Here is a 72089-nt window from a genome sequence, read left to right as displayed (position 1 = left end):
CAGAGGAGTTTTCGGTGGATGATGTGGGAAAAACATAGAAACCACGAAACAAAAAAAGAATCAACGAAGATTGAAATGGAAACGCCGCCAGAGTAAATCCCCAGTTGCCAGAGCCAACCTCTCCAATATCATCATCAGCGACTCCAAGATGAGAAGGGAATATTACACCCCCAGACTATGGGTTTGTTAAAGTAGCTTGACCTACATATCTCTTGTTATATGATTGTGTTAGATCGATGTGAGCCGCCCAACATGATCATGGACATATTTATGTAATTTCTACGTAGTGGATCTTGATCTTATGAGATGATACGTGAGATTGCATTCATTATTATGAGTTTGATGTATGAATTTATGCATATTACTAGCCCGTTCTTAATTACTTGTATTGATCAAACTTGTATGCAAGGACATGTGTGGGAGAACGTGAGGATTAGATGGAGTAACATGGTGGTGGTTATTGAAAGTGACAGAAATCTCAAATGCGCTATGGTTTTATCTTTCCTTTTGTATCTCACTAGGGAGAAAGTAGATGCATGTGCCACAACCATCTAGTGACAATCACAGATGATTCCCGTTTGTTCATGGTAGCATATTTGATATCTAAATATCATGTCAAAATTCTTAAAGCTATATTATTGTTTGCATTAAATCTGGATAGCTTGGAGTTTTCCCCTTTTTAGAGGAGTATAAGTAATATGTGTTGAATCATCTTAATAATAGGACACGATGCCCATATTTATGCTACTCGAACTCTATATAAATATTCAATCACATATATGTTATTATGTATATTATTCTATGTCCACCATAATTTATGAGAGAGCATTAAAGTGATACTATGAACCCCGGTCCGTTTTTGATCATAAGAAAATCTTTTTACTTGATTTTACAAAAAAACCATAATTAAATAGAAAATAAAAAACATTTGTTACTTGAAAATCATACCAAAAACCTCAAAACAACTTCCATGTGATTGTTTTTTTACTTTCCTAGTTTGCATTTACTTTCCTAGTTTATTTATTTATACTCCCTCCGTCACAAAAAAAAAGCTGCTCAACTTTTTTCTGGATATGGATGTGTCTACAACTAAAACATGTCTATATATACATCTGTATCTATACGAAGTTCATCAGCTCTAAGGAACGGAGGGAGTATTTTTAATTATTAATTTTATTTCACCTACAAGAAGCCTTGTGCTTGACAACCACACGGTGGATCTCGGGACACAAGGTATTTTATTTTGTTTTTCAGATTACTTGAAGAGGACAAAAAGAAGAACTATGAGTGGTTCCCCGAGAGTTCGATATAAACCATGAGTCACCCTTGTGAGGAAAAAATGATTGCTACATCACACTGCACTTGGAGTCCCAATGAGTTGCACACGCGTAGTTTGGTGTCATCACAAACCCAATGAGGAGCCAGAAGGTAAGTATTATTGTTGGCTTTTCTAGCACACCCAAGCTTTCACCGTGTGTTGAGTGAATTGACTACAAGTGTTAACGTGGAGGTGGTGACTAGATAGTAAGTGTTGGACAATTATTGAGCGTATGGATAAGTAAATAATAACAAAAACAAGGCAAACGATTGTGTTTGGATTTTCCAGCATATGAGAGGTTAGGCATCGAGTGGTTCGGTTCATGGTAATAGTGAGTGTGACAAATGGATGAATATATGAATAAAGTTGGGATGCGAAAGTGATTCTGCATATTAGGATACAAGTAGGGGAACAACCCTTGAGTCATCTATCTCATCCATGCCGAGTCCAATAAACACTATTATCCAATCACATGTTGCAATCAACAATAGCCATTGTAATTATGAAGGTCGTAGGACCGGACCAACACATTAAGCTTACTGGTTCCTCATTCTCCTCGAGTTGTTTTCACTTCTCGTTGATATCTCAACTGTCATTAGGAATTCATGGTGTTGCTAGACAGCAAGTATTCATCGATGTAGATCTTTGGATCATGTTGTTCGTACCCTTAATTAGACAACACGCATTGCACAAACCATAGATGATCAATCTCATAAATAATAATAACAGTAGATTTCACACATGAATGATCATAATAATAATAATAATATTAATAGGCATATCACATGCCACCAATCCCCTATATCTCTCACGCCAAAGGGGATTTACTCGCACATAAGAGGATAATTTCACAAAGAAATAATGATTATGTAAATGGAGTTTATCTTGATATTAATATAGCAAGGCATGGAGAAAAACAATAGAGTTTACAACCCTAATTCTTACAAAGATGAATCTTCCTCTCCCCCCTCTTTATGTGGTGATGATTATGGTGGAGTGGAGTGTCTTGAGGAGGAGGATGGTGATACGTCGCAAACGTATCTATAATTTTTGATGCTCCATGCTTGTTTTACACCAACTCATATATGTTTTGCTTACACTTCATTGCACTTTTACATGATTTCCGGCACTAACCTATTAACAAGATGCCACAGTGTCAGTTCCCTGTTTTCCGCTGTTTTTGTATTTCAAAAATGTTGTACAGGAAATATTCTCGGAATTGGAAGAAACAAAAGCCAAAGTCAATATTTTACTGAAACGAAGACAGAGTCCGGAGGTGGAACGAAGTGGCGCCACATGGCGGACAGACCACCCCATGGCGCGGCCTGGGTGTGGCCCACACATAGGGGTAGTGAGGCCCCCCAGATACTCCACCGACCTAAATCCTCTGCCAATTTATTCACGATACCCGAGCCTCCATCCATGAAAAGTTCCATCGCGGCCGCCATCGCAGAACCCATCTCGGGGGTTCTAAAGATCTTCCCAACACCCTGCCGGAGGGGGAAATCATCACCGGAGGCATCTACATCGCCATGCCCGCCTCCGAAGTGATGCGTGAGTAGTTCATCTCTGGACTATGGGTCCATAGCATTAGCTAGATGGTTGTCTTCTCCAATGTGTGCTTCATGTATAAATCTTGTGTTCTGCCATACATGATCAAGATCATCCTTATGTAATCCTACATGTTGTGTTTGCTGGGATCCGGTGAATATTGTATACTATGTTGAGGTCGATTATATATATATTAATGTCATATGTTATTTGTGATCTTGCATGCTCTTCGTTGCTAGTAGATACTCTGGCCAAGTATATGCTTGTGACTCCAAGCTGGGGTATTTATGCTCGATAGTTGGTTCATGCCTCTAGTAATCTGGGAGAGTGACAGTAACTTCTAAGATTGTAGATGTGCTATTGCTACTAGGGAGAAAACAACAATGTTTTATCCAAGGGTAATTCTATTGTTTACTTTACACACATTGCTTAATGCGATAATCTGTTGCTTGCAACTTAATACTGAAAGGGGTTCGAACGATAACCGAAAGGTGGATTATTAGTCATAGACGCGGTTGGATTACGGTCTATATATTATGTTGTAATGCCCAATCAAATCTCATAGTAATCATCTTGTCATGTATGATCGATATTCTGTCAATTGCCCAGCTGTAATTTGTTCACCCAACATGCTATTTATCTTTATGGAGAGACACCTCTAGTGAACTGTGGACCCTGGTCCTTTCTTTTACACTGATACAACAATCCTGTTTTGTTTACTTAGTGCAATTCATGTTCTCTTTAATTACTGCAAACATCTCTTTCCACTCGATACGACTAATCCTTTGTGTTCAACAAATCGGTGAGATTGACAACCTCACTGCAAGTTGGGGCAAAGTACTTTGGTTTAGTCAGCTAGCAACACCTTCAGAAGTCACGCCTTTCTCTTACTGGTCGATTAAACCTTGGTTTCGTACTGAGGGAAAACTTTTTGTTGTGCCTATCACACCTTCCTCTTGGGATTTTCCAACCGCTTCCACAACAACGCTCAGCAAGATTGTCTGGCGCCATCACCGGAGCAGCATCAAGATTTTCTGGTGCCATTGCCGGGGAGAAAGAGGATTTCTACAAGGGGAGTCTCTCATCTCCAATCTCTTTACTTTGTTATAGTTTTCTTAGTTTACTTTATTTTGTCTTGTTTGCTTTATTATATCAAAAACACACAAAAATGGTTTCTTTTATAGTCGTCTTTATATCAAAACACAAAAAATTTAGTTTCTATTATAGTTGTTATTTCTGTTACTTAGTTTTAATTTTCCTAAAATGGGTTCCACTGAAAATGGTAAGTTGTGTGACTTTACTAGCACCAACAACAATGATTTTATTTCTAGATGTATTGCTCCAGCTGCTCCCGAAGCAGGCTTCTATGAAATTAAACCCGCTTTATTAAATCTTGTTATGAAAGAACAATTTTCTGGTGTTAGTACTGAAGATGCCGCTTCTCACCTTAATAATTTTCTTGAACTTTGTGAGATGCAAAAATATAAGGATATATATGGTGACATTATTAAACTGAAATTTTTTCCTTTCTCTTTGAGAGGTTGAGCTAAAGATTGGTTGCGATCTTTGCCTAGAAATGGTATTAATTCTTGGGTTAAATGCAAAGATGCTTTTATTGGAAAATATTATCCTCCTGCTAAGATTATATCTTTGAGAAGCGACATAATGAAATTTAGACAATTTGATAATGAACATCTTGCTCAAGCTTGGGAAAGAATGAAATCTTTGGTAAAGAATTGTCCCACTCATGGACTGATACTTGGATGATCATCCAAACTTTTTATGCATGACTAATTTTTTCTTCAATAAATCTCCTGGATTGAGCTGCTAGAGGTACCTTTATGTCCATTATTTTGGGGGCTTCAACTAAATTACTTGATGATATGATGATTAATTATTCTAAATGGCACACCGAGAGAGCTCCACAAGGTAAGACGGTAAATTATGTTGATGAAACCTCCTCCTTGAGTGATAAAATTGATATTATTATGTCTTTGCTTGTTAATGGTAAAGCTCATGTTGATCTAAATAATATTTCGTTAGCTTCTTTGTTTGCTCAAGAAGAGCATGTTGATGTGAATTTCATTAAAAACAATAATTTCAACAACAATGCGTATAGGAATAATTTTGTTAGCAACAATTATAGGCCATATCCTTCTAATAGTGGTAATGCTTATGGCAACTCTTATGGTAATTCCTAAAGCAACAATAAAAGTGCACCCTCTGATCTTGAAGTCATGCTTAAGGATTTTATTAGTAAACAAACTGCTTTCAATAAAACTGTTGAGGAAAAGCTTGGAAAAATTGATACTCGTGCTTCTAAAGTTGATATCCTTGCTCATGATGTTGAACTTATTAAATTAAAAGTGTTGCCTCATGATGTTAAAGAAACTAAAACTTTGAATTACATTCAAGTTTGAATTGATGAAAATGTTAGGATGTTGGTGGAATTGCATGCTAGGTGGAAAAGAGAAGATGAAATTGCTAGAAACAATAATTTGACTAAAATTTGTACCATCACCACCACCAGTTTCAAATGCTATCCACTCTCCTACTATTAATGGTAAAATAAATGGTGTAGGAAAAGTCTCAGCTCCTTCTACAAAATTGCCTAGAACTACTGAAATTGTTCATGATACGTGTGCTGAAATTTTTCGGAGTATGGGAGACAAAATCCCTTTCACCTTTCATAAAAAAGAATTTGATTTTGATGATTGCAATATCTCTGAAGTAATTAAGTTCTGACAAAAGCTTGCTAGAAGTCCTAATGCTAGTGTTATAAATATGGCTTTTACAAAGCACATTACAAATGCTCTTATGCAAATTAAAGAGGAGAAATTAAAACGTGAAGCCTATATTCCTAAAAAGTTAGAAGATGGCTGGGAGCCCATCATTAAGATGAAAATAGATGGCTTTGATTGCAATGCTGTTATGCCTAGAAAAATCAATGATATGCTTGATTTGCCACCATTGGAACAATGTTATTTGGATGTTCATCTTGTTGATATTGCTGCAAAGAAACCTTTGGGTATAGTTGATAATGTTCTTATTATGGTTAACAATAACCTTGTCCCCATTGATTTTGTTGTCTTGGATATTGAATGCAATGCTTCTTGTCCAATTATTTTGGGAAGACCGTTTCTTAGAACAGTTGGTGCTGCTATTGATATGAGAGATGAGATTATTAAATACCAATTCCCACTCAAGAAATGTATGGAACACTTCCCTCGAAAAATAAATAAGTCACATTATGACTCTATTAATAGAAAAATTATGATGTTGATGCTTCTTCACTTGGTAATACTTGATGCTTGCTCTTTTTCTGCGCCTAGCCGAAAGGCGTTAAAGAAAAACACTCTTGGGAGATAACCCATGTTCTATTTTCTGTAATTTTTATTTTCGTTGAGTCTTGAAAGTTATTACCTCTGTAATAACCTCTCCTTATCATTTATATTTCGTTTTTGTGCCAAGAATAGCCTCTAATAGGAAGAAAGTAAGATTTGGGGAAGTTGTTGTCCTGAAAACAAATTCTGTGATGTTACCATAAAAATTCATAAAATAGCCAGAGTGAAATTTTGAGCTGCCATTTTTTATGCATATGACCCAGGTTATTATCTAATTTTTGTTAGTTGACCACTTTTCGAGATGAGAAACACAGGATTTTCAAAAAAATCGATCTTTATCTGATGTTCTGTTTTGACAGATTTTTGCACTATTTGCATTTGCCCCTTAAATCTCTTTTTTTTAGTTCTTTTGATCAAAGAGCTTTTCGAAGAGTTGCTACAGTAGCTAATGCTTTATAGATGTTAGATATATGTTAGTACTGAACCCAAGTGGATTTATTTATTTGATTGTACTAATGCTGCTAATAGAGAATTGTGCGAAGTTTTGTATAAAAGAATTTTTCAAGTGTAGGGAGAGAACAATGATGTGATGAGATGAAGACTGGACAAAAGCTCAATCTTGGGACGTCCCTGTACCACAATAAATATTGGGCATCCCCTCTTCATCAACAAAGCAACATGTCATCTCTCTACCCTATATTTTTATTGCTTCATACGCTATGTGTTGTTCTTGGAGCATCTTCATTTCTGTTTTTGTTTTATTTTGTTTTGTTTGTTGTATCATATGGTTGGATACTAGCATTCTTGTCTAGGAGAGAGACATGCTTCGCTTTCATTCCATAGAACGGTCTAGTTTTCACTGTTATTGTTATGTGAGTGTTCTTCTTTTCTAGTACTGCGTTTAGATCTTTTTTTTACTTAAATTTTGTTCAGAGCTTGTTAGTATTCTTTACTTGTGTATGACTATCTCTCTCGTCCATATTGTATTTCATCTATTAGAGCTATTTTAAATAAGTTGATTGGTGTTGGATACGAGTAAAATATTTCATGACTATAGTGATGCAAAAGGAAGCTTGTCTAGACTGTGACATAGACTTTGGCATGTCATGTTGGATGTTATTCTTGTCATATGCTTAGTATATATTGTTGTAGTATGACTTGTCTCAAATAGCTGAGAGTGCATAATGTGTCATTGAAAGAATCATGTGTTGTTTCCATCATAAAATCATAATATTGTGGTATTCTCCTTTGATGCTTTATTGGGTTGACTTGGCGCATGCTTATATCATGCTCTAAATATAACCAGTCAACTAAAGCCTCTATGATTATTTGGTCTTTGAATTGTAATATCAATTTATGCTTTGATTGATAATGTTTTATCGCTATGCATGATTATGGCCATTATTGCTCTCTTAGTTGGTCGCTCCCAGTCTTTTGCTAGCTTTCGCCTGTACTGAGTATGAACTCTACTTGTGCATCCAACCACCATTAAACTAAAGTTTGTCAATTGTGTCCACCATATCTACCTAATAGCATTATTGCTACTCAAAGTATGTTCATCATGTTTTTATTTATCTTCCAAATTAAATTTTGGCATGAGAAAATTAGTTAGTAAAGCTCTCACGAACTTGATGACACATTTACTTTCTTGCACTTAATAAATTTGATCATTATGCCTATCTTATGATGTTTATATATTTCTAAATTGCAAGTTGGGAGTTAGTATAACCATGCTTTCATGGGTAACACTTTCGACATTGCACCTATATTTAGTTGATGTCATGTTCTTTTGTTTATGGATGCCAAGCGAGCGAAATAAAATGGAAAATTTTAAGTCCATGGAGTTTGTATATGAGTTAGAGAAACGCCTCGGCCGCTAATCTAAGCCATGCATCATTCATGGTGAGAATTTACACCTAAACCATAGTGAGCATTCTATGAAGCTTTTTAATAAAAAGCTATACCCATAGTAAATAAAAAATTGTTGAGATGCTCATTGTCTGTTTGTCTTGTCATTTTGGCATGGGATTGCTCCTACAAGAGTACCTCCATATCATTGGGCAAGAGGTACCCCGTTGTCGCTTCTCAATGATACATGTATACTTACCATGACAAGAACTTATTTGGGACCTAAGTTGAGTAGCATGAGATTTAGGTACTCGCATTCAAGGGGCATGAGATTTTCACCTTGTGATTTGCAAGCATATAGCTCATTTTTAACTCACATTAACTTTAACCATTCAAGATTCTTATGATAGGGGTAGTGAGAGCTCAAATCTAATGGGTACCATACTTTTGGAAGGTTTATAAAACTTGTTAATCTTGCTTCCTTCTACGAAGGACCTTTCTTTTACTTTTATGTTGAGTCTTCATCTTTTTCTTTATGCACCAATTAAGAGAGCATACTCATAGTTGTCATTTTGAGTATAATGTGCATATTCCCAAAATTTATTATTGATTGATCCACGATTATGTTATTGCTTGTTCTTAAATTACTTGTATCTAGTCACCCTTTGAACTTTAAAGGTGTCCTAGCATTTATGTTTTGCTACTCCATAAAGTACATGTTGAGTACCACTTTACTATGTTTTATCTATGCTCATAAACAAACAGTTGCTTTCAATGCACAATTATTCATGATCCTTTGTTTGAGTTACTTCTCATGTTATAACATAGTTGCTGAATTCTATTGAATTATGTCTATCATGCCCATGTTCAGAGTACTTTGATCCCAGCTTACAATGCTTTTACAATGCTTGATCAAGATTGTGTTGGCTTCATGTTATCTCAAAAATTATTTTGTTATCACTTGCCTTCTCGAGGACGGGCATGAGTTAAGCATGGGGATGCTTGATACGTCGCAAATGTATCTATAATTTTTGATGCTCCATATTTGTTTTATACCAATTCATATATGTTTTGCTTACTTTTGTTGCACTTTTACATGATTTCTGGCACTAACCTACTAACAAGATGCCACAGTGTCAGTTCCATGTTTTCTGCTATTTTTTTATTTTAGAAAAGTTGTACAGGAAATATTCTTGGAATTGTACGAAACAAAAGCCGAAGTCAATATTTTACCGAAACGAAGACAAAGTCCGGAGGGGGAACGAAGTGGTGCCACAGGGCACCAGACCATCCCATGGCGTGGCCTGGGTGTGGCCCGCGCCTAGGGGTGGTGTAGGCCCCCCAGGCACCCCATCGACCTAAATCCTCCGTCTATTTATTCACGATCCCGGGAAAACCCTGTATACCCGAGCCTACATCCACGAAAAGTTCCATCGCGGCCGCCATTGCATAACCCATCTCGGGGGTTCTGAAGCTCTTCTCGGTACCCTGCCGGAGGGGGAAATCATCGCCGGAGGCATCTACATCGCCATGCCCGCCTCCGAAGTGATGTGTGAGTAGTTCATCCCTGGACTATGGGTCCATAGCATTAGCTAGATGGTTGTCTTCTCCAATTTATGCTTCATGTATAGATCGTGTGAGCTGCCATATATGATCAAGATCATCCTTATGTGATCATTCATGTTGTGTTTGCTGGGATCCGATGAATATTGTATACTATGTTGAGGTCGATTATATATTCATGTCATATTGTTGACGCGTAAAGCACACGCCCGTTGGGAACCCCAAGTGGAAGGTGTGATGCGTACAGCAGCAAGTTTCCCTCAGTAAGAAACCAAGGTTTATCGAACCAGTAGGAGTCAAGAAGCACGTTGAAGGTTGTTGGTGGCGGAGTGTAGTGCGGCGCAACACCAGGGATTCCGGCGCCAACGTGGAACCTGCACAACACAACCAAGATACTTTGCCCCAACTTAACAGTGAGGTTGTCAATCTCACCGGCTTGGTGTAACAAAGGATTAGATGTATAGTGTGGATGATGATATTTGCAGAAGATAGTAGAACGAGTATTGCAGTAGATTGTATTCGATGTAAAAGAATGGACCGGGGTCCATAGTTCACTAGTGGTGTCTCTCCCATAAGATAAATAGCATGTTGGGTGAACAAATTACAGTTGGGCAATTGACAAATAAAGATAGCATGACAATGCACATACATGTTATGATGAGTAGTGTGAAATTCAATTGGGCATTACGACAAAGTAGATAGACCGCTATCCAGCATGCATCTATGCCTAAAAAGTCCACCTTCAGGTTATCATCCGAACCCCCTCCAGTATTAAGTTGCAAACAACAGACAATTGCATTAAGTATGGTGCGTAATGTAATCAACAGATACATCCTTAGACATAGCATTGATGTTTTATCCCTAGTGGCAACAGCACATCCACAACCTTAGAACTTTCTCACATCGTCCTGCATTTAATGGAGGCATGAACCCACTATCGAGCATAAATACTCCCTCTTGGAGTTACAAGTAACGACTTGGCCAGAGCCTCTACTAGCAACGGAGAGCATGCAAGATCTTAAACAACACATATATGATAGATTGATAATTAACATAACATAGCATTCAATATTCATCGGATCCCAACAAACGCAACATGTAGCATTACAAATAGATGATCTTGATCATGTTAGACAGCTCACAAGATCCAACAATGATAGCACAATTAGGAGAAGACGACCATCTAGCTACTGCTATGGACCCATAGTCCAGGGGTGAACCACTCACACATCACTCCGGAGGCGACCATGGCGGTGAAGAGCCCTCCGGGAGATGATTCCCCTCTCCGGCAGGGTGCCGGTGGCGATCTCCTGAATCCCCCGAGATGGGATTGGCGGCGGTGTCTCTGGAAGGTTTTCCGTATCGTGGCTCTCGGTACTGGAACTATTATCGACGAAGGCTTAAGTAGGCGGAAGGGTAGGTCAGGGGGCGCCACGAGGGCCCCACACGCCAGGGCCGCGCGGCCAGCACCTGGGCCACGCCGCCCTGTTGTGTGGGCGCCTCGTTGCCCCACTTCGTATCTCCTCCGGACTAGCTTCTGGAAGCTTCGTGGAAAAATAAGATCCTGGGCGTTGATTTCGTCCAATTCCGAGAATATTTCCTTACTAGGATTTCTGAAACCAAAAACAGCAGAAAACAGCAACTGGCTCTTCGGCATCTCATTAATAGGTTAGTGCCGGAAAATTCATAAATATGACATAAAGTGTATATAAAACATGTAGGTATTGTCATAAAACAAGCATGGAACATAAGAAATTATCGATACGTTGGAGACGTATCAGCATCCCCAAGCTTAGTTCCTACTCGTCCTGAGTAGGTAAACGATAACAAAGATAATTTCTGAAGTGACATGCTATCATAATCTTGATCAATACTATTGTAAGCACATGTAATGAATGCAGCGATCCAAAGCAATGGTAAAGACAATGAGTAAACAACTGAATCATATAGAAAAGACTTTTCATGAATAGTACTTTCAAGACAAGCATCAATAAGTCTTGCATAAGAGTTAACTCATAAAGCAATAAATTCATAGTAAAGGCATTGAAGCAACACAAAGGAAGGTAAGTTTCAGCGGTTGCTTTCAACTTGTAACATGTATATCTCATGGATATTTTCAACATAAAGTAATATGATGAATGCAAATATGCAAGTATGTAAGAATCAATGCACAGTTAACACAAGTGTTTGCTTCTAAGATAGAAAGATGTAGGTAAACTGACTCAACATAAAAGTAGAAGAATGACCCTTCGAAGAGGGAAGCATGGATTGCTATATTTGTGCTAGAGCTTTTATTTTGAAAACAAGAAACAATTTTGTCAACGGTAGTAATAAAGCATATGCATTATGTAGATTATATCCTACAAGTTGCAAGCCTCATGCATAGTATACCAATAGTGCCCGCACCTTGTCCTAATTAGCTTGGATTTACATGGATTATCATCGCAATACATATGTTTTAACCAAGTATCACAAAGGGGTACCTCTATGCCGCCTGTACAAAGGTCTAAGGAGAAAGCTCGCATTGGATTTCTCGCTTTTGATTATTCTCAACTTAGACATCCATACCGGGACAACATAGACAACAGATAATGGACTCCTCTTTAATGCATAAGCATTCAACAACAAATAATATTCTCATAAGAGATTGAGGATTGTTGTCCAAAACTGAAACTTCCACCATGGATCATGGCTTAAGTTAGCGGCCCAATGTTCTTCTCTAACAATATGCATGCTCAAACCATTCAACTCATGATAAATCACCCTTACTTCAGAAAAGACGAACATGCATAGCAACTCACATGATATTCAACAAAGGATAGTTGATGGCGTCCCCAGGAACATGGTTATCGCTCAACAAGCAACTTATTAGGAAATAAGATACATAAGTACATATTCAATACCACAATAGTTTTTAGGCTATTTGTCCCATGAGCTATATATTGCAAAGACAAAGAATAGAAATTTAAAGGTAGCACTCAAGCAATTTACTTTGGAATGGCGGAGAAATACCATGTAGTAGGTAGGTATGGTGGACACAAGTGGCATAGTTTTTGGCTCAAGGATTTGGATGCACGAGAAGTATTCCCTCTCAATACAAGGCTTAGGCTAGCAAGGTTATTTGAAACAAACACAAGTATGAACCGGTACAACAAAACTCACATAAAAACATATTGCAGGCATTATAAGGCTCTACACCGTCTTCCTTGTTGTTCAAACCCTTACTAGAAAATATCTAGACCTTAGAGAGACCAATCTTGCAAACCAAATTTTAGCAAGCTCTATGTATTTCTTCATTAATAGGTGAAAAGTATATGATGCAAGAGCTTAAACATGATCCTTATGAGCACAACAATTGCCAAGTATCAAATTATTCAAGACATTCTACCAATTACCACATGTAGCATTTCCCGTTTCCAACCATATAATAATTAACGAAGCAGTTCAACCTTCGCCATGAACATTATGAGTAAAGCCTAAGGACATATTTGTCCATATGCAACAGAGGAGCGTGTCTCTCTCCCACACAATGAATGCTAGGATCCAACTTTATTCAAACAAAACAAAAACAAAAGCATACAGACGCTCCAAGTAAAGCACATAAGATGTGACGGAATAAAAATATAGTTTCACTAGAGGAACCTGATAATGTTGTCGATGAAGAAGGAGATGCCTTGGGCATCCCCAAGCTTAGATGCTTGAGTCTTCTTGAAATATGCAAGGATGAACCACGGGGGCATCCCCAAGCTTAGAGCTTTCACTCTCCTTGATCATATTGTATCATCCTCCTCTCTTGATCCTTGAAAACTTCCTCCACACCAAACTCAAAACAACTCATTAGAGGGTTAGTGCATAATCAAAATTCACATGTTCAGAGGTGAAATAATCATTATTAGCACTTCTGGACATTGCACAAAGCTACTGAAAGTTAATGGAATAAAGAAATCCATCAAACATAGCAAAACAGGCAATGCGAAATAAAAGGCAGAATCTGTCAAAACAGAACAGTCCGTAAAGACGAATTTTTTAGGTGCACCAGACTTGCTCAAATGAAAATTCTCAAATTGAATGAAAGTTGCATACATATCTGAGGATCACTCACGTAAATTGGCAGATTTTTCTGAGTTACCTACAAAGACTAATGCTCAAATTCGTGACAGCAAGAAATCTGTTTCTGCGCAGTAATCCAAATCTAGTATGAACCTTACTATCAAAGACTTTACTTGGCACAACAATGCAACAAAATTAAGATAAGGAGAGGTTGCTACAGTAGTAACAACTTCCAAGACTCAAATATAAAACAAAGTTGCTGTAGTAAAATAAAAACATGGGTTATCTCCCAAGAAGTGCTTTCTTTATAGCCATTAAGATGGGCTTAGTAATTTTAATGATGCACTCGCAAGAAATAAGAGTTGAAGCAAAAGAGAGCATCAAAAATCAAATTCAAAACAAATTTAAGCCTAACCCACTTCCTATGCATAGGAATCTTGTACACAAATAAATTCATGAAGAACAAAGTGACAAGCATAGGAAGATAAAACACGAGTAACTTCAAAATTCTCAACATAAAGAGGGGAAACTTAATATTATTAAGATGCATATAACCATGTTTCCCTCTCTCATAATAAATTTCAGTAGCATCATGAACAAACTCAATAATATAACTATCACATAAAGCATTCTTATCATGAGTCTCATGCATAAAATTATTACTACTCCCAACATAAGCATAGTCATTCTTATTAATTGTAGGTGGAGCAAATTCAACAAAGTAGCTATCATTATTATTCTCATCACCATAATCATCAAATGTAGGAGGCATATTGTAATCATAATAAACTTTATCCTCCATAGTAGGTGGCACCAGAATACCACTATCATCATAAATGGGAGGCAAAGTATCATCAAAGTAAATTTTCTCTTCCATGCTTGGGGGACTAAAAATATCATGCTCATCAAAACCAGCTTCCCCAAGCTTAAATTCTTCCATAGCATTAGCAATAATATTGTTCAAAGCATTCATACTAATAACATTGCCATTAGCACGCATATAAAGTTCCATAGGGTTTTTAATTTTCTCTTCAAATACCTCATGTCCTAACTCAAGATAAATACTATAAAGATCTCTAATATTTTTGTTGTTTTCCATTAAGCCTAACAAGTGAAATAAAAACATGCATGGAATTAAGTAAAGTAAAACAAGTAACTAATTTTTTTTGTGTTTTTGATATAGTGCAGCAAACAAAGTAGTAAATAAAATAAAGCAAGACAAAAACAAAGTAAAGAGATTGGAAGTGGGAGACTCCCCTTGCAGCGTGTCTTGATCTCCCCGGCAACGGCGCCAGAAATTTCGTTGTTGGCGCAAAAGTTGACGTGGGAGTTAGAGATCTCTGTGGTGTAACTTTTCTTCAGGTCCCCGGCAACAGCGCCAGAAATTTAGCTTGTTGACGCGTAAAGCACACGCCCGTTGGGAACCCCAAGTGGAAGGTGTGATGCGTACAGCAGCAAGTTTCCCTCAGTAAGAAACCAAGGTTTATCGAACCAGTAGGAGTCAAGAAGCATGTTGAAGGTTGTTGGTGGCGGAGTGTAGTGCGGCGCAACACCAGGGATTCCAGCGCCAACGTGGAACCTGCACAACATAACCAAGATACTTTGCCCCAACTTAACAGTGAGGTTGTCAATCTCACCGGCTTGCTGTAACAAAGGATTAGATGTATAATGTGGATGATGATGTTTGCAGAAAACAATAGAACGAGTATTGCAGTAGATTGTATTCGATGTAAAAGAATGGACCGGGGTCCACAGTTCACTAGTGGTGTCTCTCCCATAAGATAAATAGCATGTTGGGTGAACAAATTACAGTTGGGCAATTGACAAATAAAGATAGCATGACAATGCACATACATGTTATGATGAGTAGTGTGAAATTCAATTGGGCATTATGACAAAGTACATAGACCGCTATCCAGCATGCATCTATGCCTAAAAAGTCCACCTTCAGGTTATCATCCGACCCCCCTCCAGTATTAAGTTGCAAACAACAGACAATTGCATTAAGTATGGTGCATAATGTAATCAACAAATACATCCTTAGACATAGCATTGATGTTTTATCCCTAGTGGCAACAGCACATCCACAACCTTAGAACTTTCTGTCACTGTCCCAGATTTAATGGAGGCATGAACCCACTATCGAGCATAAATACTCCCTCTTGGAGTTACAAGTAACGACTTGGCCAGAGCCTCTACTAGCAACGGAGAGCATGCAAGATCTTAAACAACACATATATGATAGATTGATAATCAACATAACATAGCATTCAATATTCATTGGATCCCAACAAACGCAACATGTAGCATTACAAATAGATGATCTTGATCATGTTAGGCAGCTCACAAGATCCAACAATGATAGCACAATTAGGAGAAGACGACCATCTAGCTACTGCTATGGACCCATAGTCCAGGGGTGAACTACTCACACATCACTCCGGAGGCGACCATGGCGGTGAAGAGTCCTCCGGGAGATGATTCCCCTCTCCGGCAGGGTGCCGGAGGCGATCTCCTGAATCCCCCGAGATGGGATTGGCGGCGGCGGCGTCTCTGGAAGGTTTTCTGTATCGTGGCTCTCGGTACTGGAACTATTATCGACGAAGGCTTAAGTAGGCGGAAGGGTAGGTCAGGGGGCGCCACGAGGGCCCCACACGCCAGGGCCGCGCGGCCAGCACCTGGGCTGCGCCGCCCTGTTGTGTGGGCGCCTCGTCGCCCCACTTCGTATCTCCTCCGGACTTCTGGAAGCTTCGTGGAAAAATAAGATCCTGGGCGTTGATTTCGTCCAATTCCGAGAATATTTCCTTACTAGGATTTCTGAAACCAAAAATAGCAGAAAACAACAACTGGCTCTTCGGCATCTCGTTAATAGGTTAGTGCCGGAAAATGCATAAATATGACATAAAGTGTATATAAAACATGTAGGTATTGTCATAAAACAAGCATGGAACATAAGAAATTATCGATACGTTGGAGACGTATCACATATGTTATTTGTGATCTTGCATGCTCTCTATTGCTAGTAGATACCCTGGCCAAGTAGATGCTTGTGACTCCAAGAGGGGGTATTTATGCTCGATAGTAGGTTCATGCCTCTAGTAATCTGGGAGAGTGATAGTAACTTCTAAGATTGTAGATGTGTTGTTGCTACTAGGAAGAAAACAACAATATTTTATCCAAGGATAATTCTATTGTTTACTTTACACATATTGCTTAATGCGATAATTTGTTGCTTGCAACTTAATACTAAAAGGGGTTCGGATGATAACCGGAAGGTGGATTATTAGTCATAGACGTAGTTGGATTGCGGTCTATGTATTATGTTGTAATGCCCAATCAAATCTCATAGTAATCATCTTGTCATGTATAGTCGATATTCTATCAATTGCCTAGCTGTAATTTGTTCACCCAACATGCTATATATCTTTATGGAGAGACACCTCTAGTAAACTGTTGACCCGGTCCTTTCTTTTACACTGATACAACAATCATGTTATGTTTACTTACTTTAATTCCCGTTCTATTTAATTATTGCAAACATCTCTTTCCACTCAATACGTCTAATCCTTTGTGTTCAGCAAACCGGTGAGATTGACAACCTCACTGCAAGTTGGGGAAAAGTAATTTGGTTGTGGTGTTTGCAGGTTCCACGTTGTTGCTGACACCGGTAGTGCACCCTGCCACTAGTCATCTAGCAACACCTTCAGAAGTCACGCCTTTCTCCTACTGGTCGATTAAACTTCGGTTTCGTACTGAGGGAAAACTTGCTGTTGTGCTCATTACGCCTTCCTCTTGGGGTTTCCCAACCGCTTCCACAACAACGCTCAGCAAGATTGTCTGGCGCCATCATCGGAGCACCATCAGATGGCGGCGAAGATCGAAGGATGAGTTCTTCATCTCCAGATATCTTATTCTCTATTTGTGGGCGGACTGTGGCGGTAGTGAATGTTTTTCGCTCGTGTTGCATTTACACAAGTTGCTCCTTTTTAACAGGTGAAGGCCGCGCCATTTGGTACAGTCAGGATGTACCACCAATCGTTAGAGCATATGATGCTTGGGATCATTATTCCACCAATAAAGTCATTTCTTGATTTCCTCCAAATCTCTATTTGTGGCTTGATTTCCTTACCAAAATGACCATTTCCTGACAGTACTATAAAAACACAAGGAAATGCAAGGTTTGTTGTTTTTTGCATTTTTCCTACTAGTAACAAGGAGAAAACCAAGGCATCCAAATAAAAACCATATGAAAACACCTCAGAAATCATTTTTAGGATCTATCAGAAGCCACGTCTCCTTTAGTATGTGACTTGGGAGTCTCGGGATAAAGCCCCATGCCATAGGTTGAGTCGTACACGTAGGTTTACTTCACGTTGTTTAAGTGTCAGAAAGCAAATTGGAGTCTTAGGGTACACTCATATACCCCGAGAACATGGGCTTCGGTTAGAGTGATGTCAGCAGAGCCCCCTCGGGCGTCATGCTCCCGTTTTTCTGTTATCCCTTCGCCCGACTGCCCATGGCTAACATGGGTCGTACCACATCATACGGGAAGTCGGTGAAGCGTGACGTTGTCCATCTTATCATGGTGGAATGTTATGTCGGTGCGGTTGACATGCATCTTGTCCTCATGTCAAGATCTTTCTCCTTCTCGGGGCACCAAATATTCCTCGAACCCGTTAGATGGCCTTCGCTAGAAGCAAGCTTGCCTGCGGTTTCTGGAATAAAAATTAATTTCCTGTCTTCCAAAGGACCCAAGCATCAAAGATCATAATCTCCGTGAAATACAATATCTGGAGCTGATGTTTGAGCCGGGAGATAGAATCAATGTGAGTTGCAATCGGAAACATATCCCATCCTGGGCATATGTAATTCCAACATATTTTTTTGCAAATTTGCAATGGAAAATAGGTGTTTCATAGTTCCCATAACAAAATAATTGCACACAAGACGAGTGTAGTCTGCTAATAAGCAAGTTGGTGCTAGATATCACTTGTGTTTAACCATTCTGTAAGTAGCAACCAACATAAAACTGAGTGTTTCTTTTGGCACCATGATTTCCATAATCATGTTAAAGAAGATTTGACATACATGTGTTCTTAAAGTGATAATAGGCTTTGTCTACTGAGACTTTATGTCTCCACTTGTAAGCCAAACATCATTTCCATCATCATGCACTTTTCTCGAAGTGGAACTTCCATGTCTACGTATTCCTGACAAGCTATCTCAAATAGAGGCAATTAAAACAAATCCAACTGTGAATCATGTTCAAAGGCCACTGATGTCTACGCACGCTTCTATTCCTGTAGACAGTGTTGGGCCTCCAAGAGCAGAGGTTTGTAGAACAGCGGCAAGTTTCCCTTAAGTGAATCACCCAAGGTTTATCGAACTCAAGGAGGTAGAGGTCAAAGATATCCCTCTCAAGCAACCCTACAATTACGATACAAGAAGTCTCTTGTGTCCCCAACACACCTAATACACTTGTCAGATGTATAGGTGCACTAGTTCGGCGAAGAGATAGTAAGATGCAAGTGATATGGATGATTGTAAGTAGTAATTGCAATCTGAAATAAATATGGCAGCAAGTAAACATGCAGTAGAACAGTAAATAAACGGTGATTCGATATTTGGAAACAAGGCCTAGGGATCATACTTTCACTAGTGGACACTCTCAACAATGATCACATAAATAAATAACTTCTCTTCACTTGTGCTACTTTCTCACACTCTCTTGTTGGATAACAAACACCATTCATTGTGTAGGGCTACAAAAGCACACCTCAAGCTGGAGTAAACAAGCTCCACAACATCCGGAGTTCATATTAAAGTAACCTCTAGAGTGCATAATAGACCGTTGCAATTTAGACCGAGTACTAACATAGCATACACACTGTCAACAATAGCTATGAAAGGGGGAATAGATCGCATCAATACTATCATAGTAATAGTTAACTTCATAATCTACAAGAGATTACAATGATAACCTACGCCAAATACTACATGATGCACACACTATCAACATTACATCATGGAGGAGGAATAGACTACTTTAATAACATCACTAGAGTAGCACATAGATTAATAGTGATACAAAGCTCATGCTCACATAAAGATCACACCATGGGAGAGAGAGATGAACCACATAGCTACCGGTAGAGCCCTCAGCCTCGGGGGAGAACTACTCCCTCCTCATCATGGGAGACAACAACGGCGATGAAGATGGCGGTGGTGTCGATGGAGATGACTCCGGGGGCAATTTCCCGTACCGGCGGCGTGCCGGAACAGAGACTTCTGTCCCCCGAAACGGAGTTTCGCGATGGCGGCGGCGCCCCTGGAGTCTTTCTGGAGTTTCGTCAATTGGTGTAGGGTTTTCACGTCCCGAGGGATAATATAGGCGAAGAGGCGGCGCGAGGGGGTGCCTGGGGGGGCCCACCCCATAGGGCGGCGCCCCCCCTCTAGGCCGCGCGAGCCTATGGTCTGGAGGCCCTGGGCCTCCTCTCCGGCTCCCCTTCGGTGTTCTGGTCCATCTCGGTGAATTAAGACATTTGGCTTTTGTTTCGTCGAATTCCGAGAATATTGCCCGAACAGCCTTTCCTGAACCAAAAAAAGCAAAAAAACAAGAACTGTCACTTCGGCATCTTGTTAATAGGTTAGCTCCGGAAAATGCATAAAATCATTATAAAGTGTGAGCAAAACATGTAGGTATTGTCATAAAACTAGCATGGAACATCAGAAATTATAGATACGTTGGAGACGTATCAAGCATCCCCAAGCTTAGTTCCTACTCGCCCTCGAGTAGGTAAACAATAACAAGGATAATTTCTGAAGTGACATGCTACTATCATAATCTTGATCAATACTATTGTAAAGCATATGAGATGAATGAAGTGATTCAAAGCAATGGTAAAGATAATGACTAAACAACTGAATCATATAGCAAAGACTTTTCATGAATAGTACTTTCAAGACAAGTATCAATAAGACTTGCATAGGAGTTAACTCATAAAGCAATAAATTCTTAGTAGAAAGTTTTGAAGCAACACAAAGGAAGATATAAGTTTCAGCAGTTGCTTTCAACTTCAACATGTATATCTCATGCATGGATGTATATCTCATGGATGATTGTCAACACAAAGTAATATGATGAATGCAAATAAGCAAGTATGTAGGAATCAATGCACACAGTTGACACAAGTGTTTGCTTCTAAGATAGAAACAAGTAGGTAAACAGACTCAACATAAAAGTAAAAGAAAGGCCCTTCGCAGAGGGAAGCATGGATTGCTATTTTTGTGCTAGAGCTTTTATTTTGAAAACATAGAAACAATTTTGTCAATGGTAGTAATAATTCATATGTGTTATGCATAAGACATCCTATAAGTTGCAAGCCTCATGCATCGAATACCAATAGTGCTCGCACCTTGTCCTAATTAGCTTGGATTTCCATGGATTATCATTGCATTACATATGTTTCAACCAAGTGTCACAAAGGGGTACCTCTATGCCGCCTGTACAAAGGTCCAAGGAGATAGATCGCATTTGATTTCTCGTTTTTGATAGATCTCAACTAAGGACATCCATACCGGGACAACATAGAAAACAGATAATGGACTCCTCTTTAATGCATAAGCATTCAACAACAGGTAATATTCTCACCAGAGATTGAGGATTAATGTCCAAACTGAAACTTCCACCATGATTCATGGCTTTGGTTAGCGGCCCAATGTTCTTCTCTAACAATATGCATACTCAAACCATTTGATCATGATAAATCACCCTTACTTTAGACAAGACAAACATGCATAGCAACTCACATGATATTCAACAAAGGTGTAATAGTTGATGGCGTCCCCAGAAACATGGTTACTGCTCAACAAGCAACTTATAAGAAATAAGATACATAAGCTACATATTCTTTACCACAATAGTTTTTAAGCTATTTTCCCATGAGCTATATATTGCAAAGACAAGGAATGAAATTTAAAGGTAGCACACAAGCAATTTACTTTGGAATGGCAGAGAAGTACCACATAGTAGGTAGTTATGGTGGACACAAATGGCATAGGTTTTGGCTCAAGGTTTTGGATGCACGAGAAGAAATCCCTCTCAGTACAAGGCTTTGGCTAGCAAGGTTGTTTGAAGCAAACACAAGTATGAACCGGTACAGCAAAACTTACATAAGAACATATTGCAAACATTATAAGACTCTACACTGTCTTCCTTGTTGTTCAAATACTTCACCAGAAAATATCTAGACTTTTAGAGAGACCAATCATGCAAACCAAATTTCAACAAGCTCTACAGTAGTTCTCCACTAATAGGTGCAATCTACATGATGCAAGAGCTTAAACATGATCTATTTGAGCAAAAAAATTGCCAAGTATCAAATTATTCAAGACAATATACCAATTACCACATGAAGCATTTTCTGTTTCCAACCAAATAGCAATGAACGAAGCAGTTTCAACCTTCACCATGAACATTAAAAGTAAAGCTAAGAACACCAGTGTTCATATGCAACAGCGGAGCGTGTCTCTCTCCCAAACAAAGAATGCTAGGATCCAATTTTATTCAAACAAAAACAAAAATAAAAACATACAGACGCTCCAAGTAAAGCACATAAGATGTGACGGAATAAAAATATAGTTTCACTAGAGGTGACCTGATAAGTTGTCGATGAAGAAGGGGATGCCTTGGGCATCCCCAAGCTTAGATGCTTGAGTCTTCTTGAAATATGCAGGGATGAACCACGGGGGAATCCCCAAGCTTAGACTTTTCACTCTTCTTGATCATATTGTATCATCCTCCTCTCTTGACCCTTGAAAACTTCCTCCACACCAAACTCAAAACAATCTCATTAGAGGGTTAGTGCATAATCAAAAATTCACATATTCAGAGGTGACATAATCATTCTTAACACTTCTGGACATTTCCCAAAGCTACTGAAAGTTAATGGAACAAAGAAATCCATCCAACATAGCAAAAGAGGCAATGCGAAATAAAAGGCAGAATCTGTCAAAACAGAACAGTCCGTAAAGACGAATTTTTCTTGGGCACTTAACTTTCTCAGATGAAAAAGCTCAAAATGAATGAAAGTTGCGTACATATCTGAGGATCACTCACGTAAATTGGCAGATTTTTCTGAGTTACCTACAGACGGAGCTACTCAATTTCGTGACAGCAAGAAATCTGTTTCTGCGCAGTAATCCAAATCTAGTATCAACCCTACTATCAAAGACTTTACTTGGCACAACAATGCAATAAAATAAAGATAAGAAGAGGTTGCTACAGTAGTAACAACTTCCAAGACACAAATATAAAACAAAAATTGCTGTAGTAAAATAAAACATGGGTTATCTCCCAAGAAGTGCTTTCTTTATAGCCATTAAGATGGGCTCAGTAATTTCAATGATGCTCACATAAGGATGAGAGTTGAAGCAAAGAGAGCATCAAAAAGCAAGTATGAAACAAATTTAAGCCTAACCCACTTCCTATGAAAAGGAATCTTGTAAATAAACAAGTCATGTAAGCATAACGCAACAAGCATAGAAAGGCAACACAAGCGCAACTTCAAGATTCTCAACATAAAGAGGGGAAACTTAATATTATTAAGATGCATATAACCATGTTTCCCTCTCTCATAATAACTTTCAGTAGCATCATGAACAAACTCAACAATATAAACATCACATAAAGCATTCTTATCATGAGTCTCATGCATAAAATAATTACTACTCCCAACATAAGCATAGTCATTCTTATTAATTGTAGTGGGAGAAAATTCAACAAAGTAGCTATCATTATTATTCTCATCACCATAATCATCAAATATAAGAGGCATAGTATAATCATAATAAACTTTATCCTCCATAGTAGGTGGCACCAAAATACCACTATCATTATAATCATCATAAATGGGAGGCAAAGTATCATCAAAGAAAAATTTCTCCTCAAAACGTGGGGGACTAAAAATATCACAACCAGCTTCCCCAAGCTTAAATTCTTCCATAGCATTAGCAATAATAGTGTTCAAAGAGTTCATGCTAATAACATTGCTACAACTATTTTGCAAACAAAGTTCCATGGGTTTTTTTAATTCTCTCTTCAAACACCTCATGTCCTAACTCAAGATAAATTTCATAAAGATCTCTAATTTTTTTGTTGTTTTCCATTAAGCCTAACTAGTGAAAATAAAAACAAGAAACAAAAAGATGCAATTGCAGGATCTAAAGGAAATAGCTTTGAGCACTCACACACCAGCAACAGTGCTAGGAAATAGCTTAGTAGTCGGAAGATGTGAATACCTTTTACCTTACTCCCCGGCAACGGCGCCAGAAAATAGTTTGCTAGCGTGCAGTTGACGTGGGAGTTAGAAATCTCTGTGGTGTAATTTTCCTTCACGTCCCTGGCAACGGCGCCAGAAAATAGCTTGATGTCTACGCACGCTTCTATTCCTGTAGACAGTGTTGGGCCTCCAAGAGCAGAGGTTTGTAGAACAGCGGCAAGTTTCCCTTAAGTGAATCACCCAAGGTTTATCGAACTCAGGGATGTAGAGGTCAAAGATATCCCTCTCAAGCAACCCTACAATTACGATACAAGAAGTCTCTTGTGTCCCCAACACACCTAATACACTTGTCAGATGTATAGATGCACTAGTTCGGCGAAGAGATAGTAAGATGCAAGTGATATGGATGATTGTAAGTAGTAATTGCAATCTGAAATAAATATGACAGCAAGTAAACATGCAGTAGAACAGTAAATAAACGGTGATTCAATATTTGGAAACAAGGCCTAGGGATCATACTTTCACTAGTGGACACTCTCAACAATGATCACATAAATAAATAACTTCTCTTCACTTGTGCTACTTTCTCACACTCTCTTGTTGGATAACAAACACCATTCATTGTGTAGGGCTACAAAAGCACACCTCAAGCCGGAGTAAATAAGCTCCACAACATCCGGAGTTCATATTAAAGTAACCTCTAGAGTGCATAATAGACCGTTGCAATTTAGACCGAGTACTAACATAGCATACACACTGTCAACAATAGCTATGAAAGGGGGAATAGATCGCATCAATACTATCATAGTAATAGTTAACTTCATAATCTACAAGAGATTACAATCATAACCTACGCCAAGTACTACATGATGCACACACTGTCAACATTACATCATGGAGGAGGAATAGACTATTTTAATAACATCACTAGAGTAGCACATAGATTAATAGTGATACAAAGCTCATGATCACATAAAGATCACACCATGGGAGAGAGATGAACCACATAGCTACCGGTAGAGCCCTCAGCCTCGGGGGAGAACTACTCCCTCCTCATCATGGGAGACAGCAACGGCGATGAAGATGGCGGTGGTGTCGATGGAGATGACTCCGAGGGCAATTCCCCGTCCCGGCGGCGTGCCGGAACAGAGACTTCTGTCCCCCGAAACGGAGTTTCGCGATGGAGGCGGCGCCCCTGGAGTCTTTCTGGAGTTTCGTCAATTGGTGTAGGGTTTTCACGTCCCGAGGGATAATATAGGCGAAGAGGCGGCGCGAGGGGGTGCCTGGGGGGCCCACCCCATAGGGCGGCGCCCCCCCCTCTAGGCCGCGCGAGCCTATGGTCTGGAGGCCCTGGGCCTCCTCTCCGGCTCCCCTTCGGTGTTCTGGTCCGTCTCGGTGAATTAAGATATTTGGCTTTTGTTTCATCGAATTCCGAGAATATTGCCCGAACAGCCTTTCTGGAACCAAAAACAGCAAAAAACAGGAACTGGCACTTCGGCATCTTGTTAATAGGTTAGTTCCGGAAAATGCATAAAATCATTATAAAGTGTGAGCAAAACATGTAGGTATTGTCATAAAACTAGCATGGAACATCAGAAATTATAGATACGTTGGAGACGTATCAGCCACCTTGCTGGAAAGTTGGTCATTGTTGGCATATGTGTGCATCTAAGAAAGCATTGATTTCTAATTTCTATCATGCCAAGTATGTTGCTAGAGCATGATGGATGAACCACTCCGAAGAGAACAAACAACTAGCTGCCTAAAATCACGGAGCAACTTCAGATAATATCTCAACTAAAATGAGCAATATGAAATCTTAGTTGGTGGAAAGAATGTGGCATAATATTTCTCCCAAATAACATGAACACATGGGATATCTTCATGGTTATTAAACTTACATAGATGTTTTGTTGGCAAGCAATCATTCTGCAATTTTGAATCAATGAGTCCTAGTTCTCCTCTGTTTTTTGGGCTGACAAACGATTCTCCAGGTTTGAACCATTTAATTTAGAGCCAGAGGGAGTATTATTTTAATCATCTAGTTTGACCCATTTAATTTGGCCTCTTTTTTGCCAAAACAACTTCTGTTTCTTGACCACGGAGCTTTGGGGTTCTCTTAATTTTATTATGAATTTACACTCTCTTGTGGAAAGGTTTCTAGTATTTTCCAAAAAAAAACCACGATCTAGATAAGATTATTAGCATCCTCAACTGTGCTTCTCAGTTCCATATGTCATTTCACCCATGTCTTCAAAGCACCTCTCAATGACATTAATTTAACAAGGATTCCTTTTGGCTGCATCTTGAAAAACCATAGTTTCATTACAAACAGATTCTATTAGTGGAAAAAGAATCATCATATTCCATCCAAAAGTTCTCAAATCTGAAGATTTTCAGATTTAGAAATATTTGTCTGAATGGAAACAACACATGGGATATGATCTGAACTTGTCATATAGCCACTGGATAAGATATTGTATTGGAAGAGACAGGGTCTATCTCTATGATGTCATGAACCAATCAAGCCTTTGTAAAAGAGGATCTTGTTGCATGTTGCTCCGGGTGAAAAGCCAATCTTTAAACGAAAAATTTGATCTTGGATGCATACGCTCCTGCCACCAGAAAAACCATTTCAAAATGTCAAAAGATATCCGGATAAAAGTTTCGCATGTACATCTTTGACATTCTATGTGTGCACGCCAAGTTTTGCGTAAAACTGGTATTTTTCGTGTCTTATGTGAAAAAGATAAATAAATATCTCATGAAGACCCTTTTTAGCACTGAATTTTGTCTTTTTACACAAGTCACTCAAAATATTGATTTTACGTGAAACAAATTTGCAAGCACATATAACGTAGAGGCATACGTGCGTCGTTTTTTGTCTAACTTTTTTGACATTTTGAAATGTGTTTAATACTCAATTCAAAAACAGGAGCATATGCTCATGGATTCAAAAACGTCTGTTTGTTTTTCAATGGAATTTGAACTAGTACAAGAATAGATAAGGCTTCATTGGACTTGAAAATGTTGTTCATATTATCTCCTGCCTTGTTTTTTTTTTTTTTTTTTTTGCAATTGATCTTATGAGATTAAAGCATCCAACTAACAACCTGGTGGCATTACTATGTTGTGCAGCGAAGCGAGAAATTTTATGCCCTTATCATGCTGACAAGGTCCTTTGCAAATAGGATAGGATGAAGGATTCAGATGATTTATTTAAGTTGCACAAAATTCTACGGAAAGAGCATATTCATTTTGATAAGACGGGGTTCCTTCAAAGACATAACTGCTCCGTACGTTTAATTAAGATCCGTCCAAACCTCCCCAGAGAAGGATGATTCAACCTTTGAGAGTAAAAGTTTCTGATAAAAGCAATGTCCACTCAAGAGTCATTCGACTTCATGGAGATGTAAGGTCAACCTAGAGTTGTTAATGGACAATGTTTTAAGCTTTCACAATTCAAAAATTCTATTTTAGCTCCTCGTAATTGTTTCTTCGTGTCGTCAAAAAACCAACAAAAATCTCGTAGCTGATTGTTTCTCCATCACAAATTTCATTTTGATTCTTTCTGAAAGATCCATACATCGATCGCAACGTGTTGGCCAATGATAAGCTAGCATCCTTTATGGTCTTTAAATACCATTGAGCTAGGCAGGGGAGATCCTGATTTCACATCATGCAATTATTATGAGAAAATCCCCTCGATGGATCGACGGGAACGTACCGGGAGGACCAACCTATGAACTTGCCTACACCAAGCTACGGCCGTAGCTGCAGGGACGCGCGCCGTAGGCAGGCGTGTTAGTGATATTTGATGTATACGTATACCCGTATGGTGACAAGGACGAGCTCACATGAGCCCAACCGAGAGCGATGCATGGGCCCCCACCAGTGTCTTCTCCTTTATAAAGCTACACACTACGTTCTACAGTACGCCCTCAACTTTTTCCAGCTCTTTCTATAGCTCCATCTCTAAACCTTGCAAACAAAGGGAAAAGAAAATAAAGGGCAAGGAAAAAAATGCCAAACTAGACGAAATAAAACTCCTGGGAAGAAAAGGAGCATAAGCTAGAGTACACGGCAGAGGGGAAAGTGGTGAGGGCAGAGAAACCAGGATGACTCGCCTCACTTCACTGAGCTAGCTACCGCTTCCACTAGCTGGTGGGTTTCAAAGGAATCTTCTAGCAGAGCTAGGGCAGCTCAGTCTCCTCTTCCCTCGCGGGAGGATCGAGCTGCAGCGGCCAGGCCAGCCACAAATATTAGCCACACCCACCAACCTCACCGTCTCCATCGATCCATATTGCCGGCCATCCCCGTCCTCCCTGCTGCCACATCCCCAAAGCGAGCTAGGCGTGCACAGCGCGTCAATGCATGATGGCCTAATTCATTCCCCTCGCTGCGAAACAAAGGCTCCAGATCGCTCGATGTAGAAATCCATATATAGGAGGGAAAAAACAATACATACACGCATACATAGGTAGATCCCCAACCTAGCTACCTACAGGCTAGAGCTTCCGCGGCAGTGTCTATTCTCGAGCACCAGGCCAAGCTGCTGCTCTCTGCACAAGGCAGCAAAGGGGGAACAAGCTGTAGAAGGATCCAGGATTGCTGCTCTCTCCTCTCCACTCCGATTGGAAGAGCAAAGAAGCTGCTTCTCTTTCGGTTGCTTCTCCTTCTGAAGATCTACCATTCCTCCGATCCAGAGGATACATGTCCCACTAATCCTCGCTCGGGAGCAAGCACTTGCTGCATCGATGGAATTCATCGCCACGAGCAGTAGGTTTTCTAAAGGGGAGGAGGAGCAGGAGGAAGAGCAGGAAGAGGAGGCATCATTGCGTGAGATCCCGTTCATGACGGCCACGCCCACGGCCGACGCCGCAGCCTCTTCAGCGTCCGCATCGGCCTCTGCGTCTGCGTCAGGAAGCAGCCCTCCCTCTCGATCCGGGGATGGCGCCGGAGCCTCGGGCAGCGGCGGGGGCGGCGGCAGCGATGTGGCCGCGGAGCCGGTGGAGAAGGAGCACATGTTCGACAAGGTCGTGACGCCGAGCGACGTGGGGAAGCTCAACAGGCTGGTAATCCCGAAGCAGTACGCCGAGAAGTACTTCCCGCTGGACTCGGCGGCCAACGAGAAGGGCCTGCTGCTCAACTTCGAGGACAACGCCGGCAAGCCCTGGCGCTTCCGCTACTCCTACTGGAACAGCAGCCAGAGCTACGTCATGACCAAGGGCTGGAGTCGCTTCGTCAAGGAGAAGCGCCTCGACGCCGGCGACACCGTCTCCTTCTCCCGCGGCGCCGCCGCCAGCGCGCGCCACCGCCTCTTCATCGACTGGAAGCGCCGCGCCGACACCCGGGACCCTCTCCGCTTCCCCGGCCGCCTCCCGCTCCCCATGATGCCGCTCACCTCGCACTACAGCCCGTGGGGCTTTGGCGCCGCTGCCGGCGGCGGCAGAGGGTTCTTCATACCGCCATCGCCACCTGCCACGCTCTTCGAGCACCGCCTGCGTCAGGGCTACGATTTCCGGGGCATGAGCCCCGCCGGCATGGGGAGGCAGCTCCTCCTCTTCGGCTCCCCCTCCAGGATGCCACAGCACGCGCCGCTCCTCCTGCCACGTGCGCCACCTCCGCCGTCGTTGCACTACACAGCGCAGCAACAGCAAGGCATCGGCATCGTAACCACCGGTTCCCCGGTGGTGCTCGACTCGGTGCCACTGCCAATCATCGACAGCCCCACGACGACGGCCACGAAGAAGCGCGTGAGGCTCTTCGGCGTGAACCTCGACAACCCGGGGCATAGCGGAGATGACGGCGGCGGCGAGTCGAGCAACTACGTCAGCGCATCGCAGATGCCCGCATCGGCATGGCGGCCGAGGGATCCCACGCTGAGACTGCTGGAATGTCCTTCGCACGGTGCAGATCAAGCCTCGTCTCCGTCGTCTTCGTCGTCATCCAAGAGGGAGGCGCATTCGGCCTTGGATCTCGATCTGTGACCTAAACAGAGGAATACAAAAGGAAAGCTCAATCTCTTCTGTTTGTTCTCGTCATCTCACTTGTCATGTGGTTCAGTTATAACCTTTTGATGATAGCGGCAGTTAGGATTTGACATTTGCCCCACTTTTTGGCACTTGAATTTTTTATGTTAGTTTGAGACGTACGTCATAAAGATATTGAAAATTTTCGTGTTTTTCTGCCAAATCCGTCTCATGTTCTTCAGCATTCCCCTCTCAACTTAATTTTGCATCACATTACAATTGTTCTCCGTACTTCCTCCTCAAAACAAGCTTTAGCCCCTGCTCTCCGAACTTGAACGCTTCACGATGATTTACTACTAGTAAAATCACTTCACCTACATGTGATAACATATGTATGTGAATTTGTTCATACTACTTCATAGTCTCCTACCATGCATCTTCCAGGATTTTGGACACATGGAAAGGCAGCAACTTGAATTTCCATGCATCATACACTGTTATGTCTATGTGTGAACTGATGTTCATACTTTTTTTTATGGGGAATTTGTTCATACTTCATATGTAGTCTCTTACAAGTATTTTTTTGATAATGGGCGCTTTATTATTGCTCAAAAGAAGAATTACACCTGGCCTCTCCTAGAAACATTTGGATACATGTAAAGGCAGGCCACCTTAATTTCCCTGCATCATATGTCTACAATGTCTGTATGTGAACTGATATTCTGCTAGATCATCAAAGGCCGGCCGGCCGGGAGCAGTGGATCAGTACCTGGATATATGGCGCATTAACCTCTCATGCAGCAGTAAGTCAGCAGCAAGAGAGACAAGTCCGAAGCAGCGACATTACATTTTCGCAGGTCAGATCTTAAACACATATTCCGTTCTTTACTGCACATCACCTCATAGTTACGGGAGGAAGGAAGGTCTGCACATTCCTTTTATTTCGCCTTTCTGCCTCCGCCTTTTTCTACAAACTACAGTACCACACTGTTCTTCCTCTGTGTACCACATGTAGATGCATGTGTATCATACTCGTTCGTACGCACGTACCGGTATCGATCTCGTACGTACGTATATTGATGAATTTACCAGGGAGGCAGAGGGAACACGGATTTAAACTCATGGGCGGAGTGGGCCAAATTACGTATAGTTTGGATTGTCTGGGCCTTGGGAGGGCATGCAATGCAATGCATATGCATATGCACACAGTCCAAGAGATCTTTATGGTCGTGGCAGTCTGTAAAGAGGGGGCACTGGCCATAACTTCTTTGTACGACTGCTGGGAATTTATGGGGGACCTCAGCTCGATCGGTACGAACACCTCACTGTTGCTACTCCAGCAGATGTACGCTTGTTGCCGGTGGCAGCAGCTGCTAGAGCTTCCTCTTCTTCCTGTGGTTAGTGTTAGCTACGATCGATGATCCATCTCAGCAATGCTCCATCGAGTCCTTTTTTTTCTTCTTTTTCACTGCGTTGGGTAGCTAGGACGACTGCACGGTGTGTGGATGTGTGCAGGGCGTGATGGCCGATGGGAGCAAAGGGGACGACCCTAGCCGGCCTAGGTAACGTGACCATAACTGGCAAGCTGTAGGAGGGGCGCAGTTTCTGTTGCGCTGGGAGGCTAGGGGAAAATTCAGAATAGATGGATCCATGATGGACATCCCAAGAATATCAAAGTACCTTTGGTTCATTGTAAGGTGGAAAGGGAAAGAGATGTCTTCACGACACACAAACACACACAAGAGATGACTACACCACAAAAGAAGGGATAAGTAGGAGTAGAACCTCATACATGTAAGTTTATGCATGCTCTTTCTTCCCTCTTTTCATTTTCTATTCCATCCATGCTCAGTCCATGCACTACAGTCGTACCATCATCCATATGTTGTGCAGTGTGTGTGCTTCTACTTGCTTCTTCTACTCATAGCTGCCGCCTAGCTAGGGTACGGCTAGGTTAGCTGCCATTCGGGGAAAGTTCCTTTTTAAGCTAAGAGAGCATCTCCATAGCCTGAGACTGATCCTACATAAAACAGGAAGCTATAAGGTATGATTCATGAGTAGTTGACTAGCTAGGCACACAAAATATAGGTTCTTAATTACTAGTGAGAAACTCTTTGTCCCTTTTTTTTTTTTCGAAAAGGGCAAATACCTCGGCCTCTACATCGAAGTGATATCTCTCCCTCTCTTACAGTCCTAGCTCCATCTTCAAACCTTATCTACCCTTAAGGCTAGAGATCTCTTTTTCTTCACATGATTCCATAGATGACAATAGGAAAAGGTACTAAAATGAACCATATAGCAGCATAAACCATGCCTGTGACTTAGCTGTAAAGACTTTCCAATTATATGATCCGAAAACACAGACAGTCGTGAGCCACACAAGCTACTGAGTGCAAGGTTTAAAATTGAGTGCAAGATTCTTCTATGAAAACATAGGATTTAGCCTCATTGAAATATCGCTTTAAAATTGAGTGCAAGGTCCTCCTATGAAAAAATTCCTTAGGATTATAACACTACAAATCATATAGCATTTCTATACAAATTTCTGAGTATTTATATCCTACCCAATTATTTGAAGAAATTTCCAGCTAGGCCTCAAGATTGCGGAGCAACAATCCACCAATATACAGAAATCCCGTATCATATTTCTGTGTACATATGTATAAATACACATGCTTGCTAGCTGTTGTAATGACTAAATAACACATTGTCTATTGTTAGTTATCTAGAATGGAAATGCGTTTGTGACTGAAAACAACACTATCAGTCATTCTTAATTGTATATAGACTGATAATAATATGATCTCCCGCAGCTTATATCTAGTTATCATGCAATACACTTCTCCATTATAATTTATAAATGATCTTTAGGTCCTACATTATATTCCATCAGTCTGATCCATATACTATGTTATCTCAGCTGCAGAAACCTGTTCGAATTTGAATATTTCTTAGTGCTATGTGGAAAGGCACTACTAGTAATTTACAAGTTTAGACTTGAACAACTAACCATTGATACATACTTTTTTATTACCTCTAGAAGACTTATACAACGAAAAATGATTTTACCCCCCAATCATCCAGATTAGACCGCTAGCTTTGTTATGAACAGGCGAAATGACAACACATGTGCTTTACTCTGTCCTTATCTACTTGGTAGTACTAAGCTATCTGTTACTTTTTTGTGTGGTGATAATAATTAAGCTATCTGGTTGTGACAACCAAATTAACAAGGCTTCATTCTACGGTGAAAAGGCTAAATACCTTTCCCATGGGGGATGTTTCCTTGGGAATAATGAAGTTGGACTGATTAAAGATACGGTTGACCTGAAATATAGAAATCCCAAGACATGTTGTTAAATTGCCAGGTCACTCGCCCATATTTGATGTCATCTATGTGAAAACTGTATTGGGAGTATTGTTCAGATACCTAGCTAAGAGATATATGTATCATCAGTATTGCCATTCTTCTTGAGCAAGTTAGCCATCAATGGGCAAGTAGTCTGTTTCTCTTACTGCAAACACCTAACTCTAACATATACTTAGCTGGTTGATGTACACCTTATGTGACCCATGAGTTGTAAAACTGAGCCTACGAACCTATGAATAATGAAATAAATGGTTGTGTGCATCGTTTCGATGCAGAGGCCGGGGCTTCGCTCCCCATTTCGGAAAAAAAAAACGTATCTCATATTTGAAGCACTGATACCCAACAGGCCAACTACTAACCAGTGATTTTTTTCACAAAATAAATATCATAGTATGTGTATCATGTGTGTTCACGACCTTGGACATCGGCATTATGTGTGTGGTGGTAAATCAATTTAAGAAGTGGATATCTTTTTGCACTCTTCCTTGTTTACAATTATAGGGTGCATAATAAATGATTTTCAGACCCTTGAAACTAGACGATTTGCATATGTAGTCATCAATATGTAGAGGGCACATTTTGTAGAATTGAGATAGTAGAATATGAGCTATTTCATGTGAAATACCTACAAATTTGCAATTCATTCATGGCAAGTAAATCCTCGACACTGCAACATGGATCAGGTGGCTTGTTCGATTTGACTAAGAATGTTGATCAATGCTCAATATGTAGTATTATGCATGGATAGGAAAAATTGGTGGAAGAAAAAAACTTAATATGCATATGTATTAATAGATAGAAATAAGAATGGGTTTCCTGTGAGCTCAGCATTGTTTGCCCTCCCTTATATATTTAAATTTAGTGTGCAATCAAGGATTTGTATCTTTGACTTGTGAATTTTGTAAACGCATGCATATTTGATTTTTTTGGTGAATGAAATATCAATATACTTTCATGAATTTTGTTCCAGAGTAACATAATTTATAATTTCTACTAGAATGCACATTACTCATAATTTAGTCCTCCAGCAATAGATGCGTGTTCATGCCATTAATTTGGGCTAGATTTTGAATTTTTATATGTGCACATATATTGTCAAGTATTCCCTCCTTGACACAATGTAGTGCATACAAATTTTCCAAAAAGTCAAACAATATCAACTTTGACCAAGTTTTTTTAGAACCAAATCTATACCATATGAAAATATACATTGTGAGGAATCTAATGGTATTGAGTTGGTATTCTAGATGTTGATAGTTAGTTCTACATACTTGGTCAAACTGTATGTCGTTTGACTTTTAAAAATTCTTATACGCACTACATTTTGGCGAGGGAGTAGTATATATGAGGGCATGGATGTGCTTTTTGAAGGGCATTGGCATATATTTTACGTTGACCTTTGTATGAATAGGAGGGCCTTGTGTATGTACTAGTTCATACCTTTTTTTTTTGCGGGGGATACTAGTTCATACCTAAAAACAGTATAGAATATGTAAGGTGTTTTAGCATTGAAACTTGAAAGATCGTTACAGTAGTTTCCCAGCATTGAAAGCATGCGATGGAGAGAGCAAGAGAATCATGAGCTTATACATGCATGGCCATGGCCTCGTGGCAACCAGATGCTTTCCTCATTGTTGTGAGGTTAATAATGCCCCGTACAGCATTTGGCGCTGTGCCTGTGCGGCTGCGCGGGAGCGTGCATGCGACTATATACGTACACGCGCCCCCCTGACGACTAGTCTTTCTGACCGGTGGCATGCATGAAATGCCTTTGAACTATGGCAGGTGCTGTGGCCCCACCTGAGAGCCGTGTCTCTTGTGTTGTATAACTTGTTGTAGCAACGGTACTGGCAATTTCCCAACAGTGTGGCTGCACCCAGCGTCAGCCTTTTCAGCTCTTGCATGCTCCTGTGTCACAGATAAGCAAGACATCATTGTATTCCAGTGAGTGATCACTAGACAGGATGTGATTGTAGCTCTAGGAAGCAGCACACTACTTTTCTTTTTGGAAACCGAGCCAAAAGCTTTGCATCATCAAATTAGTTAAGAAGTGTTTAGGGTACAAATTAGTCTGTTGTCTCAAATGCAAAGCCTACTCTCGTGACATAATATAGCTCAAATGCTCCGTGGCATTCATTCTATTGGTCAAAAGAACAACTGAAGGAAAAGAAGAAATGTTCCTAAAAACTCATGTGTTTCGCTCGTTCCAAATATCCCAAGAAATAAAAAAGATGAAGTCAGGATGACCCAAGAACCTATAACCATGCTTGCCGCTAGGGGCAGACACGGGAAAAAGATACCGGGGAGGGAGGGGCGCCAAATCACACAAATATATGTGCTTGAGGATATAAGTAGGGACTTCAAGGAAAATTTTGGATCTTAGGGGACGCATAGTACCTGTTGGTCCCCTTGCTTTCACCTTCGCGTGCCGGTAACGGAACAACACCACTCTTCAAAAGTGAAAACATTATTCTATTGAGAAGTGTAGAAGTCCACCAAGCCTAGCTATTCATTAATGCATCTCCAAATGGGACGAGAACACCTACATTTCAACAAGAAGATGCAGGCACCTGCTTGTCAAGTTGGCAAAGGTCACAATTTGGCCAACCACGACATGCAAGCATGTATGCCATCAAAACATAGTTTTGGAGAATCAACTCAGCTGAAAATTTGCATTTATGGGCGCCCAATTATGCCAAACGTCCGGCTCCATGAAATATGAAGGTGCCACCTCAAATTGTGCCACGTTAAGATGTATGCACTCCACTCAATGGTCTTGACATATTAGAACTATGAGTTCATGCTTTACTCTTCCAAAAACATGTGAGATTTTTGTGAAATTTTATTTCTTTATTGTAAAGTTGTGCATAGTATCTTCATATTTTTAACCAATTTTAATATACAATTTAAATACATTGTTTAAAGTAGCTAAGTTTACCTCCCTATTAATAAAAAAGTATGTTGCTTTTTCCATACAATTATTTTTAACACTATAATATCATTTCAATTTGATAAAAATACCTTATTTCAGATCTGTTGAGTAAAGTATATATGTATGTCTTAACTTGAAGATAGTACATATGACACAATAATTTAACATATATGATAGGTCATTGGCTTTACATTGAGCCAACGATTTGTAACATCTATTATTAAATTATTGCATCAATCCCAATATTTTTAATAATAATGAAACGTCACCGAAATTGTGAGCAATGGAACTCGTATTCGGGTGGGTGGGGAGAGATCATCCTCCCCACCATTGGGAAATACATGCATGAAGATCTACTCGTTCTTAACTGGATTTCCACATAGCTAACTTCAGACTTTGGGGTATGGGGAAATATATGAGGAGATGAATTCATACCTGGATCATGTCTTTAAGCCCCCTTATGAATATTTAAGCACCATTGATCCATGCTTGATGTCAAAGCGTCTGAGTGCGACTTGTGGCATGGCCTGGTGGCTTTTGAGTCGAAGCTTCTTGTCACTAAACCTGAGTGGCGGTGGTTACTTGGGTGGCTCTAGACACAGCGATTCGAACATTCATAGCATCAGCGAGGATAGTGGATTCATCTTGGAATGCCACTTGACTCGAGACCAAAATTGGCGACGATAGATATTGTAATATTATTGTAGTCTTTGCATCCGCTATAGTGGTTTTCTCCACAACAGGTTGAGAGGCTTTATCCCCAGCCGCTTTTGTGGTCTTCCCCACAGTCGCCTCCGTAGTCTTCACCATAGCCACCTAATATGTTGAAAACATATCCATGATTTTTTTACTTTATTATGTTATATTCCTACATATTTTCCTCATAATTAGAATTTCCACCATGCATTTTATTGTTTTACGCGATTTCTAAGAAATCTCTTTATTTGTGTTATAAATATGCAGTGCAAAACTTTCTTGCATTTGCATATTTTTGAATTATAGGATGCTTCCCAAACTCAAAATGGACCTAGGATTTTCGCGATGCCAATTTTAGAGAAATACAAGAATCAGTGCACTAGTAGAAAATGGGTCTTCCGTTCGGAGTTGCAAGGAGCATTAGTCCCGGTCGCTATTTGATTCAGGACTATTGCCGATTCCAACGGCTAGAACGCACGGCAAGCTTTAGTACCGGTTCGATCGGGACCTTTAATCCCAGTTGGTGATACCAACCTCACTATATTTTTTGTACGCTATATATGCAGAATGAAGATTGTAGAATGCAGAAGAAACAACATCTTTAATGTTGGGTTCATTGACTCATATCACAATCATTGTCTTACGGTAGAACAATATCCTAAGGACACGAAGGATAACTTGCTAAGGTTTTAGTCCAACAAAATAAATGTTCAGAAATACTATTTCCTTACAACTTCTCGGGAGTATTACTGTCCTTTTGCACATATTCTATTTTGCTTAAATACATGATATTTAGTACTATAATTGATGAGTTATATGCATTCCTGCATATGTAAACGTGTGCAGCTTCCACTGAATTCTGTTAATTATTTAAATTGACAATGAAAAAGTTGATATCATCGACCCATTAGACAAAGATACTGAGTTGTACAGGAACTTATATGATATGATCCAGAGGTAATTTCAATCATTATCGCACTATATCGGCCTCTTTCGTTCATTTCCTCAGTTCCTCGGCATTATCGCAGGGTTTGGAAAAGGTTCATAAAAAAAGTTCCCGGTCAATTGAAACCTAAGCTGCGTTTTGTAAAGCAGAAAGTAAGTAGTACTAGATCGGTGCATCTCTTTAATTCTAGTTTTAATACTATATATTATCATGCTTGACTAATATTTGATTGAATTCTATTCCCGTGAAGTGGTTGATGCAGGCGGAGGGGACTAATTTATGTGCATACTTACATCCGCATGAATACCACTGAGCGGCGCGGCGTAGGGAGGATTTCCTTCAAGTACGTTGACAATATTCACACATTTATTTTATTACCATCAATTGTGTTTAGTTTCATTCATACTACACATATATTCATATATATACATATATTGATCACATTCTTTTAAATGCCGATTTTCTACGAGGCCAGCTTCTATACCGGATGAACGTGTGCAAGCAATTCAAGAGGAGTTGACGAGATTTTTGCTTAACGAGGTCATACATAAAGGCGGAGAACACCATTGCCGCTAATGCATCCATGTATTCTAGTGATCTCCATGTAATTAGATAGAAACTATAACAAATTATATATATATCGTAAGAGGCATTATATTATATGTGCATAAACGTGTACAATATATATATCTATTTGGCGTGGAATATATATATAAATGAAAAAAAGCAAAATATAGGGCTACAACCCTAAACCTTGGTGTGAACTTGCTAACCGGGACTAAAGGTCCGCCAGCCCGAGTGTTTCATCGCTGTCACGTGGATGACCTTTAGTCCCGGTTCATAAGCCAACCGGAACTAAAATTTTGGGCTTTAGTCCCGTTTTGGCAGTTCCAGATGGAAAACCAGGACTAAAGACTCTTCCAACCCGGTAGCGAAGACCTATTATCTACCAGTGGTGACCAAGGAGCCCACGGGAAGGTCGAGCTACTATCCGGCAGGGACATGGGTGGTTGTGTCGGCAGAAATAGTGGGCGACCTAGAACTGCTAGATGAAGCCTGAAGCCCAAAACCAGATGGCCAAAGCCGGAACCAACAATAAGTCAGACATCAGCTGGATACATACGAAAGACTTGGATTAGAAGACAAGACAGTCGCATTTGAGTTAGCCTAGGATTCTTAAGTCATGGATTAGAAGACAAGATACACCGGGCGGCTCAGGACTGCATCGGCTGATGAATTTATCTATGTGTGCTTTGTTTTCGAATAGGTGTGGTAGAAATTCGGAAGATACAAAGGGGAAGGATGACGTGGTCATTGTGGATGAGGAAAGTATGGAGCCTCTGATTAAGGACTCAATGGCGGCGGAGAATTCTAGGTTAGATCATGTGTCGATGGGCACTAGCACGACAGGTTCGTAGCGGAAGAAATAGAGGATTTCTCTGCCGTGGCAGTGCTTCACACGACAAACCCTGCTGCCGCAGAGATTTCACTTTGTTTTTCTGCCGCAGTAGAGGTTTCGGTGAATTATCTTGCAGCTACAAAGGCGCACATGTTCTACAACCGACCTCGACGCCAGGTGATTGCCAGCTAGAAGAGGAGAGGATTTACACGCCAGGTAGCAAAGCCCACGCGACACCCTTCTTTGACCGTCCTCAAGTTGATTTGGTGGTCTTGACACCCCGTAATGAACTCGTCAATGTGTCGGTCAACGTGCATTCATTACCGGCTCATTTGCATTATATAATTAAGTACATTAAAAACCATTACATATTATCATGAATAGTAAAGCGATGTATATCGACACATGTATTTTATTAATGACGGATGAAAAGTTAAAGTTGTTAACCTTGACCGAGAAGGAAAAACAAAGAGGAGAAAGCTTAAGTATGGCTCGAGCACTTCATATCATATTTGTTTTGTGTGAGCTCAAGTGGCATTATACTCTGAGCCATTTCATCGAGCACCTCTTGTGCATAAGAAGAGAAAGCAAACCAACATACACCTCTTGTGCTAAAAAGAAAAGAAAAAAGCTAAATGGGGCTCACAAGGTTGAGCAAGGCACCAGGTATATATAGAGATGAACCTTTAGTCCCGGTTGGAGACACACCAGCCGGGACTAAAAGGGCTCGCGGCCTGTTGCAACATCTTTAGTCTCGGTTGGTGTCTCCAACGGAAAATAAAGGTTCCGATAGAACCGGGACTAGAGGTGGCCGTACACACGTGCACGTTCTAGCCATCGGAACCGGAACCGGTGAGGGGCCATATTATATTGTGATCCAAATTCATATACTAAAGGGAGGCTAACTTCTGACGAGCGGAGCGAGGCCCATCGCCGGAGGCTTGGGCCGAAGCGTAGTGGAGTCAGAAGTTAGCCCATACGTCGTGCCCTGCAGGAACCCCGCGGTACAGTACGGATTGTTGGCACCGCCTATTTATACATCTTGTAAGCCGTCGGCTAGGGTTTATCAGATTATGAGATAACCCACGGCGTTTGTAAACACTCTCCGATATAGTGAAGTTTTGCTGGCTGGCGTCCGTGTTTTTTTTCCCTTCTGTGTTGGAAGGGGTTTTTCGCGTTAAATCTTGTGTCTCCGCTACGTTTTCCTTTATCGTTCTTCGTTATTTGTTTGTCGCTTTTATACCAGGCCGTGGTCCGCCATACCTTCAAAATCCTAGAACCACCGGCACTACGGGAGAGGCGGGTTGTGCCGATGGCCAAATGTCGGGGCCGTCGGCACAGAGGCCCTCGTAGACCGGCGACGGAGTTGACCGTCGGCATAGGCCAGCCGTCGGTACACTGCTTGTTACACAGGTCGAAGCAAATTTCCCTCGCTTCAACTCCGACGAGTTGCGTGATCATGAGTTCTACCCTCCGCGTGGTTGACCATCATAGTTGATACATTGTACTAGTTACATGATGACACATTCCATCTTTGTAGTGGATCCCGTGTATGTACGATGGTCTTGTATGCTACATTTGTGCTATTTGTGGGATTTGGTGCTATATTTGTGGGATTTGGTGCTATATGGTGATATTTTTGTGCTCTATGGTGCTATATTTGTGGTATATATGTTACTGGACATTCAATGTTATAATCTGTGTATTTTGTGCGATTTTCTGAGCTAATTGAAGCAAATTGGGGAAAATACGAAAAATCCTGGGCACGGCTGTGCCGACGCACCGTCGGCACAGACCCTTAACTATGACAAATGGCAGGGTCTGTGCCGACGGTGCCGTCGGCACAGCAGTGCCGCTTCGCGCCATTTTTCCAGTTCAAATCGCCACGGTTTGCCGCCGGTTCTAGGAAAAAAAAAAGGTGAAACTGTGCCGACGGTGTAACTGTCGGCACAGCTGGGCACGTGGATGGCAGCCGGCGTGACGGCGGGTTGCGTGTGCCGACGGTGGGGCGGCCGACGGCCACCATCAAGCCGTCGGCGTACGACTGTGCCGACGGTGACCTGCTACGGCGACGGTACCTGCGCAGCCCCCGACACCAGCTGTGCCTACGGTGCTACGCCGACGGTCACCGTCGGCTGAGCCTGTGCCGACGGTGCAATGCACTGTGCCGACGATGCGGGACCGTCGGCGTAGCAGCTTGTTGCCGTAGTGGAGAGGGAGCGACCGATGACATCGCTGGCCAGGAAATGAACCCTAGTCGGTTTTCCTGGCGCCTCCCCGCCGATCGTCTCCTCCTAGTCCTAGTGTCCCGTACGTACCACGGTTCACGTATTCTTCTGGACCAGAGAGCGAATTCGAGACAGTAGTGTATTGTTTATTTGTGTGGGATGGATTCTATCTATAAGAGCCGCTAGGCTACCCGGCCAACGAGATGGTCTGAAGGGGCAAATCAATCAGGGCCGTTGATTGGCCCTTAAACAGTAAAATTTTCAGCCCACTTTCACCCACAGCCGTCGGATGCGGTTATAAATTTTGTTACTTGGTTTCATCTGCTGGCTACATGACCGCTGGGCCATCCTGTGCGTGGGAGCCTCCAGCGAGAGACGCAATGAGGGGCTGGCTCACGTCGCCCTTTTTCTCGTGGTAGGCCAGTGGGTGGGCAGTGAAAACCTAGATCGAAAATCACTCCCCAATCCCAGATCATCACTCTCTCCCAATCCCCTGCTCTCCTCTCCCCTCCTCCCCCAATCCTCGTCTCCTCTCCTCCTTCCCCAATCGCCGCCGCCTCTTGTTTTCCTACACGGGCCGCCACGCGAGGTGCTGCACGGGAGGCGGGTGGACGGAGGAAGGGCGCCCCGAGCAACGAGGCGGCTGGATGCGGGAGTTGGTGGCGGCTGGACGGGCGGATCCGGTGCAGGACGGGCGGAATCCATGGCAAGGCCGCTTTGAAGAGCTCGTACATCACTGCTTGGGGCTGGAGATGCAGGAGAGAAAAGATCTCCTCCAAGTGCTGCCGGAATCGGGCGCGCGGGAGAGGAGCAGCGCCCTCACCCTGCAGCGGTGCCTGCTGGACAGGTTCCTCTCTCTCTCTCTCTCTCTCTCTCTTGGCATGCCAATAACCTGACTAGATCTCGATTTTTAGGTGTTGGTAGAAGATTGCTCGTTGGAGGGGCATATAATGATTAATGGATAGTCTCGCCCTGATGCTGATGTACTGGAAAATGAATTAGAGTTGTCTCTTTGTTGCTAGAGGTAAATCCTATTCTGCTAAATTACAGACTGGTGTTATACTAATTCAGTTCAATGTCATTTTCTCCAGGAAACTGATTCTTTTCAAATTACATTTTGATGCTTTGAGGTGGCTCAGTTAGTTGGATCGTTGATGAGTGGCGGAGGGTCGATGTGATGAGGAGGAATGGGGGATGAATATGAGCTTATGTACGCGGACTGGCAGCTATCTGTGCTTGGGCTGCCGTAGGTATGAATTCATCTTAATCCCCATATCTGCATTCCAGTCAGTTTATTATGTGCCTTTCTATGCATTGAATCTCACTGCAGATCCATTGTCATATAAATAGTATCCATGTGCTCAAAACAATTGAGCATAGTTTACATATGTAGATACAATCTTTCTTTTTGAATATAAGAATAGCACCGGCTAGAACTGACCTCTCTCTAAAATGCACATGCAAAAAAGAAGAGATTGCATATAGGCATATGTTCTACCCTATCTCATTAACAAGAAATCATCTATTAATTTTTGAAGTTTTGCTTACTGGGAATTTTATCAGTTCAAAATAAGTAGTTCTAGATTAGGTAGTTATTTATCTCATTTGTTCTGCTTATTTCGAACTTTCTTTTTTTCAGGCATAACTTTGCGAGTTACCATTTGTTGGTTCCTCTGATATTTCCTCAAATGATCGACATGGCACATGCTGCAGATTCTAGAGGTATTTTCTGTAGTTCATTTCTTATTTTGCCTGTTCAAAGTCATCTTGGGGACCCACTGTGCTGACTTGATCAACATATCATTATGTAGTTCATGTTGTTTGATTCATGGGCCCAACCTATCCGTCACTAAATTATCTCCCTGCAGCGCCATGGATCCTCACAAGGTGCCCGCCAGCCAACAATGTATCCAAGCAAGTGATCTGTCAGTCTATAAATCTTAAATCTAGGATGAGGTGAGTATTGTTGCTCTTCATCCTTTTTTTACGGAGCCTCTTTTTTATTGCAGCCTTCATACTTTTGTATCTGTGATTGTACTAGGTAAGGTCAAGTTTTCACTGTACGCATTAATTCATCTTCAGCTGTTCATAATGAGTATCCACTTGAGCACAAGTACAGTCTTGCAGAGGTTAACAAAAAGGTGGCAAACTCTTAGCATGTGTTTCTACAGGTTAGAAACAAAAGGTTATTAGTTTGTTCATGCCAACGAGATTCTTGGTGTTTGTAATGTCCACCATGGATTTATAAGATCTAAATTTTGACTCCATTGTTAAGAAATTGTATCTTTTATATATATAGAAGTTGTTGCCTACACTTGGTGTGCTTCAAATGAGTTCTTTTCTTTTTGTCTATGAAGATTTCCCTGGAGGCCAATAGAGCAGCCGTCATCATCGTCTTTATCTCTAGCCGGATCTGTTCCGATATGTCGGCTCCGAGAATGAGTGTTTGGTTCTGAACCTTGACGGTGTTGTTGATCTACAGGTTAATGTCCCTCTCTATCTGTCTGTATTTCTGCGTGTGTGTGAACTGATGACCCCTTCTTCATGCAGCTTCTGTGAAAGGAGTAGTACGACCATGCTTGCGTGGCAAAATGCTAGACTGACAACGCCAATACGATTGTTCCCTGGTGCAGAGGCTTGCTTCTAGCTCTAGAGTCCCCATGCCGATCTCCTCTGGCAAGCCTCGACGAGATGGTCTGAATGACTATGAAGCTTTGGGATGTGTATTTCTCAGGTATCAATTCATTTCTTACTTGATTAGGTTGCAGTGCAAGATCTTTTTGCGAGCACTAAATATTTATATAAATGCTCCAGGAGAACGACCGCTCAGGGGAGGACAACATGTGAATGTGTTCGAGAGAGAGAGTGAGAGACAGATAGGTAGTTCAAGTTCCAATTTTTATTGCGTGTTCAAGGACGTTTTGTTCATGTTGTTCTTGATTCTAGGCATATGAACACACGCAATTTCAGTTTTAATGTCATCATACAGTGGCAGCAGGTAGTGTCATGTTCATGTGGGACTTTGAGAGAAAGGTGATATACGCAATAAATGATGAGACTTGGTCAGAGGAGTTGAATAAATTATGGTTTTTCTATATGAGTAGCGACACAATTTAGATCATGAACAATACTGTTTAGACTCAGGTTTTGGTCAGTACAGCTAGGAAAAAAGGAACTTGTTGTATATATGTGTGAGTATGTATCCAGTTCTACAAGATAGGTAAACAAGCTTATACCTGAGTAAATCTAGAACAGATGTGCTACTTTAATTAATGTTCAAGGGTTAAATTACTGGCTGCCCGTAGAAAGGAGATGAGCTTTATTCTATTCAGGTTCTTAGTGCATTCTGTTTTGATAAAACAATTATCAGAACTGGCTTTATTCCTAAACTAAAGTATATTATTACGGCTCATTGTGTTACTACTTTGACCTGGCTTTTATATTGGTTGTTATTTCCCTTGGTGCAACAATTCTCATCAGCTTTTTTGTTTGATGAATGCGAACAGGACCTGAGGGCGAGTTCTATGCATATTTGATGAAAGGCATGTACTGGGTGTTAATCTTTTTTGCTTCGTTTCTATATATATTTATGATGTTCTCCTTAATGTATTCTTAGTTCTAGCTTAGGTGAGAGGACGTGACTGGTCACAAAAGGAAAGTGACCATGGGGGAATTTTATGGTAAGTCTCATACTGTAGTTTTTAGAACTTTGTAAATTGGGTGTTGGACTTGACATACTAATGAACATTGTTTACAGCTAAGATATTTCTCTCCCTCGTGATACTGCACGGACAGATCAGCGATATGAATGTTCAGAGGCAGAAGGTTGTTTGTATGGAGAGATGTAGGAAGGGAGATGAGGATGTGAGCAGCATGAAGACATATTTCATTGATGCTTGGAATCTGCGTCGATGTTGAGGTGCCATGACGACAAGGGTGATAAGGTGTTTAGGCTCTGCAAACATATATTATAATTTATTGATTTTATGTGCCAGAACATAAATTACCATAGTTTTATTATGTGTGTTCTCTAAAAAAATGCTGCATTTTTTATACTAGAACAGAAATTACCGCATGCAATATTTATATAGTTGTGCATATTTATGACCAATATATAAATATTCTTTGCTCCTTAGTTATTTTCAAGTATCAAATCATCTATGAATATAAGGACCCATGTTAGTATTTTTTGTACTGCCTTGTTTCATAGAATACAATGCCTAATAAGAAATAACTTAGCCTGGTACAATGATTGACCTAATTAGAAACATATCTGATCAAAGTAATACCGTAATGAGAAACATCTGCCATGTGCCCAAGACTTGGCTTTCATTTTGTAAGATGGTTTTCAGCTGGTCATGCTAATTAACTTTGCTTGTGTAATGTTTTCTTCCTATTTATATATGTATGGACTTTTGCTTTTTTAAGCTCATAGGGTTAACTATGGGTTTTCATCATCAGCCTCAAGGAAGAACAGTTTAACCATTGACGAGTAGTTTAGAACAACATATGTGAATTCACTCATCTCAGCTGAGGATAGGCAGCCAATTCCTTGTATAGTTATTTTAGGTGGTCATATGTTTCAGTTTCTGACTGTTTGAGATACCTAGGTTTTTAGCACCCATATGTTTCGGTTAATTATTGCACATATGGTCACTATGCCTCTTTACTGTTAGGTGATTTCCCATGTTTTTTTACTTGATTATTAAGAGCCTGGAAACTGGTTTGTTCACTATCTGTTATGATACACTATGCTCGGTATTTACAGTTTAGCGCTCTAAAAAAATTATGATCACATTATGCTCCATATTTTTATTTTTAAAACCGTTGACATAAATTTTGAGCATTTTATTTAGTTAGAAAATTACCTGCAGTTTTGTTTTTTCTACCATTTCAAATTTGAATTATGATTGATTCGTTGCCTTCCCTTTCCATGTTCGTCAGATTTGCTTATATGCCTTCCACTACTATTCACTGAGTAAGAAAAATGGTTGAATGTATATGTATAAAATCGACATCTGTTCTGTTACTTTGCTTGATAAATGTTTGCTATTCTATTTAGTATTTCCTTTGGTTGTATCAAATAAATGTTCTTTAGTTTGCTTAATATATGTTCAATCCAGACCCATAGTAGCAAGGATGTTGGGTGGGTCCAAGGGCTCGGAAGAGGAAGAGGAAGACATACGAGAGGCGGAAGAAACCATCGAATGGGTCAGAGGTAGTAGCCAAAGGAGGGCAAAGGGGCTATCGAGGACATTTTCTCCAGTGCATGCCATCGGATTCTAATGGAGCTCAGCCAACCCAGCGGCCCTTCTTTTACCATAGCGGTGGCAGCGGCGGCGGGAGGGGCAGAGCTCTGCTCTGATCCTATAATAAGCTGATCCTATGGTTTAAATTCTTACTTGATAATGCCATTTGCGCGATAGCGCAACAGGTCATCTAGTATACATAAAGTGGTACGGGCAGGGATAAACGAGGGGCTATCGAAGTTCATGTCAAGTTGTCAACGACAACTAGTCTTGAGCGCAGGGGTGCGTATGGTACCTTTTCAGCGCTCCTTTCACCAGCAATTGTGGGCAGAAATGCAGACCGATCGGCATGCATGCATACCTGTAAGGCTGTACGGGTTTTCGTTTCCATGCACTCCATCCATCCATGACCACAATTGAAAGTCTTTGTCGCCACTACAGTCCATATCCTAACAGCATCCAGGTGAGCATCCACTTGAATTTAAATACTTTCTCTCTCCAAGGAAAGTTGTCCAAAATTTATCTAAATTCACATGTATCTAGATATTAAATAGCATCTAGATGCACTAAATTTTGACAAATTTTAGACAAGTTTTATGAAACGGAGGGAGTACACAAACTTAAATGAAATTGACGATTCTCATTCAGATTTCTAGGAATTTTAACAAATTTGAACATAATTTAATAAAACCTAATTTGCTCGTCGTTGTTAGGTTCACGATTTCCGCCCTTGTCTTCTCCGGCTATGACACATTCTCTGGGATCCTCCTTGCAAACCCCACCACCTCTGCCACTTTGCGCGCCTGGTGGTAACCCTCCACCATGGGAAGGCATGCATCCTCTCTAGATGCGGTGTCTGATGTCCTCTGGGCTTCTAGCTCCACCATGGCCTGCTGCTCAACAGCCATGAGCTGGCAACCGACCTTCTCTGTTGCCCCTCTCTCGCGGAAGATCTCGACGGCGTGGTCTTCGATGGCCTTGTTCGTCTTCTTGATGGTGATGGCTTGCATCCCCCACCGGTGAGGATGGAAGCATGCTTCACCTTCGTCTTGTACTCCTCTTTCTTGTCCTTCTCCTCGATGCCGCCTCCTCCTCCTCCTCCTCCTTATCGACCGAAGGCGGGGGGGACTTGGTTCTGACAGTGGGAAACACTCGCACGCGCCGTGGGTAAGCATGACCCATGTGGTAGCTATGGGGTGAAGCATTTTGTTGCCGGGGTAGAGAAGTGAGCACTGCTGGAATAAGTGCATGGTGGTCCATCTTACAGCCGGAGCTCTAGACGGGAAGTGGCGAGAAAGGACGGGAAGTGGTGGCGTATTAACACCGCCACATGGGCAAGCCGCAGCGCCGATGGGACACTTTTGCTACCTCCGCCTAGGGGACCACCACTGATTTTATTAAACCTGACTAGCGGTTGACGCTGACGTTAAATTAAGCTGGTCAGCTAATGTGCCAATAACAGTGGGATACGTCTCAAACGTATCTATAATTATTGATGCTCCATGCTTGTTTTACACCAATTTATATATATTTTGCTCATACTTTGTTGCACTTTTATACATTTTCCGGCACTAACCTATTAACAAGATGCCACAGTGCCAGTTTCATGTTTTCTGCTATTTTGTATATCAGAAAAGTTGTAAAGGAAATATTCTCGGAATTGGACGAAATAAAAGCCGAAGTCAATATTTTTCCGTGACGAAGACAAAGCCCAGAGGGGGGGTCGAAGAAGAGGCGCAGGGCGGCCAGACCATGCCTATGCGCGACATGGCCTTGGCCCGCACCTAGAGGTGGTGTGGGGCCACCTGGCCTCCACCGACCTCGCTCTTCCGCCTATATAAAGCTCCCGACCAAAAACCCTAAATCAATCAGCCTCCACCCACGAAAAGTTCTGTAGCTCCACCGCCGTCGCAGAAAAGATTTGGGGGACAGAAGTCTCTGTTCTGGCACCCTGCAGGGACAGAGAATTGCTCCCGGAGCCATCTCCATCGACTCCATCACCATCTCCATCGTCGTTGCTGACTCCCATGATGAGGAGTGAGTAGTTCTCCCCCGAGGCTGAGGGCTTTACCGGTAGCTATGTGGTCTATCTATCTCTCCTTCTATGATTTTTATGTGATCATGAGCTTTGTAATCTAGTTGAATAAGTAGATGTTATGCTTCAACTATTGTGCTACTCAAGTGGTTTATTATGTGATCTCCGGGGACACCTTGTCCAACGGTGTGAAGGTGACAGTGTGTACACCGTGTTTGTTTCTTATGCTTAATTTATAGAAATACTTATGAATTGTGGTGACTAGTTAGTATCATCTTTGTATGCTCAAAGTGACAGCGTGGGGTGTCTATAGATTGTGAATGTGAACTATAAGGAATGCTTATGCAGACGTACGCGTTGAATTTGTATTTATTATCAAACAGGAGAGTGGTTAGAGTAGCATAGTGGAGTGATAATATCTATGTATTCAATTATGGTATCATTGTTGAGAGTATCCACTAGTGAAAGTATGATCCCTAGGCCTTGTTTTCAAGTATTAAAACACCGTTTACAACCAGTTCTGCTACATGTTTGCTTGCTGATATTTTTTCAGATTGCAATACCACTCATAATCATCCATATTACTTGTATTTCACTATCTCCTCGCCGAACTAGTGCACCTATACAACTGCCAAGTGTATTGGATGTGTTGGGGACACAAGAGATTTCTTGTATCGTAATTGCAGGGTTTCTTGAGAGGGATATCTTTGATCTCTACCTCCCTGAGTTCGATAAACCTTGGGTGATCCACCTAAGGGAAAATTGCTGCTGTTCTACAAACCTCTGCACTTGGAGGCCCAACACTGGCTACAAGAATAGAAGCGTGCGTAGACATCAAGCTCTTTTCTAGCGCCATTGCTAGGGAGGTAAGGTAAAAGGTACTCAAATCCTTTGGCTACTAAGTTTTTAGTTGCTGGTGAGTGCTCGAAGTTATTTCCTTTAGATTCTGCAATTAAATCTTTTTGTTTCTTGTTTTTATTTTCACTAGTTAGGCTTAACGGAAAACAACAACAAAATTAGAGGGCTTTATAGTATTTATATTGAGTTTGGACATGAGGTGTTTGAAGAGAAATTTAAAAAACCTATGAAACTTTACTTGCATGCTGGTAGCAATGTTATTAGTATGAACTCTTTGAACACCATTATTGCTAATGCTATGAAAAATCTAAGCTTGAGGAAGCTAGTTTTTATGAAAATGATCTTTTTAGTTACCCAGCTTTTGAGGAGGAAATTTTCTATGATGATACTATGCCTCCAATATATGATGATTACAATGATGATTATGTTATTTTCAGTCCACCTACTATTGAGAAGAAAATTAATTATGATTATAATATGCCTCCTATATTTGATGGTTATGGTGATGAGAATAATAATGATATCTATTTTATTCAATTTGCTCCCACTACAATTAATAAGCATGACTATGCTTATGTGGGGAGTAATAATTATTTTATGCAAGTGGCTCATGATAAGAATGTTTTATGTGATAGTTATATTTTTTAGTTTATTCATGATGCTACTGAAAGTTATTATTAGAGAGGAAAATATGGTTGTAAAAGTTTTCATGGTACGAAAACACCTCTCTATATGTTGAAAGTTTTGAAGTTACTCTTGTTTTATCTTCCTATGCTTGTCACTTTGTTCTTTGTGAATCTATTTGTGTACAAGATTTCTCTGGATAGGAAGTGGGTTGGACTTAAATTTATTTTATATTTCCTTCTTGATGCTCTCTTTTATTTTAATGCATATTTCTTATGTGAGCATTTTCTCAAACTATCGCGCCTAGCTGAAAGGCGTTAAAAAATAGCACTCTTGGAGATAACCCATATTTTATTTCTGTAATTTTTCTTTTATGTTGAGTCTTGCAAGTTGTTACCTCTGTAATAACCTCTCCTTATCATTTTTATTTTGTTTTTGTGTCAAGAATAACCTCTAATAGGAAGAAAGTAAGATTTGGGGAAGTTGTTGTCCTGAAAACAGATTATGTGTTGTCACCATAAAAATTCATATAAATAGCTACAGCGGAATTTTGAGCTGAAAAGTTTTTTTCATATGCCCCAGATTATTATCTAACTTTCTTTAGTTTACCACTTTTCGAGATGAGCAACAGAAGATTTTTAAAAAAATCAATCTTTACCTGTTGCTCTGTTTTGACAGATTTCTGCCACTATTTGCATTTGCCTCTTAATCTCTTTCTTTTTTAGTTCTTTTGATCAAAGAGATTTTTTTAATAAGTTGCTACAGTAGCTAATGCTTTAATAGATGTTTGATATATGTTAGAATTGAATCCAAGTGGATTCGTTATTTTGATTGTACTAATGCTTCTAATAAAGAATTGTGTGAAGTTTTGAGTGAAGGAAGTTTTCAAGCGTAGGGAAAGAAGAATGATCTAATGAGATGAAGTATGGACAAAATATCAAGCTTGGGGATTCCCATGTCACCCCAATAAATATCCAATTGGTACAAGCGTCAAAGCTTGGGATGCCCAAGGCATCCCCTTCTTCATCAACAAAATATCAGGTCATCTTTCAAGACGTTATATTTTTATTGCTTCATACGCTATGTGTTGTTCTTGGAGTGTCTTTATTTTTGTTTTTTGTTTTTTTTTGTTTTGTTTGTTGTAGCATATGGTTTGATTCCGGCATATTTTTTTGAGAGAGACGCACTCCGTTTTAATTGCATAGAACGCTCTAGTTTTTATTGTTATTGTTCTGCGAGTGCTCTAGTTTTCAAGTACTGCGTTTAGCCCTTGTTATTTCACTTGAATTATGTTCAGAGCTCGTTAGTATTCTTTATTTATGTATGATTAGCTCTCTGGTCTATATTGTTTTTCATCTCTGAGAGGTATTTCAAATAAGTTGATTGTTGTTGGAGACGAGTAAAATGTTTCATGTTTACAGTGATGCAAAATGAAGCTTGTCTAGACTGTGACATGTCATGTCTGATATTATTCTTGTTATATGCTTAGTATTTATTATTGTACCATGACTTGTCTCAAATATCTGAGAGTGCATAATATGACATTGAAAAAATCATGTGTTGTTTCCATCATAAAAGCATAATATTGTGGTATTCCCTTTGATGCTTTATTGGGTTGACTTGGCACATGCTTATACCATGTTATGATTACAACCAGTCAACTAAAGCCTCTATGGTCATTTAGTTTTTGACTTGTAATATCACTTTATGCTTTGATTGATAATGTTTTGTCGCTATGCATGATTATGGCCATTATTGCTCTCTTAGTTGGTCGCTCCTAGTCTTTTGCTAGCCTCCGCATGTACTGAGTATGAGCTCTACTCGTGCATCCAACCAGTAATAACCAAAGTTTGCCAATTTGTGTCCACCATATCTACGTAGTAGGAGTATTGCTATTCCAAGTATATTCATCATGTTTTTATTTATCTTCAAAATTAAATTTTGGCATGAGAAAATTAGTCAGTAAAGCTCTCACGAACTTGATGGCACGCTTACTTTCTTGCACTTAATAAACTTGACCATTGTTACTATCTTATGAAGTTTATATGTTTACAAATTGCGAGTTGGGAGTTAGCACAACCATGCTTTCATTGGGAACGCTTTCAACATTGCACTTATTCATATTTAGTTGATGTCATGTTCTTTTGTTTATGGATGCCTAGCGGTGCGAAATAAAATGGAAACTTGTAAGTCCATAGAGTTTGTATAGCCTGGCCGCTAATCTAAGCCATGCATCATTCATGGTGGAAATTTACAGCGAATCATAGTGAGCATTCTATGCAGCATTTTCAATAAAAATTTATACCATAGTAAATAAAAAGATTGTTGAGATGCTCATTGTCTGTTTGTCTTGTCATTTTGGTATGGGAATGCTCCTATATCATGGGGCAGGAGGTACCCCGTTGGCGGTTCTCGATGATACATGTATACTTACAATGACAAGAACTTATTTGGGACCTAAGTTGAGTAGAATGAGGTTTAGGTACTCGTATTCAAGGGGCATGAGATTTTCAACTTGTGATTTGTCAAGTATATCGCTCATATTTGCCATCACATTAACTTTAATCATTCAAGATGCTTATGATAGGGGTAATGAGAGCTCAAAGCTGATGAGCACCATACTTTTTGAAAAGTTTATAAAACTTGTTAATCTTGCTTCCTCTTCAAAGAGCATCTCTTTTACTTTTATGTGAGTCTTCATATTCTTACTTATAAACCAATTAAGAGAGCATAGTTGTCATTCTTAGTATAATGTCCATAGTACCAAAATTGTTATTGATTGATTCATGAATGCTTGTTTAGGCTGAGAGCATCTCTTTTAATTTTATGTGAGTCTTGATCTTCTTACTTATTGCTTGTTCTTAAATTACTTATATCTAGTCACCCTTTGAACTTTGAAGGTGTCCTAACATTTATGTTTTGCTACTTCATAAAGGACATGTTGAGTACTATTTTGCTATATTTTCTCTATGCTCATAAATAAACTGTTGCTTTCAATACACTATTATTCATGATCCTTTATTTGAGTTACTTCTCATGTTGTAACATAGTTGCTAAGTTCTATTGTTAGAGTTATATCTATCATGCCTATGTTTAGAGTACTTTGATCCCAGCTTACAATGCTTGATCAAGATTGTGTTGGCTTCATGTCACCTCAAAAATTATTTTGCTATCACTTACCTACTCGAGGACGAGCAGGAGATAAGCTTGGGGATGCTGATACGTCTCAAACGTATTGATAATTTTTGATGCTCCATGCTTGTTTTACACCAATTTATATATGTTTTGCTCATATTCCGTTGCACTTTTATACATTTTCCAGCACTAACGTATTAACAAGATGCCACGGTGCCAGTTCCATGTTTTCTGTTGTTTTGTATTTCAGAAAAGTTGTACATAAAATATTCTCGTAATTGGACGAAACAAAGAAGTCAATATTTTTCCGTGACGAAGACAGAGTCCAGAGGGGGGTCGAAGAAGAGGCACAGGGCGGCCAGACCATGCCTAGGCGCGGCCTGGCCCTGGCCGGCACCTAAAGGTGGTGTGGGGCCACCTGGCCTCCACCGACCTCGCTCTTATTCCTATATAAAGCTCCCAACCAAAAACCCTAAATCAACCAGCCTCCGCCCACGAAAAGTTTCGTAGCTCCACCACCGTCGCAGATAAGATTCGGGGGATAGAAGTCTCTGTTTCGGCACCATGCCGGGACGGGGAATTGCCCCCGGAGCCATCTCCATCGACTCCACCGCCATCTCCATCGTCGTTGCTGACTCCCATGATGAGGAGTGAGTAGTTCTCCCCCGAGGCTGAGGGCTTTACCGGTAGCTATGTGGTCTATCTATCTCTCCTTCTATGATCTTTATGTGATCATCAGATTTGTAATCTAGTTGAATAAGTAGATGTTATGCTTCAACTATTGTGCTACTCAAGTGGTTTTATTATGCGATCTCCGGGGGCACCTTGTTTAACGGTGTGAAAGTGACAGTGTGCACACCGTGTTTGTTTGTTATGCTTAATTTATAGAAATACTTATGAATTGTGGTGACTAGTTAGTATCATCTTTGTATGCTCAAAGTGACAGCGTGTGGTGACCATAGATTGGGAATGCGAACTTTAAGGAATGCTTATGCAGACCAATGAATTTGTCTTTATTATCAAATTGTAGAGTGATTAGAGTATTATAATGAAGTGATAATATCTATGTATTCAATTAAGGTATCATTGTTGAGAGTGCCCACTAGTGAAAGTATGATCCCTAGGCCTGGTTTTCAAGCATTGAAACACCGTTTACAACCAGTTCTGCTACATATTTGCTTTCTATCATTTTTATTTCAGTTTTCAATTACCACTCATAATCATCCATATTTCTTACATTTCACTATCTCTTCACCGAACTAGTGCACCTATACACCTGAGAAATGTATTGGGTGTGTTGGGACACAAGAGACTTCTTGTATCGTAATTGCATGGTTGCTTGAGAGGGATATCTTTGACCTCTACCTCCATGAGTTCGATAAACCTTGGGTGATCCACTTAAGTGAAATTTGCTGCTGTTCTACAAATCTTTGCACTTGGAGGCCCAACACTGTCTACAAGAATAGAAGCGTGCGTAGACATCACAGGGCTAGCCCCCATGTCAGTATCTGATGTGGAATCACTAGCCACTTGTGGTCATCGCTCCCACAAAGCTCCATATGGGCCAGGTCGGTCTACGAGCGCCAGACAGATTATTGGGTCCTGTCAGACGCAACGTGGCTATGGGGGTGTGGTTGGGCGCATTTTTACATCCACCACCCCAATATCCCTACTGGGAAGGCTATTCGAGACACGACTATGATGCTCTTAGAGATCCCCGGCTGCCCCAATACTCTTTTCAACAATAGTGTCGAATTGGCGTTATTCGAAGTGACGGCACAACCGCAGAAATGCCTTACTATTAGGAGCACCTCTTCCTAGCGGCGCTCCTAGCAAGTTTCTTCGAAAAGGGGGTACATTTTTTCACTAGTATGGAAAGGCTCATTTGTGACGCACGGCTGACGCGCCAAAGAATCCTCGCCATAAAAATTGGATTTCTGTGGCGCACCAGCTCATGCGCCACAGAATATTAACTTTATGTGGCGCACTGTTGCCTCAGTGCGTCACAGAAATAGGCGCGCCACAGAATTAGTTTTAGGTGCGTGATGCGTGTGGTTGACGTATTGTCTTTCCATTCGACACGCGTCCGTTGGGAACCCCAAGAGGAAGGTGTGATGCGTACAGCAGCAAGTTTCCCTCAGTAAGAAACCAAGGTTTATCGAACCAGTAGGAGTCAAGAAGCACGTGAAGGTTGATGGCGGCGAGATGTAGTGCGGCGCAACACCAGGGATTCCGGCGCCAACGTGGAACCTGCACAACACAAACCAAGTACTTTGCCCCAACGAAACAGCGAGGTTATCAATCTCACCGGCTTACTGTAACAAAGGATTAGATGTATAGTGTGGAAGATGATTGTTTGCAGAAAACAGTAGAACAAGTATTGCAGTAGATTGTATTTCAGTATAGAGAATTGGACCGGGGTCCACAGTTCACTAGAGGTGTCTCTCCCATAAGATAAATAGCATGTTGGGTGAACAAATTACAGTTGGGCAATTGACAAATAGAGAGGGCATGACCATGCACATACATATTATGATGAGTATAGTGAGATTTAATTGGGCATTACGACAAAGTACATAGACCGCTATCCAGCATGCATCTATGCCTAAAAAGTCCACCTTCAGGTTATCATCCGAACCCCTTCCAGTATTAAGTTGCTAACAACAGACAATTGCATTAAGTATTGCGCGTAATGTAATCAATAACTACATCCTCGGACATAGCATCAATGTTTTATCCCTAGTGGCAACAACACATCCATAAACTTAGAGGTTTCTGTCACTCCCCCAGATTCACGGAGACATGAACCCACTATCGAGCATAAATACCCCCTCTTGGAGTTACTAGCAAAAACTTGGCCAGAGCCTCTACTAATAACGGAGATCATGCAAGATCATAAACAACACATAGACATAAATTGATAATCAACATAACATAGTATTCTCTATTCATCGGATCCCAACAAACACAACATATAGCATTACAGATAGATGATCTTGATCATGTTAGGCAGCTCACAAGACCCGACAATTAAGCATAATGGGGAGAAGACAACCATCTAGCTACTGCTATGGACCCATAGTCCAGGGGTAGACTACTCACACATCACTCCGGAGGCGACCATGGCGACGTAGAGTCCTCCGGGAGATGATTCCCCTCTCCGGCAGGGTGCCGGAGGCGATCTCCTGAATCCCCCGAGATGGGATTGGCGGCGGCGGCGTCTCTGGAATGTTTTCCATATCGTGGCTCTTGGTACTGGGGGTTTCGCGACGAAGGCTATTTGTAGGCGGAAGGGCAGGTCAGGGGGCGTCACGAGGGGCCCAGGAGACAGGTCGGCGCGGCCAAGGGCTGGGCCGCGCCGCCCTACCTCCTGGCCACCCCGTGGCCCCACTTCGTTGACTCTCCGGTCTTCTGGAAGCTTCGTGTGAAAATAGGCCCCTGGGCGTTGATTTCGTCCAATTCCGAGAATATTTCCTTACTAGGATTTCTGAAACCAAAAACAGCAGAAAACGACAGCGGCTCTTCGGCATCTCGTTAATAGGTTAGTTCCAGAAAATGCATAAATATGACATAAAGTATGCATAAAACATGTAGATATCATCAATAATGTGGCATGGAACATAAGAAATTATCGATACGTCGGAGACGTATCGGCATCCCCAAGCTTAGTTCCTGCTTGTCCCGAGCAGGTAAACGATAAACAATGATAATTTCTGGAGTGACATGCCATCATAACCTTGATCATACTATTGTAAGCATATGTAATGAATGCAGCGATCAAAACAATGTATATGACATGAGTAAACAACTGAATCATATAGCAAAGACTTTTCATGAATAGTACTTCAAGACAAGCATCAATAAGTCTTGCATAAGAGTTAACTCACAAAGCAATAATTCATAGTAAAGGCATTGAAGCAACACAAAGGAAGATGAAGTTTCAGCGGTTGCTTTCAACTTGTAACATGTGTATCTCATGGATATTGTCAACATAGAGTAATATAACAAGTGCAATATGCAAGTATGTAGGAATCAATGCACAGTTCACACAAGTGTTTGCTTCTTGAGATGGAGAGAGATAGGTGAACTGACTCAACAATAAAAGTAAAAGAATGGTCCTTCAAAGAGGAAAGCATCGATTGCTATATTTGTGCTAGAGCTTTGGATTTTGAAAACAAGAAACAATTTTGTCAACGGTAGTAATAAAGCATATGTGTTATGTAAATTATATCTTAGAAGTTGCAAGCCTCATGCATAGTATACTAATAGTGCCCGCACCTTGTCCTAATTAGCTTGGATTACCGGGATTATCGCAATGCACATGTTTTAACCAAGTGTCACAAAGGGGTACCTCTATGCCGCCTGTACAAAGGTCTAAGGAGAAAGCTCGCATTGGATTTCTCGCTATTGATTATTCTCAACTTAGACATCCATACCGGGACAACATAGACAACAGATAATGGACTCCTCTTTTATGCATAAGCATGTAGCAACAATTAATTTTCTCATATGAGATTGAGGATATTGTCCAAAACTGAAACTTCCACCATGGATCATGGCTTTAGTTAGCGGCCCAATGTTCTTCTCTAACAATATGCATGCTCTAACCATAAAGGTGGTAAATCTCCCTTACTTCAGACAAGACGAACATGCATAGCAACTCACATGATATTCAACAAAGAGTAGTTGATGGCGTCCCCAGGAACATGGTTATCGCACAACAAGCAACTTAATAAGAGATAAAGTGCATAAGTACATATTCAATACCACAATAGTTTTTAAGCTATTTGTCCCATGAGCTATATATTGTAAAGGTAGTGGATAGAAATTTTAAAGGTAGCACTCAAGCAATTTACTTTGGAATGGCGGGGAAATACCATGTAGTAGGTAGGTATGGTGGACACAAATGGCATAGTGGTTGGCTGAAGTATTTTGGATGCATGAGAAGTATTCCCTCTCGATACAAGGTTTAGTCTAGCAAGGCTATTTGAAACAAACACAAGGATGAAGCGGTGCAGCAAAACTCACATAAAAGACATATTGTAAACATTATAAGACTCTACACCGTCTTCCTTGTTGTTCAAACTCAATACTAGAAATTATCTAGACTTTAGAGAGACCAAATATGCAAACCAAATTTTAGCATGCTCTATGTATTTCTTCATTAATAAGTGCAAAGTACATGATACAAGAGCTTAAACATGAGCACAACAATTGCCAAGTATCACATTATCCAAGACATTTTAGCAAATTACTACATGTATCATTTTCCAATTCCAACCATATAACAATTTAATGAAGAAGAAACTTCGCCATGAATATTATGAGTAAAGCCTAAGGACATACTTGTCCATATGCAACAACGGAGCGTGTCTCTCTCCCACACAATGAATGCTAGGATCCATTTTATTCAAACAAAACAAAAACAAAAACAAACCGACGCTCCAAGCAAAGCACATAAGATGTGATGGAATAAAAATATAGTTTCAGGGGAGGAACCTGATAATGTTGTCGATGAAGAAGGGGATGCCTTGGGCATCCCCAAGCTTAGACGCTTGAGTCTTCTTGATATATGCAGGGGTGAACCACCGGGGCATCCCCAAGCTTAGAGCTTTCACTCTCCTTGATCATGTTGTATCATCTCCCTCTCTTGATCCTTGAAAACTTCCTCCACACCAAACTCAAAACAACTCATTAGAGAGTTAGTGCACAATCAAAATATACATGTTCAGAGGTGACATAATCATTCTTAACACTTCTGGACATTGCACAAAGCTACTGAAAGTCAACGGAATCGAAAAATCCATCAAGCATAGCAAAATAGACAATGCGAAATAAAAGGCAGAATCTGTCAAAACAGAACAGTTCGTAATGACGAATTTTATTGAGGCACCAGACTTGCTCAAATGAAAATGCTCAAATTGAATGAAAGTTACCTACAGAGAATTTTGCCCAGATTCGTGACAGCAAAGAAATCTGTTTCTGCGCAGTAATCCAAATCTAGTATGAACCTTACTATCAACGACTTTACTTGGCACAACAAAACACTAAACTAACATAAGGAGAGGTTGCTACAGTAGTAAACAACTTCCAAGACTCAAATATAAAACAAAATACTGTAGTAAAAAACATGGGTTGTCTCCCATAAGCGCTTTTCTTTAACGCCTTTCAGCTAGGCGCAGAAAGTGTGTATCAAGTATTATCAAGAGATGAAGTGTCAACATCATAATTTGTTCTAATAATAGAATCATAAGGTAACTTCATTCTCTTTCTAGGGAAGTGTTCCATACCTTTCTTGAGAGGAAATTGATATTTAATATTACCTTCCTTCATATCAATGATAGCACCAACAGTTCGAAGAAAAGGTCTTCCCAATATAATGGGACAAGATGCATTGCATTCAATATCCAAGACAACAGAATCAACGGGGACAAGGTTATTGTTAACGGTAATGCGAACATTATCAACTTTCCCCAAAGGTTTCTTTGTAGAATTATCAACAAGATTAACATCCAAATAACAATTTTTCAATGGTGGCAAGTCAAGCATATTATAGATTTTCTTAGGCATAACGGAAATACTTGCACCAAGATCACATAAAGCATTACAATCAAAGTCATTGACCTTCATCTTAATGATGGGCTCCCAAGCATCCTCTAGCTTTCTAGGAATAGAAGCTTCGCGTTCTAGTTTCTCTTCTCTAGCTTTTATGAGAGCGTTTGTAGTATATTTTGTAAAGGTTAATTTTATAGGACTATCATTAGGAGATAGTTTATGTCTAACAGAATGTTGTGCAAGAAGCTTTTTAATGTCGCTTGTACTAGTAATAGCATGACATTTATTAATAAGATCATCATCAACTTCCACATAATATTCATAAAGATCATCACTAGATTGCTCAGACTCAGGTGAATTAACAGGTGTAGAGCTAGACATGGTAACAAAAGTAAAATGCAAGTAACTAATTTTTTTGTGTTTTTGATATAGCAAACAAGATAGCAAGTAAAGTAAAACTAGCAACTAATTTTTTTGTATTTTGATTTAGTGCAGCAAACAAAGTAGTAAATAAAATAATGCAAGACAAAAACAAAGTAAAGAGATTGGGATGTGGAGACTCCCCTTGCAGCGTGTCTTGATCTCCCCGGCAACGGCGCCAGAAATTTGCTTGATGCGCGTGGTTGACGTATTGTCTTTCCGTTCGACACGCGTCCGTTGGGAACCCCAAGAGGAAGGTGTGATGCGTACAACAGCAAGTTTCCCTCAGTAAGAAACCAAGGTTTATCGAACCAGTAGGAGTCAAGAAGCACGTGAAGGTTGATGGCGGCGAGATGTAGTGCGGCGCAACACCAGGGATTCCGGCGCCAACGTGGAACCTGCACAACACAAACCAAGTACTTTGCCCCAACGAAACAGCGAGGTTATCAATCTCACCGGCTTGCTGTAACAAAGGATTAGATGTATAGTGTGGAAGATGATTGTTTGCAGAAAACAGTAGAACAAGTATTGCAGTAGATTGTATTTCAGTATAGAGAATTGGACCGGGGTCCACAGTTCACTAGAGGTGTCTCTCCCATAAGATAAATAGCATGTTGGGTGAACAAATTACAGTTGGGCAATTGACAAATAGAGAGGGCATGACCATGCACATACATATTATGATGAGTATAGTGAGATTTAATTGGGCATTACGACAAAGTACATAGACCGCTATCCAGCATGCATCTATGCCTAAAAAGTCCACCTTCAGGTTATCATCCGAACCCCTTCCAGTATTAAGTTGCTAACAACAGACAATTGCATTAAGTATTGCGCGTAATGTAATCAATAACTACATCCTCGGACATAGCATCAATGTTTTATCCCTAGTGGCAACAGCACATCCATAAACTTAGAGGTTTCTGTCACTCCCCCAGATTCACGGAGACATGAACCCACTATCGAGCATAAATACCCCCTCTTGGAGTTACTAGCAAAAAACTTGGCCAGAGCCTCTACTAATAACGGAGAGCATGCAAGATCATAAACAACACATAGACATAAATTGATAATCAACATAACATAGTATTCTCTATTCATCGGATCCCAACAAACACAACATATAGCATTACAGATAGATGATCTTGATCATGTTAGGCAGCTCACAAGACCCGACAATTAAGCATAATGGGGAGAAGACAACCATCTAGCTACTGCTATGGACCCATAGTCCAGGGGTAGACTACTCACACATCACTCCGGAGGCGACCATGGTGGCGTAGAGTCCTCCGGGAGATGATTCCCCTCTCCGGCAGGGTGCCGGAGGCGATCTCCTGAATCCCCCGAGATGGGATTGGCGGCGGCGGCGTCTCTGGAAGGTTTTCCGTATCTTGGCTCTCGGTACTGGGGGTTTCGCGACGAAGGCTATTTGTAGGCGGAAGGGCAGGTCAGGGGGCGTCACGAGGGGCCCAGGAGACAGGTCGGCGCGGCCAAGGGCTGGGCCGCGCCACCCTACCTCCTGGCCACCTCGTGGCCCCACTCCGTTGACTCTCCGGTCTTCTGGAAGCTTCGTGTGAAAATAGGCCCCTGGGCGTTGATTTCGTCCAATTCCGAGAATATTTCCTTACTAGGATTTCTGAAACCAAAAACAGCAGAAACAAAGAATCGGCTCTTCGGCATCTCGTTAATAGGTTAGTTCCAGAAAATGCATAAATATGACATAAAGTATGCATAAAACATGTAGATATCATCAATAATGTGGCATGGAACATAAGAAATTATCGATACGTCGGAGACGTATCAGTGCGCCACAGAATTAGTTACCTGTATACATGATTTTGTACTGCTTGCTATACACATACAGGTTATATATACAACAATATACAGATATTACACAGGTTATATACAACAGTATACAGATATAATATAAATAGCATGTACATTGCACAGATATAATATAAATATCATCATCACATTACTTAGAGCCTGATCGAGATACACATATAGTCTCGATTCATACAAATTTTTACATACAGGTCTTAAATCATACAAATTTCATCATCTCGAGATACAAATAGATGAGAGTCACTACGAGCATCATCGCGATGAAAGTGGTCTTCACCCGGTTCCTCCTCTGCTCCCTCCTCTCTCCCGACAGGCTCGCTTGCACCGCACATGAGTGTGTAGTGAGTATAATTGAAGAAAGACCAAAATAAACGAAGAAGGTCAACACAAATAAGAGCCAACTAGGATCAAATAAATAAATGCCTCATAAATTGTTAGTCAAAACAAATATTAACATTCAGGGATGGCATAAGTGAGGCCAAGTCCGATGCACAAGAGTTTGATATTTGTGCTATCTTACCAGGCTCACTTACGCCACCCCAGAGTGTACGGTGACAAAACATTCTAATCATCGGCATTATCTTAAAGAAAGACCAAAATAAACGAAGAAGGCCAACTAGGATCGAATAAATAAATGCCTCATACATTGTTGGTTGAAACAAATATTAACATTCGGGGATGGAGTCAGTGAGGCCAGGTAGGACACACAAGAGATTGATATATGTGCTATCACACCAGGCTCACTGGCTCCACCCCAGAGTGTACGAGTGACCAAGCATTTTAATCATCGGCACTAAAATGGAAGAAAGACCAAAGTTAATGAAGAATGCCAACTCAAATACGAGCCAAGTACACTACTAGGGAAAAGCCTATAGGTGGAGGCAAGTGGTGCCGGCGCACCACCCTATGCATGCGCCGGTGGAACGTGCTGCCGGCGCACCAAATACAAGCCGCGCCGGTGATGCCTGCCCACTACCGGCGCACCAGTGCAATCGACGCGCCGGCGCTTTTTCCTGGCATGGCCTCGCCCAATTCGGGCCAGGCCCACGAAACATTGCCGGCGCACCAGCCCAGGAGCGCGCCGGCGGTAATTTGCTATTGCCGGCACGCTCCTGGGCTGGTGCGCCGGCAATATTTCATGGGCCTGGCCTGAAGCAGATATAGCCGGATGGCTTATATACTGCCGACGCACCCAGGTCCTGGTGCGCCGACAGTAACCTGGGAGTTATTTCAGCCACCAACCAGCACTCACAAGCCACTACACTCACTCCTCCACACAACCCGACCCTTCTCCCAACCCACCTATTTTTTGCCCATTTCTACCCCAAATTTAGCCAATTTGAGCAAACAAAATCATATTTTTTGAGCAAATCTTCCCTTCCTAGCTACATGCATCTCCCACATCCCTATGTAGATCTAGATCTATCTATCGCGCATTGACCGCTTAATCTAGATCTAGTTCTACATCTAGAAAGTCGGCTTCCATACGCCATTGTCGCGGTGCGTCGTCTCGATCTCGTCCACGAATATATCAAACAAATAGGTGATTAATGAACAAATTGAGGAATGAAATCGACGTATGTTGGACATTTGAAGCAAAGCTCTCGTGTGTGGCATATATATATGTTGTGTTTGTGCTTGTGTGTGTTGGCGTTGAAAATGAGTTGCCAACGTTGCGCCGAAATGTTGATTCTTTAAGTTTCCGTTTCGGCACATTTCTGGCGCTCCTATGTCCTACCGTGTAGGAAGGTCATGCCGAAATTTTCCGTGAAAACTACCGACGGATGGATGGTTCTAATCAATTATATAATCTTACCGTGCGGGCGATAATGGTTATCGAGATGAGTGAAAGCATCGTGATGAGATATCTGAAACACGCGATCATCGACATGTATGAAAATAACCACACGGAGGTATTGTGTCCGTGCCGAAGATGCAAACGAGTGAAATGGTTTGACCCCTATTCAGGCAAATTGCAGGGGCACCTGCTCACTAATGGTTTCATGCATGGACACACTCAATGGATGAGTGATGATGGCGCGGAGGTCAATGGGGCGATGGCAGCAGGTGGTAATGGCCGGCAAGAAGGAGGGCATCATGATATTGATGACGATGAAGAGTTTGTCGCACAGGACGATAACCTTGACGACGACAGTAACCTTGATGACGACGAAGAGGTGCCGCTAGCTTCAGTCGTGCGGGACCCTCATCTTCAAGATCCGCTTCTCGAAAAGACGAAAGGCGCCAAGCGGAAATCAAAGCTTGAGCAACTGGAGATAGACTCGAATACTCCGTTGTACGACTCAGGTCGCGGGTTGGGGGAGTCCCGCTTGAGAGTAACGCTCGATGTGCTACAGATGAAGGCGAAACACGGATGGACGGACACAAGCATCGACGACATTCTGGAATACGTGAAAGATCTCCTTCCTGCCCGGAACACGTGTCCTGGTAGTCTAGCTGAGGCCAAGAGAATCGTGTGCCCTCTCGACTTACCCCACGAAAAGTATCACGCCTGCATCAACGACTGTATCATGTATCACAAGGAGCACGTGGACAAGACCAAATGTCCTGTGTGTGACGCTGAACGGTACAAGAAAGGGAAGAAGAAAGCTCCTCCGAAAGTTGTGTGGTACTTCCCGCTCGCCCCCCGGCTTCAACGGTTCTACGCGGACCGCAAGGAAGCAAAGCTCATGCGCTGGCACGCTGAAAGAAAGGAGGCAGTGTTGAATGATGAAGAGCGGATTGAGCACCCAGTGCTGACGCACCCTTCGGATGCAAGCCAGTGGAAAGCATTAGACAATGAATTCGGAAGTTTTGGGGCAGATCCCAGAAACATCAGGTTGGGTGCGAGCACGGACGGATTCAATCCGTTCGGAAACCAGAGCAGCACACATAGCACATGGCCCGTGTTTGTATGGATCTACAACCTCCCGCCCTGGCTGTGCATGAAGAGGAAGTACATACTGTTGCCTGCCAAAACCCACCGGCGAGCAGCGGCGAGCAACACGAAGAGCCGGGAGGCTCCCAGAACTGCTGGTGGGTCCTGGTCCCTCGGGCGACGGCCCGCAATGCTCCGGCACACGTCCTAGCTGGTGCGAGGGCGTGCCACCTGACCTATACCTGGTCAGGAAGGTGATGGATTGCTTCGATTAATTTCCTACATGGTAGACACGTAAACATTAAATACGAGCCTCGATCGGCTCTCAGGTTATCATGTGAATCGGCTCAAGGAGCCCATCCACCCATGATTCGTATTGGATCTACGATAACATGGTGGTCCTGCTTGATCAACACTAAGTTAACACGATCCACGACGATCTAGGGTTTTCACCATATAACCGGAACGTCCTAAAAACCAACATAGAGTTGATTCCCGGAACATCTCCTCTAAGATCAGCAAACCGTACCTTACGCTCTACTGGATCATTCAACCCGTTTGCAAGGCCTAACCATATGGATATCAAACTAATCCTCGAAGAACAAGGAACAACCATAACAGATCGAATCTACTAAATAAAGACTAAGCAAGGTGCTGCCCTTACACCTAAGATGGGTGCAAGGGCAGCTAGATATCCAGGGGTAGCATAACTAAGCAAATACATCAAGAAAGTATCAATGCTAGCCCTAACATATCTATGATAACGGTGTTGCTCGCCATGAACAAGGCTTCAGTACGAGCAACACATAAACAACAAATAAACTTGATGCTGCTTAGATCGCAAGATGCGATCTAGGCAGCATGGCTCTTACCCGGAAGAAACCCTCGAAACAAGAGGTGGCGATGCGCCTAGATTGGTTTGTTGCGAACGTGATCGTCCTCCTTCTCAATAACCCTAGGTACATATTTATAGTCCGTGGACTTTCTACTTTTGGAATAAACCTAACTTCGTACGAGCTAAACTCTATCTCTTAATTCTAAATCTACCATAATGTACAGATACACGGGCAATCTAGCCCAAGCTCTCGTACAAGGCCGATTCATAAATATTTTACGTGCATATCCTCTAAGCCCATCTCAATCGCGGCCCATCTCCCGACTTGGTTAAAATCTGGCGATAACACATGCCCCCTGGTTTTGGTGATGATAATTCCAAAACCACTCTGTTTTTTCTTCGTCGGGTCACGTCGTGGCAGAGCAGAACCGCCACAGTATCCTTTCATCATGATGCCTTGCCTTCTCAACTTGTCTGCATGATTTGACAGTTTTGGGCACCACCTCCTCGGAAACCGCCGCAGCATTGAATCATCTCCACTATATCCCCTTTATTTAACCGCGCCGAGTAGTTCGCCTCTTCATCCTCTTGCTCCGTACTAGCCATCGAAAAAGCCCCTCCTCTGCAACCATGTCTTCCTCGTCCTCCTCTGCCTCATCGGGTCTTTCCTTCCAGTCCTCCTCCTCCAGCGAGCCGATGTCGGAGTACGACCAGATGGCGGCGTATGAGAAGCGCGCTCCCGAGCATTGGGACGAGAGGGACTGGGACTTCACCGTCGTGCCAGATGATGCGCCCTTGTCCGCCGTCGGGTCAGATGACGACTTATCCCTGACCGATGGGGAGGACGACCTCCGGTTCCTCGTCGACGGGGAACTGGAGGCGGAGAGCGAGGACAACCTCTTCTCCTGGGGCGACTTCACATCCTCTGACGAGGAGGAGGAAGAGGAGGATGACGCCTCCTCCGACGAGTACCCGCCGGCGAAGCGCTTCCGCGCCGGGTCGGAGGACGACGAGGAGGAGGAAGAAGAAGCCCCTGCCGAGGGCTATGGAAGCAGCGACGAGGACTTCGCCGGCAGCAGCGCCGACGGCAGCTACGACGGCGACGACGAGGGCAGCGACGGCCCCTAGATTAGGGACTACTAGCATAGGACTAGTAGTAGTAGATTGGTCAGTAGACCTTTCTTTTGTTCTTCCTTTTGTGAGCAATCGGCTCTTCTCAGTAAAAAATCCTCTCCATCAATGAAAAATGCTTTCAATTGATTTTGCCGATTGTCAAAGTAAGTCAACGCTCAAAGAGCCGATGGCAGCGCATCGGCCTTTACCATAAAACGCGAGTAAGGCCAAATCAGTTGCCTATTCAAACGGTAACCTGCGACCCTTGTCTGAAGGAGCAAACTCAGATCCCCAAATCGCCCGTCGAACAGATTCAACTCACAGCCACGCGAATCCCAGATCCTAATCGCGCAGATTCACCTCCGCAGCGAATCAAATGGCGGAATCATCCAGCGCCAACGCTACAGTCTCTGGCCTGAAGGTAATCCTCAACCGCTCCTCGCCATCCGAGCATAACGTTAGAATTAACAGCAAACACCTGAATTAATGTCTCATTCCATCATTAATTTTAGGTATCATACATTCTGCTGCCGCATCCTTCTCTTCCAAATTCTCTTTGTCTTGGCCCCCGTTCTACCGAGAGTCCTGCTCATTTGATTTCTTGTGAGGCCAATAGGATTGTCTTTGTGAACCAAAACTTAGATCTAACCTCTTGGGCCGACTGCTTACGAGCCTGGCCTAATCCTCCTGAAGATTGGGTGTCATGGTACAGTAGAGTATCCAAGACTCACCAAGCCAAATGGGAAACCACAGGAATAGCCGATGCTTTATCTTTATCACTGTCTCCCCTTGAGAAGCATGAAAACCTTCTGAAAACCATCGGCTACTTTTGGTCTGACGCTCTGAACTGTTTCATGTTTGGCCACGGCCCCATGACACCAACTTTGCTAGATGTGGCCATGATCACTGGTCTAGACATTGCATCCCCCAGCCCCTCTGCTTTCATGCTGCCAAAGGTTCCTTTCAAACTCTCCTCCAAAATAGAGTGTACAAACTGGGGTGCCTACCTTAGATGCCACATGAAAACCAAAGGCCCTGTAACAGAGAAAGAACACACGGCCTTCTTGAATTTCTGGTTGGAACACTTCATATTCTGTGGCCCTTCACTTGCTCCAACCAAGAACTATCTTTCCTTGGCCTATGAACTTGCCAGAGGTACCCAACTTGGCATCGGCAAACTGTTCCTTGGAGAGGTCTATCGATATCTCCAACTAATGTCTGTCAACCTGTTCTCCCAAAAGACAGTCAAAATAGGAGGTCCCTGGTGGTTTATTCAGCTATGGGCTCAGCTGTATTTTCATAACCACATCCCAAACTTCCCACCTTTGGCCACCTGCACCTTTCCAGATACCAATGGGAAGCAAATCCGATGCACTAGCTACGGCCCAGCTTTATATAGCCTTCCAGGTAGTAAACTGATCCCCAAGGAAGCATCAGAGTGGTTCAGAATTTTCTTCCAAGGCCTGGACAATCCTCTGTTCTTTCCTTACACTGAATCTGGAAATTTTGAAAATCCAGTCTCCTTCAGGCTAGACAGCTTTGCCGATGACCCCAGCACCCGGCACTTATATTCCATCATGATCCGTCATTGCTTCCTTCCAGTTGGCATGAGCACCTCAAACAGGATCACCAAACCTGGTTATGAGTGTTATCAGCCGGTCGTAGCAGCCCGGCAGTTTGGTCTTGGGTAGGTGTCTCCACACTTCTTCCTCTACCACTTGACAGAAAGCAGGGCTGATTTGCCCGATGTCCTCACCGGTCAAAGGTGCTATTCCTTCTTTGACGCTCTTGCCATCCCAGTTCCTCACAACCTCTCTTTCACCTCATCAACTGATGGTTTTTAGAGCTGGTGGCCAATGTGGAAGACCCATGCCTTCAGGAGAGCTCTGGGACCGTTGCTGAAACAACTTGATGCTGAATATGACATCCCTGCAGAACAGGTACCACCACTCACAATTTTTTCTTGCAGTGGCTTACAATGATTTTTATAACCTTGCTCTGTTTCCTTGCAGCAACAAGATGGTCCAGAACCCGTACATGATGATGGTTCCCCCTTCAAATTCCTCCCACCAGCTCCGGTGGTCCTCTTCTGCAAAAGCTCACCACCCTTGAAAAAGGTTGTGATGCAGAGCCAGCCGATTTCACCAAAATCGGCTTCCAAGAGCAAAGTGTCTTCCGAGCCAGCTGCCCCCCGAGCCTCAACCCAGGCGAGAACAACAGTGAGGAAAGTAGCTGCCAGGAAGACCTTGAAGCGCCAAAACCCTACCCCAACTCAAGAAAGTCTGCACGTAAGCTGATCCATGCCTTGACTGATTTATCTACCCTTATGGGCTTCTGTAAATACGCTGGGGCTTACTAACTCTTCTTTTATAGGCCTCCACCGAAGACAACTCCAGCGAGGAGACACAGTCCAGTCGAAGGAATTCGAGCTCGGGCAACTCTGGGAAAACCACCACGCAGAGCCAGCCAGATTTGCCACCATCGGCTTCGAAGAAAAGGTCAGTTCCTGAACCTGCTGCCCCCCAAGCTGCAACCAAAGTGTGGCAGGGCAGTCTACGCACAAAGAGCCGATGCATCAAAAGAGCTCGAAAGGAACCGCAAGCTTCTTCAACAAACCCGGAGGCTTCAAATGTAATTACCCTCCATACTCTCTTCGGCTCATATTTCATGCTAACCCATCGCTGCTCGCATTGGTTAACCACTTCCTTTGCAGACTGATGACACCTCTAGTGGGGAAGTCGAGGAGGTACTGATGCCATCCGCCACCTTGGACCTAGCAACCTCTAAGAGTGTAGCTGACAAGGTTGCCAACTTGGCCAAGCCCACAGCAGAAGCACAAGAGCCGATCACCTCATCATCGGCTGCCCCTCTGGTCTTAGGAGAGGTACACTCCTTTCCCTTGGCTCTACCCTTCTCTTTTGCTGCATACTGACACTGTTCTTATTGTTTGTCAGGGTTATGACCTCTCAAGCTTGCTAACGTTCGACCCTGAATCCATCGAACCAGCTTCTTCTAGGGCAAGTGAAGAGTCAGGACCCAGCGCTACCCATGGTCAACTCCAGCGTCTCAAGGCCCTGCTCTCCTCCTCAATTGAGACATTGGTTGAAGATCCCGAGGAAGTGAAGAGAATTCTTGAAGACATCCAGCCCCATCTCCCGGTGACGTTGCAGGTGAAACTCTGGCCGGTTGTGACTCTGTCTGCCTACAGATCAAGGGTGAAGTTGGCTCGTCAGAGAATCGACCTACGCCACGCCCAGCTTCTGTTGAAAGCCAATATTGCAGACAAATGTCAGTGGCTTAATGAGAAAAAGGCAGCTTTGGACGCCAAGACTGACACTTCTGTCAGCACTGCTGAACTTAAGACCTTGCGAAAGGAGTTGGAGGACCTTGAAGAGAGGGTCCGGGCAACCAAACAGCTCATCCATGATAAGGAAGCCCTTATTGCACGCTCCCAAGAGGAAGCAGAAGGCCTCAAAGCTGAACTGAAGACTGATCTGGCCGAAATACGTGCCCTGAACAAACAGCTGGTGACAGGCAAGGACGAAGATGATGAGGCCAAGATCGCCGAGGTGGATCGTGTCCGTGCTGTCGCCCTCCATGCCCTCGAGGCATTCCTTCAGTAGAGCCTCTCTATGTAATCTGATAACTGCTCAATTGAGCTTGTACCTCTAGAGTCGATGTCTGTGCATCGGCTTTTTAGTCTGAAGTCGATGTCTGTGCATCGGCTGTACTTGTGTCCTGTTGTTTTGCATATTTTTCTAAAGTCGATGTCTGTGCATCGGCTGTGCTTTGCATGTATATTTTTGTTTTTTTTACTGGCCGATTTCATGCATCGGCCCCCATATTTCACTGTCCGTCATCCCACATGCTTGGGAAATATTTCTTGAGATGCTGACCATTGATAGCTACTGGGAATTTCACACCGTTCAGCTCCTCGAGCATGTACGCATTACCCTTTAAAACTTGGCTGACTCTGTACGACCCGTGCCAGTTTGGAGACCATCTACCATACACTGCATCCTTAGTCCCCAATGGCAGTACAGCTTCCCATACCAGATCACCAACTTGGAACTCCTTTGGTCTCACCTTCTTATTGTATGCGCGAGCTACCTTGGCTTTGTTCTCTTTAATCTTCTCAAGCGACCAAAGTCTGAGTTCCGTTAGATCCTCAATGCTATCACTCATCAGGGCTGCATACTCTTCAGTTGTTAAATCATTCTGAAACGTAACACGTCTCGAGCCAGCCGTAATTTCCCAGGGCAATGCGGCTTCTTGTCCGTAGACCAGATGGTATGGCGAGGTTTTTATTGCTCCATGACATGACATGCGATAAGCCCACAAAGCCTCTGACAATACCTTGTGCCAACGTCTAGGGTGCTCGTCAACTTTCCTCTTAATCAGCTTGATAAGGCTCTGGTTGGACGCTTCAGCTTGTCCATTTGCTTGAGCATAGTATGGAGATGATCGGATCAACTTGATTCCCATGTCCTCGTAGAACTTTCTAAACTCTGTGGAAATGAAGACCGAACCTCCATCGGTCGTGATAGTCTGGGGAATCCCGAATCTATGAATGACATGTTCTTTCACAAAATTGATAACATCTTCTGATTTTACTGACTTCATAGGGACGGCCTCCACCCATTTAGTGAAGTAATCTGTAATGGCCAAGATCCATACGTGGCCTTTGCTTGATGGAGGATTGATTTTTGCCGATCATATCCATGCCCCAACCTCGAAATGGCCAAGGCTTGATGATGGGGTTCATTGCTGATGCGGGTACCGTCTGAATTTTCCCAAACATCTGACACGCTTGACATCCTTTATAGTTCCTGAAGCAATCCTCAAGCATGGTAGGCCAGTAAAACCCCGATCGCCTGATCAGCCATTTCATCTTGTGAGCCGATTGGTGAGTTCCACAGGCGCCTTCGTGTACCTCATGTAAGAGCCGATTCGACTCGGCTGGACCCAGGCATTTGAGAAGTAATCCTTCCAAAGTCCTGTAGAACATGTCATCTCCTATAAGGACATATTTCATGGCCTTGTAT

General features: G+C 41.8%; 1 protein-coding gene and 2 long non-coding RNA genes across 16 annotated transcripts; all 3 read left to right on the top strand.

The window, feature by feature from the left end:
* The first annotated feature begins 28087 nt into the window (after positions 1–28087).
* Positions 28088–30149, top strand: LOC127306656 (B3 domain-containing protein Os02g0683500-like). The gene has a single exon (XM_051337320.2). It carries the CDS (start codon positions 28712–28714, stop codon positions 29942–29944), a length of 1233 nt encoding a protein of 410 aa, XP_051193280.1. The 5' UTR covers positions 28088–28711; the 3' UTR covers positions 29945–30149.
* Positions 30150–37242: 7093 nt separating this feature from the next.
* Positions 37243–38527, top strand: LOC127309406 (uncharacterized). The gene is made up of 3 exons (XR_007857138.2): positions 37243–38022; positions 38121–38213; positions 38346–38527. It is a non-coding gene; the product is annotated as an uncharacterized lncRNA (long non-coding RNA).
* A 3352-nt stretch (positions 38528–41879) lies between these two features.
* LOC127306657 (uncharacterized) lies at positions 41880–47228 on the top strand. 14 transcript variants are annotated; one of them, XR_011747509.1, is made up of 12 exons: positions 41884–42344; positions 42412–42521; positions 42589–42747; positions 43137–43219; positions 43366–43453; positions 43617–43668; positions 43855–43979; positions 44048–44231; positions 44312–45039; positions 45114–45177; positions 45255–45441; positions 46621–47228. It is a non-coding gene; the product is annotated as an uncharacterized lncRNA (long non-coding RNA). The 14 variants fall into 14 exon arrangements; XR_011747507.1 differs by lacking the exon at positions 46621–47228 and adding an exon at positions 46442–46558; XR_011747512.1 differs by lacking the exon at positions 46621–47228 and having other exon boundaries at positions 41880–42344; positions 44131–44231; positions 45255–46558.
* Positions 47229–72089: the final 24861 nt, after the last annotated feature.

This window comes from Lolium perenne, chromosome 6 (genome assembly GCF_019359855.2).
Source record: "Lolium perenne isolate Kyuss_39 chromosome 6, Kyuss_2.0, whole genome shotgun sequence".
In the NCBI taxonomy this organism is placed as follows: domain Eukaryota; kingdom Viridiplantae; phylum Streptophyta; class Magnoliopsida; order Poales; family Poaceae; genus Lolium; species Lolium perenne.
Note: the sequence above shows the minus strand (reverse complement) of the source record. Positions and strands in the feature narration are given on the sequence as shown.

Bases quoted from the DNA above. Each gene is read 5' to 3' on its own strand.
- LOC127306656 (XM_051337320.2), top strand. From the start codon at position 28,712: ATGGAATTCATCGCCACGAGCAGTAGGTTTTCTAAAGGGGAGGAGGAG.